General features: G+C 34.2%; 5 protein-coding genes, 2 long non-coding RNA genes and 1 pseudogene across 22 annotated transcripts; 5 read left to right on the top strand and 3 right to left on the bottom strand.

Annotated features, from left to right (window-relative positions):
* The first annotated feature begins 3,004 nt into the window (after positions 1-3,004).
* Positions 3,005-3,523, top strand: LOC131171965 (uncharacterized). Its single transcript, XR_009142657.1, has 2 exons — positions 3,005-3,119; positions 3,235-3,523. It is a non-coding gene; the product is annotated as an uncharacterized LOC131171965 (long non-coding RNA).
* Positions 3,524-3,620: 97 nt separating this feature from the next.
* On the top strand, positions 3,621-6,411 carry LOC110636031 (pentatricopeptide repeat-containing protein At5g64320, mitochondrial-like; annotated as a pseudogene).
* Positions 6,412-10,133: 3,722 nt separating this feature from the next.
* On the top strand, positions 10,134-11,808 carry LOC110669599 (uncharacterized). The gene is made up of 2 exons (XR_002497724.2): positions 10,134-11,391; positions 11,496-11,808. It is a non-coding gene; the product is annotated as an uncharacterized LOC110669599 (long non-coding RNA).
* Positions 11,809-15,113: 3,305 nt separating this feature from the next.
* On the top strand, positions 15,114-18,493 carry LOC110669611 (NADPH-dependent aldo-keto reductase, chloroplastic). The gene is made up of 5 exons (XM_021831331.2): positions 15,114-15,296; positions 15,750-15,925; positions 16,552-16,795; positions 17,480-17,659; positions 17,794-18,493. The coding sequence occupies exons 1-5, from the start codon at positions 15,177-15,179 to the stop codon at positions 18,019-18,021; spliced, it is 948 nt and encodes a 315-aa protein (XP_021687023.1). The 5' UTR covers positions 15,114-15,176; the 3' UTR covers positions 18,022-18,493.
* A 14-nt stretch (positions 18,494-18,507) lies between these two features.
* LOC110669609 (uncharacterized) lies at positions 18,508-24,776 on the bottom strand. Of its 7 annotated transcripts, none has more exons than XR_002497728.2 (16): positions 24,380-24,776; positions 24,203-24,286; positions 23,780-23,853; positions 23,593-23,626; positions 23,335-23,393; positions 23,019-23,133; positions 22,876-22,913; positions 22,348-22,445; positions 22,164-22,219; positions 21,204-21,489; positions 20,956-21,071; positions 20,727-20,783; positions 20,388-20,453; positions 19,551-19,625; positions 18,887-19,013; positions 18,508-18,774 (listed from the first exon to the last, which is right to left on the bottom strand). XR_002497728.2 is itself a non-coding variant. In XM_021831330.2 (16 exons), exons 1-15 carry the CDS (start codon positions 24,536-24,538, stop codon positions 18,951-18,953), a joined length of 1,380 nt encoding a protein of 459 aa, XP_021687022.2. In that variant the 5' UTR covers positions 24,539-24,776; the 3' UTR covers positions 18,508-18,774; positions 18,918-18,950. The 7 variants fall into 7 exon arrangements, 2 of the variants coding, with proteins under 2 accessions (XP_021687022.2, XP_021687021.2); XR_002497730.2 differs by having other exon boundaries at positions 18,508-18,758; XR_002497727.2 differs by having other exon boundaries at positions 18,891-19,013.
* A 432-nt stretch (positions 24,777-25,208) lies between these two features.
* Positions 25,209-28,189, bottom strand: LOC110669608 (F-box protein At5g07670). 3 transcript variants are annotated; one of them, XM_021831327.2, is made up of 3 exons: positions 26,589-28,188; positions 25,764-25,870; positions 25,209-25,484 (listed from the first exon to the last, which is right to left on the bottom strand). In XM_021831327.2, exons 1-3 carry the CDS (start codon positions 27,791-27,793, stop codon positions 25,414-25,416), a joined length of 1,383 nt encoding a protein of 460 aa, XP_021687019.1. In that variant the 5' UTR covers positions 27,794-28,188; the 3' UTR covers positions 25,209-25,413. The 3 variants fall into 3 exon arrangements, with proteins under 3 accessions (XP_021687019.1, XP_021687020.1, XP_021687018.1); XM_021831328.2 differs by lacking the exon at positions 25,764-25,870 and having other exon boundaries at positions 26,589-28,189; XM_021831326.2 differs by having other exon boundaries at positions 25,209-25,870; positions 26,589-28,185.
* Positions 28,190-30,115: 1,926 nt separating this feature from the next.
* On the bottom strand, positions 30,116-48,297 carry LOC110669601 (structural maintenance of chromosomes protein 6B). Of its 7 annotated transcripts, none has more exons than XR_002497725.2 (29): positions 47,951-48,295; positions 47,689-47,794; positions 47,233-47,366; positions 46,543-46,598; positions 45,982-46,068; positions 45,586-45,906; positions 41,556-41,675; positions 41,061-41,195; positions 40,747-40,823; positions 40,574-40,649; positions 39,692-39,766; positions 39,491-39,595; positions 39,039-39,208; positions 38,840-38,942; positions 38,582-38,694; positions 36,736-36,940; positions 36,083-36,214; positions 35,820-35,934; positions 35,652-35,737; positions 35,459-35,554; positions 34,856-34,992; positions 34,654-34,756; positions 33,970-34,049; positions 33,740-33,818; positions 33,506-33,563; positions 33,291-33,388; positions 32,942-33,036; positions 31,440-31,564; positions 30,116-30,651 (listed from the first exon to the last, which is right to left on the bottom strand). XR_002497725.2 is itself a non-coding variant. In XM_021831316.2 (28 exons), exons 1-27 carry the CDS (start codon positions 48,105-48,107, stop codon positions 31,466-31,468), a joined length of 3,123 nt encoding a protein of 1,040 aa, XP_021687008.1. In that variant the 5' UTR covers positions 48,108-48,297; the 3' UTR covers positions 30,116-30,651; positions 31,440-31,465. The 7 variants fall into 7 exon arrangements, 5 of the variants coding, with proteins under 5 accessions (XP_021687008.1, XP_057988643.1, XP_021687007.1 ...); XR_009142656.1 differs by having other exon boundaries at positions 30,116-30,345; XM_021831316.2 differs by lacking the exon at positions 32,942-33,036 and having other exon boundaries at positions 47,951-48,297.
* A 3,595-nt stretch (positions 48,298-51,892) lies between these two features.
* On the top strand, positions 51,893-53,329 carry LOC110669588 (zinc finger protein ZAT9). 2 transcript variants are annotated; one of them, XM_021831295.2, is made up of 3 exons: positions 51,893-52,804; positions 52,895-52,969; positions 53,139-53,329. In XM_021831295.2, the coding sequence occupies exons 1-2, from the start codon at positions 52,024-52,026 to the stop codon at positions 52,966-52,968; spliced, it is 855 nt and encodes a 284-aa protein (XP_021686987.2). In that variant the 5' UTR covers positions 51,893-52,023; the 3' UTR covers position 52,969; positions 53,139-53,329. The 2 variants fall into 2 exon arrangements, with proteins under 2 accessions (XP_021686987.2, XP_021686986.2); XM_021831294.2 differs by having other exon boundaries at positions 51,894-52,969.
* The last annotated feature ends 2,315 nt before the right edge of the window (positions 53,330-55,644 follow it).

The raw sequence follows: 55,644 nt of genomic DNA, 5'->3' as shown, positions 1-55,644 counted from the left end.
TTTAAGAATATTTTTTTATATTAATATATTATATTTAAATAAATAATTTTAAAGTATTTTTCTGATTAATAAAAAGGAGAATCTATCATATTGAATTAATCTTATTAAATATAAAAATCATAGAATTTACATTTACCGAAAAGATTAAGTAATTCAATAATAATATGAAAAACATATTTGACATTATTTTTGAAATTATTGTTGAGAAAATTATTTTTTTTAAATATATTAATTAAAAAATATTAAAAAATAAATTAAAATTAAATTTAATAAATTTTAATCATAATAACATTAAAATAATAAAATAATTTTTTCAAATAATTTTTTTAATAGATATAAAATAATATTTTTATTTAAAAATAATTTCAACCCTTTAAAAATAATACTAACCAGGCACGAAATATGATGAATCAATATGTGGATTCTGATCAAATAAATCGAAAATTGGTTAATAGCCCAATTCAATTCGTAATTACTTCCTGTTGCAAATGAATCGAGATGAATAAAAAACTAATAAAATCTTGGTTGTAGGAAATGACATTTTAACAAATCCTGCCGTTGGACCGCAACACCAAATGTGGTAAAGATTAAAGACGACGCGATCAATCAATATAAAATTTTGTCTTTTGATAGACAAATGGCAGACAGGTTTGTGAATACGAGTTTTAATCACCTTCTTTTATGCACATATACAGAGAGAGAGAATCAACACTTTAAAGACTTTTTTTTTTTTTCTCAAATGATTCATTTAAAAAAATAATTCATAAAGTGTAACACGAATTATTTTTTAAAAAAATTATAAAAAATATTACGTGATTCTACTTATTTTTACTTTAAAAGTTTATAATTCATTTTATGATAAAATAGTAATATAAAATTTCACATCATTAATAAACGATAATTTTCTATCTTCTGTCCGTTAAAAGATGTTAACATGAAATAGAAATGTATTAACATAAAAAAAAAATATGTTGTGATATTAAAAAAAGAGTAAAAATTATACAAAAAGTATAATATAATTTCACTTATTTTCATTTTATAGTTTATGATTCATCTAATAATAAAATAATATATTGAAATTTTACATCATTAGCAAATCAAGTGAATTATATAATTCTTGAAAACAACTGAAATCTTATATCTTTACTTTTAATATACCATGTAAAAGTTTATGTGTGTTTCTTTGAAAATTTTAATTTATCAATTCTAATATTTTATAAAGGCCAAGTCTTTTAGACCAAAAGAATTTAACATAATGCTTAGTAGTACTAGAGAGTTCAGGGGTACTTTCAATTGCGAACTCCTCATGGCAATACTGATAAAAGCCATGCTTAAAGTGAAGAAAAGTATCAACTACTTTCTACCTAAATTCTCAATAATATTAATCCAGTAACCCATTTGGAAGTTTATGCTATATCATCCATATTTGATAGTAATTTGAAAAATGAAAGTGCAAACTTCAGTTTTAGAAATTTGGTGATAATGATTTTAAAAGTAAGAGTCATTATGTAAAATTTCATATTAGCATATCTCACTTCCAAAATTATTATGCCCAAAGTGAATAAAATCTCTTTTTTTTTTTTTATAAAATATCTTAGTAGTATGTGAATTATTTTTTTTTAATTTTATTATTAAAAAATTAAAAATATTATTTTAATGTCACGTTACATAAAATTGATAGTGTCAGATAAAATTTTATATTAAAAAAAAGTTATTATTTGCTAATTATACATAACCTTAAGATAATACTTTATTACAAAGTGAATTGAAGTGAAAAATAGGTAAAATCAGATTTTTTTTTTAATGTTTCATATTTTTTTATTTGAAAAATTGGACTAAAATCAAGCAATAAAAGTTAAAATGAAGGACAAATCTGAAATAGAAATCGAACCTTCAGTGACTAAACAAAAAAATACATCTGGAAACATAATTAATAATTCGGTTGAGTAGCAGTGAATATCATAATTACTCATAGAATCCAAATGCCCTTGGTGGGAGCACTGTTGGCATGTCGGGCAGGCAGTGGAATTTGAACTGAACAAGAGAAGATACGTAAAAGTGGCAGGACTCAAAGCCGACAAATAAAATCTTAATAATTTCTCATCAAGAAGAAAATTAAAAAGCATAGCAATTATTTTACAGGGCATTGAGTTCTATATAAAGATAGGAATTTGAAATCATAAATTTAAAAATTGGTGCAATTATATTCATTTGTATTATTTTTGTGGTTTGAATTTTAAATATATTTTTCATGGATTTAAATTGTGATCTGATTTAAAAGTTTCGCGCATCCGACTATGATTAAAAGTGAGATCTGTGGTGGTAGCGGAGGCATTAACATTTGCAATACAGATGTGAGATATTCGGAAAACATATTGAAATTAGGGTTTGAGACTTCTGAGTAATTGTATCTTGTTATTTTCATCATAGTGAAATTTTTTTTCTTGTCTTATTCATTGACATAAACTTTACGATTGAACCACGTTAAATTCTGTGTTCTTCTTCTTCTCTCTTATATACTGTGTGATTATGCGATTTGTATGTGTATCTTAAATTTATGTGCCTATTATAACAATTTACAAAGTTAATAAGAATATAATATGTAAATCGATGAATTGGTCAAATTGAGAAAAAATATCATTTTCCTTGTTTCCCTAACTTCATTATTGCTCTTAAGACTAATCCACTTTAATTTGGAATTGTTGAATTATAGACTTGAAACTTCAAAAAAAAAAAAATCTCATCCTTCAATCATCAGCTTGCTAATTAAATGACACATTTCCTAAGTTTGAGTTCTAGTCAATTAATCTATCAAATACTAATAGAAAAAAAAAGGCTGTTTGTGGTTTAGACAGTGATATATTTATTTATAAATAATTTCCTTAACTAAAATCGACGTGGGACAACGGCTAGAACAGTTTACATTGAAAGCAGATGTCACTAATAGCCTATTCGCGCCTATAAATGTAGAACAGATGAACTCAATTTGTATATTAAGAAAATGGCTATGAGGAAAATTTTATTTCTCTGGGAGGTCGTTCTCTTGATTTTCATGCTCTTCTTGGCCTCTGCAATGGGATTAAGGGACCTGCTAGACTCTTCCAAGCCTAATGCGACTGGTACGTCCCTGCCTCTATTAGCCGCTCAATTAGCTCATAATTATAGCTTTCAGCTTCTGCAGTTTTTCTTTTAAATTCACACTCGTACTAGTTTTTTTTTTTCTTCTTGTTGTAGCTGTGGCGAATGATGCTCCTTGGGAAGGCAACTATAGGGCTACGCCTCCTGCTGCTGTTCATTAATTAGCTTCTTCTAATGCTTAAATCATTAATTAAAAATGAACAATTAATGGAGATCATTTGCTTCGATAATAGTATTAAATCTCTGCATGGTTTTGTCAACTGGAGGTCATCCACTATCGATAATCTTCTAGCTGCTCGCGAAGTTTTGATGATATTAGCCTTGTTTGAACTTGTAATTGTAGCTTCATTACAATAAATACGAAAATGGACAATTTTATTATTTATGATTATTATTATTATTTATTTTTCGTTAAAAAATTACTCACAAAAAGGGTGATTTGCAAATACAATTTATCCCGATTAAAAAAAAAGGTTCAACTCAGAAATGAGAAGCATATAAGCTAGCAGCTCTGGCTAAATTACGAGCCACCATATTAGCTTGCCTCCTAACCCAATGAAGAGAAAAATCCTTCCCCCTTGAAAGTAAAGATCTGCAGTCTGCAACAAGAGTCCCCCATTCAGAAAGATCTACACCAGATGATTGAGCTGCATAGAACAATTCTTGTGAATCAATTTTAACAAGCACCTTCTGATAACTCCTCTGAACCAACCACCTCAACGCCTCCATCGAACCTTTAGCTTCAGCTTTCCTAGATACACTGTTAGCAGGAGGGACCGTGACACCCGACAGACCTGCAGCCACTACACTGAGAGAGTCCCTCAGCATATCCCCATAACCCACATTCAGAGCTGCGTCCACGTTACACTTCGAGAACTCTTCAGGAGGTTTGGACCAGCTTATGACTTCAAGGCTGTTCCCAGCACCCGGATTCTGAGCTGCCCCACCCATCCCTCGACGCTTGTCTTTCCTGCAAGAACTGGTTTGCGAACCTGGTAACCTCTTCCGGAGAATAGTATTTGCCTTGCCAGCGAAACATGTCAAGTGAAGACCTCTCCACTGCCTGCAATCATTGGGGATTCCATAAAGAAATTCAATTTTAACCTTTTGCTAAATAATTAGCATTTATTCGACCAATAATAAATTATTATTCAACCATTCATTCAATCAATTGACGCCATTGCCAAACAAACGGGGATTCACCAAACTCCGTCGTTTCAATATTAAATTAAAAACAAAAATCAATGTACGACTGACAATCTCGATTTTGGTTCCCATTCCCAATTTTCTTTCCCTTCCCTGCTTTCCCATTCAATCCTTTTGTTTTGAGCTTTTGATTCTGCTCCCACAAGCTCCGGCGACTTCGATGGTAGGACATTATGTTTTTCAATTATCCTTCCCCTTCCCTGCTTTCCCTTTTAAGCTTCCACTTTTTGTTTTGAATTTGATTCGGCTCGCTTAATCTTCCGTAGCTTAGACGAGCCAAACAACATTGACGACCCACTTCCTATTTTTGTCTTTTGATTCGGTTCTCTTAAGCGTTCTCAAATCTGGCGGTCGGACAATCGAAGCTCTGGTGTTTTAAGGTACCACTTGATGAGTTGCAGTGATTTTTATTTGTTGATCATAAACGGTAAATGTGTCTTCGTTCTTCAACTTGATGAGTTGCTTGCTGTTTGAGGGGGGAAAAATGATGGCCTTTTGCCACTAATACAGTTGCTTGCTGTTTGGTTAGTGTTTGAGGAACAAAAATTGGAGCTAGAATGTGGCTTGAATTGTATATGCTATATGTTTTGCATATTTCCCATTTTGGCGTACATTTTTTCATGCACATCCTAGAGCGTTCTGTTCTATGTTTCCTTGAGAACTGTAGATTTCCCATTTAATCTCTTTAAGTATTTGAAACTAATATATGTAGTCAAACTCTGGTGCTTTCTTTTTCAGGTGGATAAACGTTTACTAATATGAAAATTATAATTTGGATTGAATTGAACTCCTGTTGTTCTGTTTTTGGGAGATGTCCGAGTTCTTCATGAACACTAATGCTAAAAGGAGTGAAGCTCACAGCTCATGTGGGCAAAACCCTGCATTTTTTGCCTGAAAACCCTTATTTCATCCTTACTCCGTCTGGATTTCTAAGGAGTTATGGTATTGTTAACTCGAAAGATGATGAATCAATACATGAAACTGAATGGGAACGATTACTCAGATAATTTGACATCAAAAAGCTTCAAAAATCTTTTAATCAAATCACCCCATTTCGGCTCTGTAAACTGCTTGATTTGCCACTTGATGTATCCACATCAATGGAAATATTCCAATGGGCAGGTGTTCAGAAGCGTTACTGACACACTTTTAGGGTGTACTATGTGTTAATCAATAAGCATGGGGAAGCCAAAGAGTTTAAAGTTATGGATGGGCTGTTGTTGCAAATGAAAGAGGAAGGGATTGTTTTTAGAGAGTCCACTCACATGTATTATGAAATCTTATGGGAGAGCTAGTTTGCCCAGTCAAGCTACTAGGTTGTTGTTGGATACGAAGGGTGTTTGTTCGTGTGAACCAACATATATCTTATAATGTTGTGTTGGAGATACTGGTAGCCGGTAACTGCCCTAGTGTTGCATTTAGTAGTCTAATATTTGGTTTGTGCATGGTTGATAAGATGGAGGAAACCTTAGGATTTGGACTGTACCGTGATATGTTATTAGAGGGTATTATTGCCAACACTGTAACTTGCAACACATTGATTCATGCTCTTTTAGGGAGAGGTGCAATGCAAGAAGCACCCAAGCTTGTAAATGATATGTTATTTAGAGGATGCCCTCTTGATGAAATCACTTAAAATGGCCTAATAAAATCATTCTGCAATGCTAGGCCCATTGATAAAGGATTAGGATTGTTCGAAGAAATGTTGAGGAAGTATTTGATTCCCTGTAATATTTCATGCAATATATTGATCAAAGAGTGCATAGTTGGCAAAGTACATATTGTGCTTGAGCTTTGTAGAAAGAGATGATTCTCATTGATTTCAATTAATCTGTACATGGGTATTTATATACAATTGATTCCTATAATTGTGTTATACTAATTAGGAAGAAATCCTAAATAAGAAATCCTAAATAGGAATACAGAATACAAAATATACACAGAAATAATATAATGATTGACTTTCCATAACACTCCCCCTCAAGTTGGAGCATAGATGTTAATCATGCCCAACTTGTTACAAATGTAGTCAATCCTAGCTCCATTCAGAGCTTTTGTGAAAATATCTCCTAATGCTCTCCGCTTTGATATGTCCTGTTGAGATGATCTGTTGTTGAATCTTTTCACGAACAAAGTGACAATCAATCTCAATATGTTTGGTCCGCTCATGAAATACCGGATTAGAAGCAATATGGAGAGCAGCTTGATTATCACACCACAATTTCGCAGGCTGGGGGGTCTTAAAACCTGTCTCATCTAGTAATTGAAATATCCACATTACCTCACATACTGAGTGTGCCATGGCTCAGATTCGATTCAAAGACTAGATCGAGAAACTACACTCTGCTTCTAGCTTTTCCAAGACACCAAATTACATCCAACAAAAACGCAATATCCAGAAATTGACATCCTCTCAACCTTATATCAAGCCAATTCGGAATCTCAAAAACATTCAACATTCAAATGCCCAAGAGAACCATATAACAAACCTCTTCCCGAGCTCCCTTCAAATAGCACAAGATTTGTCCCAAGGCTTCCCAATGAGCAACAGTTGGGGAAGACATAAACTGACTTACCACACTAACGGCATAAGCAATGTCAGGACGAGTGACAGTAAGGTAGTTCAATTTTCCTACCAATCTCCTGTATCTCTCTGGATCTTCAAACAACTCACTATCCCCTGCTAACATTTGTAAATTTGGAGTCATTGGTGCACTACAAGGCTTAGCACCTAATTTTCCTGTCTCTGTCAATAGATCGATGACATATTTTCTTTGAGACAAGAAAATACCCTTCTTACTTCTCATAACTTCAATACCCAAAAAATACTTTAATAATCCCAAGTCTTTGGTCTGAAACTGGGTTTGGAGGAAGGTTTTAAGAGATGAAATACCTGCAGAGTCACTCCCAGTGATGATAATGTCATCCACATAGACTACCAGGAGAATTAGACCAGCCTCAGATTGCTTATAAAATACTGAGTGATCACACTTACTCTTTTGCATACCAAATTCCTGTACTGCTTCACTGAATCTCCCAAACCAGGCCCTAGGACTTTGTTTCAAGCCATAAAGAGACTTCCGAAGCCTACAAACTTTACCCAACTCCCCCTGAGCAACAAACCCAGGTGGTTGCTCCATATACACCTCTTCCTGAAGATCACCATGAAGGAAAGCATTGTTGATATCCAATTGGTGCAGGGGCCAATCATATGTAGCTGCTAAAGAGATAAACAAATGAACAGAAGTAAGTTTAGCTACAGGAGAAAAAGTGTCAGAGTAATCAACCCCATGTGTCAGAGTAATCAACCCCATATGTCTGAGCATATCCTTTTGCTACAAGGCGTGCTTTTAACCTAGCCACAGAACCATCAGGATTTACCTTTACTGTAAATACCCATTTGCAACCAATAGCTTTCTTACCAGTGGGCAAAGGCAACAGTTCCCATGTACCATTAGCATCTAAAGCCTCCATTTCCTCTTTCATAGCAAAGACACCAGCCAGATGAGACAAAGGCCTCACCAACAGTATTAGGGATAGGAACAGAGTCTAAAGAAGTAACAAAACACCGAGAACAAGAAGACAATTGATTATAAGAAACAATAGAAGAGATAGGGTAAGTACATGAACGTTTACCTTTACGAAGAGCAATGGGTAAATCTAGATCAGAATCATGATCAGTATGAGGTACAGGATCTCCCAACGAAGTAGCTGGTGGAGGATCTGAGTCAGGAATCTCCAATCTCTGAATAAACATGAACAACGGGAGGCCGAGTAGGTCTAGAGACAGAAGAAACAGTGTGAGAGAGGACTAGACATTGGTTGACAAGATATATTAAGATATCATCCTCCTCCCCGACTCTCATACACAGATGATTGAGAAAAAATGGAGTGGACTCAAAAATGTGACATCTGCAGAAACAAGATAACGATTAAGAGTAGGAGAGAAACAATGTACTTTTTGAACTGGAGTACCCAAGGAAGACACATTTGAGAGACTTTGGATCCAATTTAGTAACCTACTGACGAACATCACGTACAAAACAAGTACAACAAAAATACGGGTTCAACAGAAACAAATATTTTGTAGGAACAAAGCAAGATAAGGAATATCCCCATTAAGGATGTAAGACGGCATACGATTGATAAAAACATGCCGTAGAAACCGCATCCGCCCAAAAGTGTTTAGGAACTTTCATCCAAAAAGAAGAGCACGAGTTACCTCAAGAAGATGCCGATTTTTCTTTCGCCACGCCATTTTGGGATGGGGTATCCACACAGGAAGACTGATGAAGAATGCCATTTTGTGTCATGTAAGACTGAAATTGTGCTGAAAAATATTCTTTAGCATTGTCACTTCTTAATATGCGCACAGAAATATTAAATTGAGTTTTGATTTCATTACAAAAGGCACAAAAGATAGAAAACAACTCAGAACGATTCTTCATTAAATATAACCAAGAAACACGACAGAAAACAACAACAAAAGTAACAAAAAAAAGAAATCCAGCTTTTAGAAGTAATATAACAAGGACCCCAAACATCAGAATGAACTAACTCAAAAGGGGATGAAGCCCGTTTATTGACTCTAGACACAGAAGGCAAACGATGATGTTTTGCAAACTGACACGACTCACATTCTAGTACTGATAAAGACTGAAACTGAGGACACAACTTCTTCATGGTAGACAAAGAAAGATGACCCAATCTACAATGAGCTTCAAGAGGTGTTACAGATCGAGCAAACAAGCGATCGCGTACATGATTTTCCGAATGTAGAGACCACCGACTCACGCCCTCTACCAATAACTGCTTCGTCGTAAGATCCTCAAACAAAAACTTATCAGAAAAAAAATGAAATAGAACAATTTAAGGTACGAGTAAGTTTACTAACAGAAAGTAGATTAAAAGAGAAATTTGGTAGACACAAAACAGATGACAAAGAAATTGACGAAGTCGGATTCGCAGTTCCAGAACCCATGACACAAGAAGTAGAACCATCAGCTAAAGTAACAGTAGAGGAAGTGGGATTAGACTGAAAAGCAGATAGAAGACTAGAATTACCTGTCATGTGATCTGCTGCACCGTAATCAATAACCCATTTGGATGAAGAAGACACAAGGCATGTAGTGGATTTACTCGACTCAATGATCGCAGATGATAGGAACCGGTAGGCTTTAGAGATGCCCGATACTGGAAATCGTGCAAAATCCTCTGCAGATACCAAAACAGCTTTTCTCAGAGGAAGATATCAGAGAATCCTCTCACGCCATATTTGCCATATGTGATCGCTGATTTTTCTCCGGTTGCGACAATTATATTTTGTATGGCTGTGCTCATGACAATAATAACAAATGACTCCTCTTGAGTCCTGATTAGAACTAGCCTCCATTACGCTGACATTTCTATTGCCTGTAATTCCTCCTCTACTTCCTCTTCTATTACCTCGTTGTCCATTTGGATTACGCTAATAAGAGCACTACCGGGCAGTGTGGAAGATTGGGTACTCTCTGCACGAAGGACCCGTGTGAATGTTTCATGCAAAGAGGAAATCTCGTAATCGAAAGAATCGAGATTTAGCGCCTCATACTCAAGGAAGGCTCGCAAGAAAACTCATAATACCAGTTGCTCCGTTGGGCTCTTGAACTTTCACATCGTAACTAAAAGGCAACAATACATTAAGTTCCTCATATACCCGCTTAAAATCCATAAAATAAGCCGTGAGAGAATTATTCTCTTCTCAAAGACGTAGAATGCCTTACAAACATCATAAATACGAGATATTCCTTTACCGTAATACATAAAATCTAAGTAATCCATCAATTCCTTAACAAATTCACAGTGATTAATTAAACTAATTACCTCACTGTGAATCGAGTTCCGAAGCTGCAAAAACAACCGAGCATCCTCCCTTAGCCAAGTTTGTTGTGTATCATCAGTAGGTGGATCTTTAGTAAGGTGATCATCCTTATCAATGCTACGCAAATAGACCCTAACAGTCTTACTCCACTCCAGGTAATTCGAACCATTAAGTTTGTGTTCTGTGATCTTAGTCATCATCGGAATCACATCAGAAATAACATTCTTATTGTCTGCCATTTGTTGAGACAAAGAAAACTAACCGAAACGCTAATCCAAAGTGCTGACAGCAACAAAATAATCCAAAATCACAAATCAAGTAAATACCGAAATAGGATCTGAGAGCCAAACCTCAGAAGTCCTTTAATGGTGTACTGGATCAGGCAACAGCACACAGTGGTGGAATGAGGGGATTGAGGCGACGCTGGCAATGTTGAATCGGAGTCGAAACGGCCGGTCGGCGGCCAAGGTCTCTCCTGAGCAGGGTGGTGAGAACAAATAGTCACCCTAGATGGCCTGCTCTGATACCATGTAGAAAGAGATGATTCTCATTGATTTCAATTAATCTGTACATGGGTATTTATATACAATTGATTCCTATAATTGTGTTATACTAATTAGGAAGAAATCCTAAATAAGAAATCCTAAATAGGAATACAGAATACAAAATATACACAGAAATAATATAATGATTGACTTTCCATAACAAGCTTCTAAGGGATGTGATTCATCGAGGTTTGGCACCTGACATTGTCAGCTACAACAGCCTGATTAGTGGTTTATGCAAGATGGAAGGAATTTGGGAGGCTATCAGTCTCTTTGACAAATTTGCAGGTTGCAGGAATACAATCTGATGCTATTACTTATAACCTGGTGATTTGTTGGCATTGCAGAGAGGGAATGTTTGATTTTGCCTGTTTACTCCTCCATCAAGGTGTCAAGAATGACTTTGTATCTAATGATGTGACATGGTATATTTCGTTCAGCAATTGTTTAGAAGATATTGGCAAGAAGAGTTATCCTATTCTCTGTTTTGAGTCACTGGAAAGAAGCTTCTGATCTTGGAAGATGAAATATGTTAAGCATTGTGAAGTGATCCCTTCCAGCTGAATCCAGATGCAAAATATTTTTCATTGCATTTTCACACTATATGAGCTGCCTGATCCATCTACATGTTCATACTTAATGGTAATTAGTTAGAGATTTACATTTTTTTTTGTTCAATTTTCCATTAATGTTCATTTGATAATTTTGCATATACATTTTCCATTACTTCACCATGTACATTACAGAAGGGGTGCCACTCTAAAAGCTATGCGGATGAAGTTGAACATATCTGAAGTTAATCCTTGTTTGTGGATTAAATGAATGTGTATATCAAAAGGGCCTCTCTGGAAAATGGATTACCGTTGGTTCAATATTCACGCAAGTGAGCCAAGTCAAATCAATACAATGTACTACTCTTAACTCGAGTTGATTAGATAACTTGAGTTTGATCTCATCCTATTTTTTAGTACTTGTAGTCAATTCAATGGAATACCCAAAATACTCAAACTTAGCTTGATTACTATTAATGATTTAGGTTATTTGTTTATTGATCTTGAATTAAGGTTCAAGTTTGAACTCAAACTCAAATTATCATCTAAATATTGTATAATATAAAGTATATTTTAAATACTAGATTAGGCTCGCAAACTACTTAAGTCGAGCATTATCATACTTGAATTTTGCTTGACTGCTATTCGATTTTAAACTCAACTAAGTGAATTTGAATATTATGCTAGCTGAGTTTGCGTAGTTTGACTCATTCATACTCCTAAATATTCTTCCATTCAGTTGTCCTTTTGTTTTCTTTTGCTGCTGGTTATTTTTGTTGACTCTTTCCTCATCCTTTCTTTATTTTTTCATTATTTCTTTATTTTCTTCATTGTATTACTGATATTTTTGTTTATTCCACAGACAAGGCACAGGGGAACTTCATTTTTGTCAGTGTTTATGTAGTAAATTAGTAGACCTAGCCACAGGCAATTCGAACCGTGAACTGGACCAGGTCAACGGTTCTGGTTCATGAACCGGCTCAGAACTGCTTCTTGAACCTGAGTTGGAACTAGCCTATTCACAATTTTTTTTTTTTTAAATTATGTTGAATCCCTTTAATTTTTCACATTAGAACTAGGCCGAACCGTGAACCGGATCGAAAACTCTTTGAACCAAAATAATTTTGAATTGGAACCAGTCTGAACCATCAAGCTGGCTGAACCAACAGTTCTGGCCTGAAACCAACCCATGGCCAGGTCTAGTTATTAGTGCTGCCACAGAATTGATGCAGTGGGGGCTGCTGCCTGTTACAATGTACCATTGATCAACTCTCTTGTGCTGTATGTAGGAATACAGGTAATAGTGTATATCTGGAAGCCGGTATCTGTTTTTAGTGTTGCATTAAGAGAATTAGATTTCAAAAAGGTTCCAACATCTTCCTATTACCTATTTGAAATGTGGAATTGTTTATTCTGTGACTTGTCGGCTTGTATGCTGGAAGTCATTTTCGAGTATTCTTTCTTCATTTGTCTTTCTTCTTTTCAATTTATTTTTAGGGGAGGTGTGAAGAGGATCAATTCTACGCTGCTATACAATCATGTCTTTAGCTGGCTTCGACAAATTTTTAATCAATAGATTACTGTCATATTTGGTGGGAGTTGGTAGCTTTCTGTGAGTAACCGTTCCTGTTATGCTTTTATAGGAAACCATCCAGAGCAGATAACTATTAAGTATTAACTAGGGTTCTATTTGAATGCCTTATAGTTAGCTAACAGGCCTCACTCATGGGGTTTTTTGATAAGCTTCATTGTGCTCGTCGAAGCAAATGACACTACCATTCTTTTTTGGGGCATGTATCATTTTGGTGCTGTGTTTATTCTCTACATGCAGTGTGCTCAGTTTTTGGAGATTGAAACTTGGTGAATCACTGTCGAGTCATGTGGAAGCCCCAAACCTGTAGTTGGTTGAGTCTATTATTTCTGGTGGAATATCTGACAAAACGCTCAAAGCTTTTCATAGTCTGATTTCTGTGATTTATGGGAACAGCTTTACTGCTATGCATTATGATTACTGTTTCAATTGATTCTAGCCACTTTCAAGTGCATAATGTTTTCGTTTCTCCTTTCTCTTTCTTCATTGGTTTTTGGTCGCATTGCGAATATTTTTGGTTGTCAGTGGATCTTATGGTAGTGAAAATTTGCTTGTTAGAAAAATATTGTTTTCAATGTTACAGTTCAGTTGTTTAAGATTAAAATATATTAAATTGAATTTTAAATTAATTTTAATACATTTTAATTAACATACGCATTTAAGAAAATGTTTTTCTCAACATTTTGAATTAAAATTAGTTATCATAAATTTAACCAGATTTATAAAAATGGATGATGCTCATTACTTAATAAGTTGCTACCATAGAGGTGTATGTTTTAGAGCGCCTGTTTTGAAAATAAATTAATTAGATTAAGTGAAATGCGAATCTAAAACTTGACGTTGTTGTAGATGCCAAAAGGATTTGCAACCTACAAATGATCACCAGGAAGTGAGATCCAAATCCCAAGCATTGCTGCTTGATACTGACATAGCTCAGATAGATATGAGCAAGTGTCGACCCAATGCTTGAATATCATGATAAAGATCTTGCCCGTAAAATAATATTACACAAAGCATGACTTGTCTCGTAAAAAAAAACAAGGACTGAAGAGGAAAAGAGAAGAGGCCAGTGAAAGACAAAAAATAAAATCAAGATTCTAAGTGGACCATCATAAAAGCAAAATAGAAATCATCAAAGGAAAATATAGAGGAGGTGGGATATGCCTAAGATTATTAGAACATGAGACGATCCCAAATTCACATGCCAGGATTTTTCAGATTCCTACATCAACAGTGGGGTTGTACTTAAATAATAGAATCCTGTAAGATTACTGGGATTTTTCTTGTTTGCTTTAGTTTCAATTGAAAAATCCTATTTATTTAACTATTTCTTATTTTTCTATGTTTAAACAGATTTTAATTAACAAGAATGTTAATTAATTTGTTTAGAACATTTTAATTATAATCATTTTTGTTATTATATATGTTCAATGTAGCATGAATAATTTCCAGCAAAAGGCATTAATTAGTAATGAATCACTAAAACTTGTATATGTTAAACCAACGTTCAACTTATTGCTTGAAATTGAATGCCATCTCTTGACTATTGGCTTTTCCATATAAATTGCTTATCTCACTGGTCCAGGTTTTTTTTTTTTTAGCCGGCAAAAAAAAAAAATTGCCGACCAAATCCTCTAATAAAATTCATGCATCAGTAGCAAGAAAAGGCAGGTATTTGATGCCTACCCATTTGACCAATTTGAGGAAGTCAACCCACAGACACATCATAAAATTGAGTAATGACATACAAGTAATTTTGACTTTATTATTCTTTTAAAGAACAATCTCTTATAAAAATGGCTTGACTTCTCAGCATGTCAAAATTTTAAATTCGAAAGTCAACAAATACATGAGCAGCTAAGCATGAAGATGAAGGAGTCATTATTAACTATTAATTAGAAATCTGATAAAAAAAAAATGGCAACGCGTAACAGAAATCCAAATGCCCTTTTGCGAAGGTTTAAAGGCGCCTCTCTCTGTCCTGCCTTGAGATAATATATGGACCGGCCCAGTTGATAAAATCCCAAGAGACATGGAGGATCCCTTTCTCTGATACGTGTACCTCATCTTTCAACAATCATATTTAGCCTTCAACACACTTCTTATATTAAACTCCCTCAATTAATATTATAGTAATGTCTTCAGAAAACCGTTAAAGGAAGTTGACTTGAGCTCTGTATATATATATATATATCTATATATATATAGAGGAGGGAGATACAGAGCCATGCTCATCAAATTGTGGGTTCTGTAATCTATAGAGAAAAGAGAGACAGAGTGATATAATGAGGAGCCACCAGGTTCGCCTGAATTGTGGGATTACCATGCCATTACTTGGACTAGGCACTTTTACCTTCCAAAATGATAGGGAGACAACAGAACTTGCCACCCATATGGCACTCAAGGTATATTTTTTGTACATGCTTTGTCCTTTAATTTGTCTATATATATGCTACGTATTTTTTCGTTTTATGGGATCTGGGCTAGGGTTATTTGATTAAAATAACCTTTCAAGGGTATTGCAGAGCTAGACTAGCAACAACCTTGAGTTACATTATATGAATTTCTGCCTTGCCATCTAAACCTACTTCAAGACCTATTAAAGTATAGTGCAGTTGCATATATACCGGTAGCTGGCGAAGGGACTTCCCTTTGCCCTCCCTTGCTTGAACCAACATATATGGTTTTTGATAACTAGCTAGCATTTTCATGCAATTAATACCAATTGGTTTTGTTAGACATTACACATCTTGGAGTTCATAGGTCTTGACCCAAACGTAAAAGTTGCCTGCGCGTACTATATCTCTGCTGTTTTTTCTGCATGAAAATATGAACGTGGTTAATTTTGTGGCTTTCAGATGGGTTACAGGCACTTCGACACTGCAAAGGTATATGGTTCAGAGGCAGCCTTAGGGAACGCTTTAACAGAGGCAATTCTTGATCAAACAGTGAACAGAGAGGACATTTTTGTTACATCTAAACTATGGGGGTCCGATCACCATGATCCAGTTTCAGCTCTCAAACAAACTCTTAAGTAAGCATTTATGTATTATATATATGTTTATGCTTTGTTATTTTTCTCTTTTATTGGTTATTGGATGAAAGCATCAGCTTAAAGCCCCCCTTGACATAAGTTTTTGGATACATCATGTTCTCAACTCTTTACTTGTCAAGTACACTCTAGTACTTACGGAAAGGTTCCCAATTTCCATTATTTAAAAAAAAAAGTATTATTGAGAATATAACCAAATCTTTTTCATATGATTGCTGTGGCTTTAGGTGCATGTGGGTGTGGTATCTTTTGGTTTTAAAACCATGATTACTTTATATTTGGTTTGATCAGATCTCCCATTTTGTACCTCTAACCTACTCAAGATGCTAAAATGAAAATTCTCCACACAAACTTTGATGAAGATGTGTACGATTAAATCTAATTATATTAATAAAATAAATCTCATAAGATAATATTTCATATATAAACAAGAATGTGTCTACAAAAGTAATATTTTATATAATAAAAATTAATATCATATACGTATATATTTCTCCCAATAAGTAGTGACCTAGGGAAAGTAGGAGGATCTTGAAAATATTCCAATAAGATCTTCTTGGGTAGTAGAAAGATTGAGTTGAGACGTGTTTTGTTTTTGTGTGTTATAGGAACTTGGGGATGGAGTATCTGGATATGTATCTGGTGCACTGGCCAGTGAAGCTGAAGCCTTGGGTTTGTTATCCTGTGCCCTGCGAAGATGACTTTGAGAAGTTAGACCTCGAGTCCACATGGGCTGGAATGGAGAGATGCTTGGATTTGGGATTGTGTAGGTGCATTGGAGTCAGCAATTTCTCCAGCACAAAGATCGTACGGTTATTGGATTTTGCTTCTGTACCTCCAGCTGTCAATCAGGTACTCTACTATTACAATTAAACATAGAACTAGTCCTCATATGACATATTGACATGTGAATTTATACATATATAATTCTCAGTTTCTATATAAAAAATTATTTTAATTTTTTTAAAAAATAAAAATTCGATACAAACAATGCTAATAAACCCAATGTTGAAATGGATTTAAATCACTACTTTGGGCAAAAAAAAAAAAAGCATTTTAGGTTGGAGTGGCGACCCAATTTTGTATTAAGTAGTGTTTAATATTAGGCATCATTAAAAGTCAAATATACGTGTCATTTTCGGGTTCCCGTCGAAGCAAAAGAAGTCAAATGTCGTGAACAAATTAATGACAATAGAAAATAATTAAAATAAAATAAAAATTGCAAGAAAGGAAAGTCAACAGAAAGCCCCAGATCAAGCCTCCCGTTATTGTTTACACTCCACGTAGAACAGAAACAGAAATATCTTCCAGGAGAGTTTTACTTGGTCGTGAATTTCTAATTATAATTTCCTTAAAGAATGTACAAATTCAATGTATGAGATTGAGAAAAACAATTCATATTTGTGTAGTGAAAAGCATAAAAGATCTCTCCCTGAACTCAAAAATGGGAAAAAAAAAATGCTTAAATTATGTATGAAGGGCATTGGTAACTGGTGATTACATATTGAACCCTGAATTGTATGGTGATTGGTGCAGGTGGAAATGCATCCAATGTGGCGGCAAGCCAAGCTTCGAGGGGTCTGTGCAGATCACAAAATCCATGTAAGCGCTTATTCACCACTTGGTGGGCCTGGGAATTCATGGGGAACGACTGCTGTGGTTGAAAGCCCAATCATAAAATCCATTGCTCTCAAACACCAAGCAACTCCAGCTCAGGTAAACATGATCGCATTTATATTTACTTGTATCATCCACCAAATTCAAAGAGCAAACCCATGTAACTAGTCAATTAGGCTTTCAATCTTTAACTATAGGCAATGTTAAAGCCTGACTTTAACGAAATTTCATAGGTTGCTTTGAAGTGGGGATTATCTAAAGAGGCTAGCGTGATTGTGAAGAGCTTCAATCAGAACAGGTTGAAGGAAAACATGGAGGCATTGGATATCAAATTGGACGATCAAGATCTCGTTGACATTGACAAATTGGAGGAGAGGAAGATCATGAGAGGTGAGGTTTACGTTAACGAGACAACAAGTCCATACAAGACGATTGAAGATCTTTGGGACGATGAAATTTAATGGACCTACAATGTTCTAGTACCTGGTTGGCTATTTCCCGTTGTCAATGTATCAGCTACCAAGGATCCGTCTGTATCTTTTCACCTTCCTGTTGCCCCTTCTCATCTCTTATCATGTCAGAACGGCAAATCAGGCAAGGTAGCTGTTCTAGGGTAGTACAGAGTTACATAATACCACCAAGTGGAACATTCGTGCACCCTTGCCCCTCCCTTATTTGAAAGAAAACATGTATGCTAAAGAGTGTATTCGATTATTCTGTCTATAAAGGTATCTTTTGTATTGCTCAACCAAAAAAAGTATTTCCCACATACCATGCAGAAGTTTAATCCAGAAAAAAGTTAGATATTTCCCAGTAAAATTGAAAGGGGGGAAAAAAAAAAGGGAAAGAACACAGCTAAAACAAGATAGCATGCCAGCACCACACATACACTTGCAAAGTATGCGCAATTTCTCTGTAAACACTAGAAGTAGAAAGGGCAAAAACCATTTCAAAATTGCTGACATTTTATTGTCGAAATCAGCCTGCCTTTATAATGTTTACAAATGCATGGTGAATATAAAGTATACATCAGCAGCGAAGCAAACTGAAAATCATTCCTTCCTGAACCCTCTTATCTACCCGCATGATCATCAGTAATATAATGCCTTGATACGATAAATGATCTGCTAGGCACTTCTCCAAAGCCCAAAATTTGGTCCATCAGATGGGGCAAGTGAATTATGGATAAATGCAGGTTCTGCCATTGCAAGAAGCTGTGATTGGTTAGTCTGATAAGCAATGGTAGAACTCCACATCCAATGGCTAGGAAATGGCTACTATTAAAAATTCATTTAGATACATTTAACTTTACAAAGCTTTTTATACCTACATGAATGGCTGAAGGTTCAGTTTGTACCTGCCAGTGCCCCAGCAAGCATCTGCATCTAATCTAATTTTCAGCTGGCTGTCGACCAATTTCACTGGACACTGATGAAATGCCTTGTTCAATGCACTGGATAGTGGAAGGAAATGACAGTATTTAGAAAAACAGGATAAGAAGCTCAAGATGAAACCACATCTACAACTGCTGATATGATAAAGAGGCATCACTTCATAAGAAGAAACCCAGAAACTAATATTTTTAATAAGTTAGCTCTAGTAGATGAAGCATTAAAAATAAAAATAAAGAATACATTGCCCAGTGACAAATGCTTCCCAAATTGGCATCCATATTTTTGGCAAAAATAGTTTAACTCTTAAGTACATGACATAGGAGAGAGAAGAAATAAAGAAAAATTAGCATAGTGAGAAATAAAGAAATGAGAAAGAAGAATGAAAGGAAAAGAGCTATTAGAAGGGACAAGAAACAAGAAATCTCTCTCATTCTGCTGCAGTAGCTTCTAAGTGCATGCTGCTTGTCAACGCAAAAGAACTAATATGACTAGGAACCAACCATTGGACTTCAAGGCGTCCAAGTTTTGTAAGGGATCAACATAGTCAGTGTCCAGCAAAATTCATAATATGATGATACTGATTAGAAAAAGTCTACCTGAAGAAGATATCCATGCAGCCAATCAAGCGTTTGAGGGAATGTTGTTGCTGATATATTGGCAACAGTCAAACCCTGTTCCATAAAAAATAAAAAAAAAAGAAGGAAAATCAAACAATAGGTTAAAAATACCTTTATTTCTTTCAAACAACTAAAAAAAGAGGCAATTTGAAATGCAATGGACTGGTATGATACAAGTACTCCTACAATTATACAAGTTGACACAATCCTGTAATTTCTTTGAGAATTTACTTGTTAGATTTTTTTTTTTTAATTTAATGGCCTCAGAAATAACAGCAAATTTCAACCTAATTTTGGAATTGGACTTGTACGCTGCCAAACAGGAAAAGTCCGAAAAATACACATTTAGCATATCCACAAGCCCTATTGATGCCTCCTCAATTTATATCATCCATCTTAGATGTTCACCAACACAAATCAAAGCTCAGATACCCAAAGCATCATTCACGTGCAAGAAATCAAAGCATAACTTGTCTTTCTTCTTGTAACCTTTTCTTTTCTCCCCTTTTTTTTTTCCCTTTTATAATGTGTTCTAGGATCCAAGAATGATATTGTTAAAATAGTATTCTACTTTGATAAGGTGTTTTCACAAATTATATACCTCATCCCTTATAATCTATTCAACACAATCACCTTAGAAACAAGCCTGATTAAACTGATTCCTTGTTGACTGAGGTCCCTCTTTATGAACACAATATTTCAGCAAAATGAGTAACTATTTCATATTTCAAATTGATCATTCTGAATTTTGCTAAAGGAGGATGTAAATTTGGCTTCATGCTGTTTAGTGAGAGAATCAAACTTGAATGAGCAAACCTGTGACTTAAACGAGCAAAGGTAGTCCTGAATGATTTTCAGATTGGTAATTAGCCTATCTTTATCCTGAAAGGAGAACAAAATAAAATAATAGATCTCAAAATCAAGTAATGAATAATGACATTTATGAAAAATGATATTGATTCCTTCCTTTTTCAATTCTTGTACTTCCAGGGAAAAACAGTGTTTCTTTTACTGTTTCACTTTTTTTTTTTTGGTAAGATTATTGTTTGACTATTTACTTCTTCACTAACCATATGAACCGATGAAACCTTAGTGAACTTAATCCTCAAGTTTGACATTTATAAATCACAATAAAATCTTTGCAGTTTTCAACACCTGGACTGGGCATTTATCACTAAATGTGCGAGTCACTATCCACTCCTCAAGTAATGCCTGCACATGAGAGGAAAAGAATGAGAAAAGAGAAATTAAATATGGGAAATTCAGAGAACAGATGAATAATTAAGAGACAATATAATACTAACAAAGGAATTACTACTACGCATTTGCATTAAATCCATGGTAGGATCTCATGATATTTAGACTTGAGTGAGAGTAGACATACCTTGTGATCAAATTCAGCCATTTTCAGAACTATGGGTATAATTATTGGTTTAGGACCCAATTTTTCTTTCCTAACAGAAGAATCTCTCTCTCTCCTAGTATCTGTAACAATTTCAGCTGCATGACCAAAACAGAAGTTTCAAAGTTACACTTTATGCATTCATTCAAGATTGATGTTATGGACACCTGTACTTGGAAGAGACTGAACAAAGCAATGGACTTATCATCAAAACCCAGGGCAAGAGTTACCTCTATTATCAGAAATACAGCCTGCTGTGGAAACAGATTCCTGTGAATCTGGGACATTATTCACCTGATCATCAGATATCCCCTCTTCCAAACTCACATTCCCAGAAATGGAGTTGCTATTATCAGTATGACTTACACTAACACTTGCAGGATTATTTTCCACCTGTTTTGCAGGATCATTATCAATCACAGATACAGGGTTTGCTTCCTTAGTTTTTTCTGGCACATTAGCCGGTGACTTATTTTCTTCATCCATTAAATAAATGCTTGGATCCAAATGTATCCCCTGCCATTATTTTCAGAAACAACAGAGATTAGACAAGAGAGTGCAGAAGAATTATCATGCTCCTCAGTCCAAGAATAAGATAAAATAAATGAAGTATAATCGACAACATGCTGTTTTAAATTTTTAATGTCCACATCATGCCAAAAGCAGACGCAATGACACAGTTTGCATTTAGGGGAAGCATTCAATTTCTTCATCTTGGCTTGGTTCACAATATGGTAAACCCTTTCCATTTCTAAATTAAAATCTTGCTTTTTTACGCAATACCAATGTTTATGCTTGATTAACAAGTCCCTTCTAAAGGCTTTTTCAGCTTTTGATTTGGTAACACAGTTGCAATAGATCTAAAACCCAACACAAAAATCCCCTTCTTGCATCTCCATGACCTTTGCAACATAATAATCCCCCTAACATACTCTTTCTCTGATGCACATACACAGAAATCCAGATACAGAAGGTGTAATCATGCACCCCATCAGCATTATACTAAATTTCAGAAGGGGGAATTTTAGAAAGTAAATCACAGTCACTTGTGAATTTTGAAGGTATTCTCTCTCTCTTTCTCTCCTGTAAATATAATTTGGATGATATACACAAAAAAATGTCGAAAGATGTTAGGTACAGACTATAACCTATAATTCTACAAACTACATTAACACAAATATTATTCACACCTCAATTATAATTGGCTTTCCATCTTTCATTGCTTTCTTCAAATCACCAGCCAAACCTACGTAACAAACATTATATTGACAGCTCTGAAATAATATATCTTTCATGAATATCAAATATTTGAAAGGAAAAAAAAATCTCTGCAAATAGGAAAGCAAATTGCAAAAGTAAACCCAGCAAACTAACCTTTACGAACAATTCGACATTCTCTACAAAATTCAGTAATTAGCTCCTCAGAGGAACTGAAGTCTCGTGCCCATACAGGAGTAGATGCCAATGGTGCACTATATTAGATATAAGAAAATGAGAATTTTAATGTGGTCCATCAAAACAAAAGGCTGAGCATTGTCTAGAATGAATAATCATTTTAACCATAGAAATATGCATCTTGATATGGGACAATATTGGGGCAGGCAGCAAAATAAAAGGTATGGCAAGTAAAGAATACTAAAGAAAATAATATAGCATCAGCCACCGTAAGGAGGCCATTAGTACTTCTTTGATAATAGTTTTCCAATCCTCAGAATCCTAGTTAACACATGAAAACTTCCCCATTGATATATTTTTTTTCTCTCGCTATTTTAATATTCTGAGCATCTTTCAGCAATAAACCTATATTCTAAATGCTCCAGGCAAAAAAACCTTCTAGTATTGGAGAGAAAACTGCATAAGATCAGAAATAGAAATACAATCAAATGGTTCTCATTTTCATACTCTGTTGATGTCCGTAGCAATTCATACACCATATCTGTCTGTAACAATAGAAACATATATGTCAGAAGGCATCAATCTGCAACCCAAAAAGAATTAGCACACCAAACACAATAAGTTCTTCAAGGCAAGGTGGAAAGCAAAACCTGCAAGACATTAGGCAAATTCAGCCTTTGTGCGAGTTGGGTAGCTATAGTAGACTTCCCAACACATGCAGTTCCACAAACAAGAATTACCAATGGCACTCTTTGATGATGAAATCTAAAAGGAGAGGATGAGGAAATAGATTACTTTAGAAAACAATCCAATCAGCAAAAAATGAATTATCTCAGAGCAGCCAATCATCAAAAGAATACCAATGTCACAATCCAGGTGAATGTGCCAGTTATTAATATACAAAACAAAATAAAAGTTTGAGAGAGAGAGAGAGAGAGAGAGAGAGAGAGAGAGAAGTTTATTCACCTTGTCATCATCTTGTAGCGATTGATGTACTCTTCCCCATACCCCCGCCGCTCCATGAGCTGCATATACAATCTTATAATAATGATTTATAAGGCAAATCCATTTTTTTCTCAAAAGTAATTAGTTTCGACACAATCACCCCACTACAACCATTAAAAGAAAATGAAATGGCATGCATTCCTAACATATAGAAGATTGTGCCTTTTTATTTTCTATAACCATTTGGGGATTCCGACATTGAAGATGAAAGGGAAATACCTTAAATAGGTTAGCTTCAAGATCAGACTGAGAACTGCAAAAGTAATATGAGAAATTAACCATTACTTGAAAATTTTAAATCAATAAACAAAGACCAAAAAAAAAAAAAAAGATAACCTGACAATAACTGTTAAATTATTCTAAAAAATTTAGGGGAAAAAAATAAAGGAAAGAAGAAATAGCATACACATCTAGAAGACTGTTATCTATGAGCAGCTTCTTGAGTTCAAGAGCTATTTTAATAGCTACATGATTTGGGATCTGAAATCATCAAGTCAAAAAAAATAAACAAAACCCCAATTCAGATTACCTGTTCAAACTCACTTTTTTCAAATGAACAGTTAAAATGATGACATAAAAGAAATGCACATATATAATGCTGCGCTAGGAGAACATTTCAGATGAAGACTCAGGGTAAACTAAAGTTGCAACTAGCAAAAAAATTGTCGCTCTTGATGAAAGAAACATTTGACCATCATCATTTGGTAACATTGGCAACACTAAATACAGTGACAGCAAATATAAAAGGACAACAAGCAACAGTAAGAGCTCCAGCCAATTCAATCATCATAAAAAATTTAAGAAACAAAATAAGCAATGTAATTGAGACCTTAGTGACAGTCAACATTCTGCTGAGCAAGAACCTAGACAGAACGTAGTAATGATCAGCGTGATCGCCCAGCCACACCTTAACCTGTAAAATAAACAACAATCAACTGAGAATCGAGACTCTGATGGGTTGCTGGGAAAAAAACAAATATCGCAGAAAAAGAGAGAAGGGGGCAACTTTGACAAAGTCGTATTTGGAGGAAGCATTTCGAGAAGAGAAATTGACGGTGGGGAAAGAAGGATTCTTCGTGGGATCGGAATCATCTTCGCCGCTGTTATTGTTAGAGTGGGTAATAGGGTTTGAAGAGGAAGCTGCGAATTCCTTGTCCTTGCCCATCGGCTTCACTTATCTATCCTCACTTTTTGGGTGCAATATTATAACTGGAAAAGAGTATACGGTTTCTTTTTCTGGTTGCAGAGTTAGTAGTGGAGTGTTTGGTACGGAATAGTACACACACTACGCATCGCGAATTCCATCTCCTTTAGTAGCAATCCATTTTAGCCCCCGAAACTTTCCACCTCTGCATTCGATTTATTTATTTATTTTCCTTGGAGAATTTTTTTTTTTTTTTTTTTACTATCTGATATAATATATCGCTAATCTAAACAATTCAAAGACTTCCTTCATTGAGCTCAGTTCTACTACAGTATTTTTAAAAAAAAAACCCATATAAATAATGTGTATTAATTGAATAATTTGATTATCCAGGCAAATTGGTTCACTGTGGCTTATAGTGGCAACAGCAAAATCCTTTCCCTCCCGCAAAGTAACCTATCCTCATCTCAATTTAGCAAAACTATTCAAGGGAAATCCTTCATTCTTGATCCAACAAATGGATTTAGATCAGTCCATGATCATAAATTACCAGCAGTAACAAATGTTTTCGAGTTATTTAACAAAACCAGCTGCATCTAACGTCTAATAATTTTGATTGTTTCCCCAGCAAAAATAGCAACATTCAGCGTGCTAAAAATCAACAAGGTGAAGGATGATACAACCAGCCGTATATCAAATATATATGTATTATTTTGACAGTTGCGATAATCTGATCTGTTATCTTGGTCTAATTACATATAGGAAGGACTGGCAGATACAACATGTCAAAAGCATGTTCTTCGCCTCAACAATTTGCCATCGAATTGGACACAGGGCACCTGATGTGCACTGAAGGGGCTGCAGAGGGTCTGAAAGACCTAAACTTTCCCAAGCTTTTATCCATCAGCTTGCTCCTCCATGCAAATGAAGATGAAAGAAGAATAATCTCCGTAGGATCCATGCCAGCCTGTTAAATGAACAATAAAATGATCCCTATAAGAAAGTACAGTATTTTCAGCAGCAGCCTGGATCATCCAGGGATGGTCAAATTGCAGATGCTAATCATCAGACTGCAACTTCAGGGCTTATGACTTCTTGAAAAATTTACCACCTTTCTTTCCCATGCCAGTCCCCACAAGACTAGACACAAGAAGAGATTTGGTATCTGGTCTCCATTTGAACTCTTTAAGACTAGAGAATAATGTTGAAAGTGTAACAGAGACTTCACAATCTTTTATGTGCTTACAGGACTGTACTCTAAGATGTTGAAGTTCATTAGAGGTAAGAAGTATAGACTCCAGTCCCTGTGTTGTTAGCAAGGAGCATCCTTCTAGAGATAGTAACTTTACCCTCCTGTAAAGAAAGGACAACCCGTTATCTCCTAGTATTGCAAATTTTAACTATTTGAAGTTTTGGACCCTAGATATCATTTCTATTTTCTAACTCCCTGTTATAAATTGATGGCATCAACTGACTAAAGCATGGTACAAATTAAAGAACTTTACTGTGTAAATTATTTCATACCAAGTAAGAATTTGTCAGATGTCATGTCAGCCACTTGTCAAAAAGAAATTGTCAAATGTCAGTCGATCAGCTATAGAAAAATGTTCCCAATAGAATTATAGGCTTCCTTTCTTGTCTAGATGAACCAAAGAATACTACACTTTTATTATCTTGGTCAATGGAATTAATAACCACTGAATTTTTCTCTAGTGTAATTAAAATACCCTACGAGTGTAACAGCAGTCTAATAGGTGTAATATGCACCGTGTGAAGTGGTAGAATCTATCATACAGCTGGCTCCCATGGTATCTAAAGCCAATGTCTATTAACTAGCTCGAAACACAGCAGGCAAAAGTTATATTCCAGCCACGCAAAAAATAAGCTAATTCGCTAGCATCTTTACCACATTTAGTTAAGCATATCAATTATGAAAATTATTGCAGTATGCAGTAACTAACTATAGAAATTCATAACATTTGTATGACAATGACAGAGTTCATATGAAATAGTATAACTTGAACATTACCAAGCAAAAAAAGTAACCAAAGAAAGCAGAAAAGCCCATTACCTGCAAATACTTGCCGAGCTAAACATATCATTGTCCAATCCCCAGCAGTCCTTAACAACAATTTCCCTAACAGCTTCACACACCTTAAACAAAGCTCTAACACTCTTTTTGTCTCTGAACTGACATTTCTGCAAATGCAGCTTTTCAAGGGCTGGACACGAAACCAAATACTCATCTGGCCCTGGATTAGGATCAATCTTCATGCATGACAGAAACCTCAAAGTTTTCAAATTCTCACAATATGAAAGTGCAGCCAACCACCCATCATCCATCCTATGATCACAAAGTGTAAATTCCTCAAGCATTTGGCAACACTGCCCAATTGCTTTAATGCCATCAAAGCTACCCTCACATCCACTAAGCTCAAGCTTCACTAACCTCTTGCACCCTTGCGCCAAAATTGTCAACCCAATATCCGAAACCAGAGATCTATAAAGGCCATCCACATTTCCTACAAGTTTCAATATCTGCAAGTTGTCGCATGCTGCAATCCCACGCAAGACGTTATCATTGCACTTGTGCAACTCCAGTTCTTGCAAAGTTAGACACTCCTCAGCTACACTCAACAAACCTAACTCACTAGCACCAATCACTATGAGCTTGCGCAAATTAGGACAAGCACTGGCCAATGCTTGAAGCCCTCTATCAACTACCTCAACAGGCAACAAATTTTCCTCACAAATACGCCAATTTGGAACAAACCCAGATATCTCAAAATTGATATTCATAGAAAGAAACCTGTGGTTTAACCAAATGCTAGAATTATGAGGCGTAACAATACAACCGTTAATCAAATCCACATTGGTCAGATTTGGGAATCTTGCAATTAAGCGACCAGACTCAATAAACTCCCAATCTAACACCTTCAAGGACCGTACAAGGCGGCCTTGGAGATTAAGCCACCGCTTGCAAACGAGGAAGTTATGGTTTCTGTGCGAATCGGTTAGTTTGGAGAGGATTTTAAGTAGAAGCTCGTCGCTTAAGAGAAGTGTACGGTCGATTTTGGAGAATTTGGGGATTAGGGTTTGGGTTTTGGTTTTGGATTCTTTGTTTGGAGTGGGGCTAGAGAGAGACTGGAGTTGCATAGCAAAGATGACATGTTTTAAGGGTTTGGTATTCTTGAGCCAGAGGTCTGACCAGCTTGGTGACCTCTTCTTCAATGGTTGGTTAGTGTCTGTAGTTGGTTCCTCTGCTGAAAATGACATTGTGATCTTGAGGAGACAGTGGTGGCGCTGCTGCTGCTGCTGCTGCTCTGTTTTAGCTCTGCTTCCAGTGGACAGAGCAGATATCCATCCTTTGTTTTTCTCTCTCTACAGTATTTTCTCAGCTAAATGCCTAAATCCCTCTCTCTACCTGCTGTGACTACTAACAGGAATCGCATTTCTGTCTGAAGAAACTAAGTTGGATGTTTCCTCTTGGTTTTCTTTGAGCTCTAGATTTTCCACATCCAAGCCAGACACTAGATACTCTCCCTCCCTCTGCAAATTTTGTTACTGTATTACCTCTTATATTTCTCTGGGTCTCTCTCTCTCTCTCTCTGGACTTTCTGGTTACAGAATATGAATGGGTGCAACTGGTGGTGGATTTTTTTTTTTTTTTTTTTAAAGAATGGCGCTTTTTGTTCTTATCTGAAAATTTGAAATTTGAGACTCTACCGTTTGCTATGACCCGTGCCGATTGACCCACTGGTTTCCAAAATTCACCCGCAGACACCGTAGGAAAAATAGGTCTGGATTTGGAAATTTATGGGATGGAAAAGCATTGTAATTTATTATTATTATTATTATTATTATTATTTTAAGGACAAGGAAGCAACCATTAGAGTTACTTCGAATGGAAATAGTCTCTTGAAAGTTGCATAAACCGTTTTAGGAAAATTAAGTTGTCATTTGCAGACAAGAAATAAATAGAAATGAGATTTGCATTATATTGTATTAGATTTTTACAACAATTAAATTTAATAATTTTTTTTATTGATTTTCACGTTTAAAAAAAATTTTAAAAAAATTATTTTAAAAGAAAAAAATTAAATATAATTGTATAAAATTTAATTAATATTTTTTTATAAATAATTTATTTCGAAAGAAGTTATTGGTTGATGAGTTATGTGAAAGGAAACTTTTAGTTTAGTAATTGAAATTTGATGATGATATGTCTATTTAGGAAAAAGGATGAAATTAAATTTGTCAAAAATCAAGTTTTTAGTTAAATAAATTTTTACATTTTATAATTAAGGTCAAACAAATTCAAATTTAATAAAATATTATTCTTCTAATAATAAAATATTATTTTTTGTTTTTTAAATAACAAAATATTAAAATAATAATTTTGATATTAAATGATTCTTGTTTACCATTTTTTTAATTTTTTTAATTTTCTTTTAATTAAAACTAATAAATAACTTTTAATATTTAAAATTAGAAAAATAATATTTTATTATTAAAAAAAATATTTTATTAGATATAAACTTATTTGACCATATTAAAAAAGTATAAAGACTTATTTAGCCTAAACTTAAATTTAAACTTATTTAATCTCTCTCAAAAGTATAAGGATTTATTTGATCTTTTTTCCTATTTATTTATTTCATAGCAATTTTAAATTGAAGTTATAAGTTCACCATTCAATTTTCTTTTCAGAAAAGAAAAAAAAATAAAAGGAAGTAGGTAAGTTTTATAAGAAAACAAAACTGGTGATGATGGGCTTAGGCCTTAGAGCAGTTTGGTTACATGCATATTTTTGGTTTTTAAATCTGTTGAGATTTTTCAATTATTTATTTTATATAAACTTTTTGTTTCAATTAAATAACTATGAATAATTCAATCTTTCATAGCCAAAAGTCTTGTTTTACAATCTTTGGATAGATAATAGAATAGAGAGTCCAGTGAAAATAGCCATTGTAAATAGCCTTTTGAAGGTTTAAGACTCCATTGGAAATGAGGATAGAAGTCTGTGTGACAATGGACGCTTATTAAAACTATGTCAATTTTAATAAAGTTATTATTCTGATATAAGTTACACACACTACCAATCACACCAAAACACTCAGCCTTACTTTTTATTTTCGCTCAAAAGACACCTTTTTTTTTTCTCAATAGATAAACAAATACACACACTACTCAATTATGAAAATGAACATTTATTAAAATCACGACAATTTTAAAAAGACCCTTATTTTCATATAAGCTACACACGCACGTTGTCCACAACCGATGTGAGATCCCGAAGGACCAATCGTGGCTCAAGATGAAAGCGCACAATTAAAGAGAAAAAAAAAAAATCTCATGTTTTAATCTTCTTTTGAGTCGAAACTTCCTAAAAGAAAATATGGAGCAAGCAATTACTGGATACACACTTAAATTTAGACCATATGCCTGCACCATTCTAATCTTCTGAAAGGTTAATCAAAAGGGATGTATCTGAGACATTTTGAGAATTCAACAACATTTTTAGTGAACCTGTTCGATAAGATGGGGTAATATTATGTTCAAAGTTTATACTAAAGTTAGACGTCCACAATCTAATAATTGAATTAACGAATATTTATAGATTGATATGAACCATTTCCACATACAATATTCAAATAAATGAACGTACAGATTTAAGGTGTCCTGGGCATGTCATGGTACAATAATGTCTTTCAAAGTTAATGTGATCTAAAAAAGTGATGCATTGGAACTAGTGAACAATACAAGACGAGATTCCCACACTAATCTTAGCTGGAATTCTTCGGGAAATTCAAAACACGGCCAGCATCCTATATAATAAGGAAGAACTCATCACCCATGGAAAGATCAGTGCCCATTTCTTGCCCAACAAATATGGGACATGTCAATAAATGGAGGCAAGGCAACGGATTCAACCACGTTCGGATCTAACTTATACACTAGATCCATCAGCCCTAACCTTTAGCACAAATTTATTTTTTAAATGAATCCATACAAGTGTAGAAAGATATAAAAAAATATACCATTCAACTACCCTCCCACCCTTTAACAACAATAACAACAATTGAGCCATAATGCCAAACTAGTACTCCTCCCACCTGTTAACATTCAAAGACCTAAAAAGAAAAAGAAAACTAATTAGATGATTTCACCTTGTTGCAATTGGATATTGTTCTCCAGTAGGCAAATATTTTTAATAAAGGTTTGACCCAAAAATTAAGGTAACGGAATCCACGAGCGGGCACCAAATAAAGAAACAAATATGACGAGGTGGGAAACCTATAATTGATGGCTAGGCTCTGTTTTCATAAATGATGCAACTGAAACAGAGTGACACACGCGGAACATATGGCAGTTAATACACCTGCTCAGTAATTCCAAGTTGCCTTCTCACTTCAGTTAGCACGAGAAGATACAAAGCACAACAAAATGTGCGGTCATAGAGAAGCACATTGGCATGCCTGAGTTATAGAAACAATCACATCATGTTCATAGGGATGTAAATTTACCGAACTTCTGTGCCATGCTTCAAATGTTTTGTTTACTTCAATTATGTTCTACGTACTACTACAATGAGTCAGCATTTTCCATACATGGGTTTTACACATTCTAAAATTTCAACTTAGGCTATGTTTGGTAAGGCATAATGGAATGTAATATAGTCAAATATTCCATTCTAATACAGTGAAATATTTGACTATACCCTTCCAAATGTAGTCTAAAGTGATGAATCCAATCATCTACAGAATGTACTTGAATTGTTCAGTACAAAGTGAAAAAGGAGAAATAACTAATCAGCAGCTTTTAGATGATGAGCAACATAGCCCATACTAACATAAAAATAAATTAAGAGGATAGCCTGATTTTGAATAAATGATGCCTGTAAGAATACATAAAATCTTACCAGCCAAGCACAATGAGCACAGCATTTTAACTTGTATAATTCGGAAGTAGATCTTGCATTGGTACAATCAAGAACGAGGAGCTGCTAGTTGCTGCTTCTTTATCCTCTCCCCATGTTTTACCATACTGTATAAACGCAAAACAAGCAGCATCTATCATCACAATTCTCCAAATACCTTTTTTCAGCTTAGATACAATCTAATCATAGTTATCATATAAATATATATCTCAACTTAGGACATTATGGCATGGGAATTACTTATCTAGAAGATGGTTTTACTAGAAATAGAACTGGAATATTAAACATAATTAAACACCTATTCCTCCAATACATTATTCTAGAATTAGAGTTGATTGGATTCACATTCAAAGACAAATTAAATTAGTTGACATAACACTCACAGAATCACATTACGTAAAAGCAACTATTAACAAGATGATGCTACTGGAAAATACAAAAACTGCACAACTAGATCACAAATCAAACCTGCATCCATGACCAGATTTGGTCACACGTAAGACAGAATCTCATGTAAATAATTACCTTTTGAACCACATGCATCTAGTTTTCCACAAACATGAGTGTTGAGTTATTATAAAAAATTTAGTATAAAGCTAAGTCCAAGTAAATTAAAGAATACAAGTTTCTGAATCTCAAACATGGAGAAGTTTGGATCAAAATTTTTGAAGGTTTTACTTGTACACATGGCGCATGCATGAAGTCTACACAGACAAAAAGTCTCTAGTTAAGCTACTTGCGGGCTTTTTCCAAGAGAACACAAATTTACTCATACCTTTCTCATCAATAACTTTCTTTAGGACCTAAGATATACTGTTCACATCAAGAAATTTTGCTGGACATTGGAGAAATTTACCTAAACAGATTCCTAGATTTGACTTTGATTTAAGAATCCTAGGCCCTATTTTGCAACTCCAGTATGCTCAAAAAGTTTGTTCTTAAACAGTCCGAAATTTTAATATCATGTGAACATAATCTCCACAAGAAAGAAGATGTAGGAATGTAAACCTGGGAAGTCAATACAACTATCACAAAATAAACAACAAAATAAAAAGCATTGTAATAAATACTTCTACTGTCCGCTGTGGACCCAAAATTATATCATTTTCTTACAATTCCAGAATCCCAATACCACAGAATGTCCAATTTATGCACACTCTGCTTCTAATTTATAAGGAGCATATTTATACAAAGAAAAATGGACATCAGATCCCCACCCCCACCCCCCCCCACCCCCCAAAAAAAAATGAAGAAAAAAAAGAAAGAAAGAAAATAGAGAGAGAGAGAGAGAGAGAGATTTTGAAATTTTGCAGCCAGCAGCATGCAACACCCCCCCCCCCCCCCAAAAAAAAAAAAAAAAAAAAAAGGAAGAAGGAAAGAAAATAGAGAGAGAGAGAGAGAGAGAGATTTTGAAATTTTGCAACCAGTAGCATACAAGATTTCAGAGCACTTTTTACATCATATATTCAAGCACAAGTTGAAACCTGATATCATGAGGGGTGATAAATATCCATTGGGATCCTTGTGCCAATGCAAAGTCCACTAAAGTATCTAAGCTTATCTTCCGGCTAACTGCATCCTGGACATCCGTGCAAGCAAGAAATCAAATTTATCGGGAACTGCATCCTCAAAGAGATAATATTTTGAAAGGGACATAATGCATCCTCTGTACCCTATCATAGTGTGTAAATTAGGAATTTCACACCCAGCAGTAAGAATTCAAACACCAGGCCACCTTTTAGCAAACCCTTAATGCACATTCAAATATATGCGATAACTTGCCATTAATACAGCAAACTCATCAATACACATTCAAATATATGCAATACTTACCATAAATACATCAAACTCATCCATTGCTCGGAATGGAGATTCTGTCATCTCATGAAGAGCTAATGCAAAGCACAGCGTTGAAAAAGAGCGTTCACCACCTAAATACAACAAACAATTACAAAAAGATATGCAGTTAACAATGGTAAAAAAATAAAATAAAATCCTATTTCTTATAATAATTCATAGAATCAGACAAGCATTGGAGATGAGCAAACCTGAAAGCCCTCTAGTGTCGTGGACGGTGCTGCTTGATGCATCTTGGGGCATCTTTACCTAACAGGGAAAAAGATGCAACATAAGGTAAAAGGCAATAAATAAACATAAATGGACACAAGATGTCCATATCCAGAAGAAATTGTAGAGTGGCATAAGAGGGTAGGCTTATTAATCTAATGTATAGAAGTAAAGCTTATAACCATTGTATAAGAATCTGAGAACATTTTGCTTACCTCTACTCTAAGGGCTTTTCCTTCATAATCAACTTTGATATTCCCGCTAATCCCTTTCTTTCCTAAATGACCATTAAAACTAATTGCAAAAATACATAGCTCAGAAAAAAAAATGACAGTACTTTTGGAATGATAAAAAGAAAATCAATCACTCTTAAAGTTAAAAGGGGCAAGGGGGAGGGAGGAAGAAAAAGAAAGTGTTTTCACTTAAGGAAAAAAACCATGCATACTTCCAAGTCAGCTGCCGCTTCAGAAGAGCACTGTTCCTCTGAAACTTGTTCCGACGCAAATCTAGGGCTTCCTGACAAGCCTGCAATTCAAAAATGGATGGAAAAGAGAAGATGGGGAAAAAAGAACAAAGAAATAAGAAAGCATGAACTTTAACATTGTTCAAATATTAATTTAGTGTCTATGCTCAATTGGTTGAAAAATGAAGAAAGGTAAGAGAAAAAAACAATGAGAAAAGATGTAAGACAAATTAGATGAAAAAAGAAAAAAAAAAAAAAAAGCAGCAAGACTGGCACAGAACCTTGCATATAGTGCCCACTACTTGTAATTGCTTCATTCATTTTTCCCTTTATTTTTTTTGCCTCCACAAACTTTGATCACATAAGTGTTTTTCCCCCTTTTCAAGCGCATTGCAAATAATTTAAGAAACTGGATATTGCCTTTAATTAAAAATAAAGCAAGACACAGAGCTTAGCTTTTAAGCATAGATCCAAATAACATGGTCTATGCATACAAGGAGAAAGTAAATTAGGTAATAATGTAAAACAAAAGTGTGGCTTATTTTTGACAAAAGAGATAGTGCGCTTGGAATAAATTAACACTTTCACTCGTATATAAATCTAACCTAGATAGATTTAGTGTCCAAACCTAAATAAAAAATGAAAACTAGATAACATATGACTTACCTTCAACTTTTCTCGAAACCCTTGGTACATTTGTTGTTTTCTTAATATTTTACGCTGTTTTTTCTCATACAACATTCTCAGGTCATCAATAGAGTCAGAGTACCTACCACAATAAATAAATTAAAGAAAAACTTATTATTTGGAAAAATAAGATTGTTGACTATTGTTTCAAGTGATGCAAGAAGACAGATCATGACTATACAACTGGCTCTCATGCTGTAGTCTCTGACTCAATCTATATAATTTGGCACTGAGTTGCTCTGGGGTGCTCCCATCCCAACCTCCTAAAGCTTCAATATCAGTTTCAGGACAGATAATAGAAGCCTTTCTGGAACTCTCCTACAGTTAAACAAAACATAAAATAAGGTCCAGCTTGATGCTACAGCAATAACTTATGTTTAAATAAATTCACCATGGGCAAAGGGAGGATATAAAGAAGCCAAACCAACTTTAAATTAACACTGAAAATAACAAAATGGAGACAGTAATGGCACCTAGTTTTTGGCTTCAAAAATACCACACTAAGAATATGCAAAAACAAGAGTGTGACATGTGCCAGGCGCAGAAGGCCTGAATACCACCCACAACAACCCACACACCCCCCCCCCCCCCCCCAACAACAAAAAGGTCAGAGAAGTATGTATGTAGTAAATATAACTTATGTAGCAATCCAGACACGCATGAATACACTACTAGAAGCAAATTTCAGCTAACTTGCGTTAGCTCAATGGATTTTATTTTAGTAGGTTTTTTCTCCCTCAATTAAGAGTTTGGCCAACTCCATATACAGAGCACAAAAATGTACCTTTCGGTTCTCTTCAAGCTCTTGATAATGTGCCTCTGCTGCTTTGATATCAGGAAGGACCTTGTTAGTCATTATATTTTCATAATGGGCCTTCTCCTGAGATAAAATTTTATTCTTGAACAAGCTTCCACAAACAATAATTAAAACAAAATTCAGTAATCACAAACAGGAGATGAGTATTAGGATAGGTAACCGCTTCTGCAGCTTGTAAATCTTTTTCAATCTTCATTAGCTCACCCTCTGCTTCTTCAAATGCATCAAGTTCTTCTTTTGCTGACTCTACATTTTTTTCCCAATTAGGATAAATCATAATTGGAGATATTTTTAACTGAACATTAAACTATAAGCAATTAGTATATACCACATAAATTCTCAAATGATAACTTGAGGTCCAGAGCCTTTGCCTCAGCTTCATCCCTTCTGACTCGAAGCGTCTCCAGAAAATTTTTTCTTTCTTGTATCTCCTCATGGAGTTTCTGGAAAACATTTACAAAGGAGATTTTATATGGGAAAAAGAAAACATGTACCCCTTACTGAAAGGAGAAATTGCAAATCTAGGTAATATCAGCTTCATATGCAACCCCCACTCAAATACAAGGGTAAGAAATGGAACAAGGAACAAACTGAAATTTCTTGATGAAGCTCGTCAACAGTTGATGCAGCTGGTGAACTCCTTTCAGTAACGTATGACTTTTTCAAATCTCTTAGTGCTAGTGTCTTAGTGGCCAGAGCCCGCTCAGCGACCAAGCATCTCTCCTACACCAAGCAAAGTAAATGGTATTTATACACACATAAGCATGCCTACATGACATCAGAAATGAATCTTCAATTACTGATGGCATTCAAAAAGAAATCCAAAACTGAACCTAAAAAGTCAATGAAAATAGGATATTCCAAACTGAAAAAAGCAGAATCAATTTTTGAGTTTTTTTTCCAGTTTCAGTTCTTTTTTAGCATCCTTAACAAAAAGAGTTTTTGCTGGTGAATCAACAACTTGAATAGAAGCATGCATCATATCATATCAGAAGTGCTCTCACTTCACCTATTTTTGCATGAAGTCTAGTTGTATATATGGGCCGTTAGAAGCACATGCACAGTGAATAAAAAACACTATGTTGGTTTACTCACCACTTTAGTAGAAGCATAGGCATTTGTGAGAATGCACACATATAAAAGGCTAAAAGAAGAAAATTACAGCTTCGAGTACAAAACAGCAAAATGAAAATTATTGAGCAGATTAAAATATTACAGAAAAGCTTATAACAATGTATTATCACCTTTGCATTCTTCAGATCACCTTCAAGATCCTGAAGATTTGCCTCCCTAGCCCTTTTCCTTTTCCTGCATTCCTCAGCATTCATTTTAAAATCTGATATACGTTGTTCAAGATTCTTAATTTGATGATCATAAGAGCTACACAGACGGCCTGTTCTAAATTTCTTATTCGGAGGAAGAACTGTCTGGACTGACCCACGAGAAAACCTAAGAAGGAAAAAGTGATAAGTACTTGTAAAACCAGCAATATGTTGCTCATCCAGTGCATAGAAACTGCAAATAGAAATAAAATCTACAAGAGCAGAACAAACATGCATCCCAAACTGACATAAATAGCAAGGGATTGAATTTAGGTGCCAATTTTCCTGTCCATCAGGATAAATTGATGAACATGTTAAAATTTTCAATGATCTTTAGATACTAGCTGAAGTAGCATAGGGAAACTACTACTATTTAGGGCTGAGCTGAAATAACATAGGGGAACTGTTACTATTTAGGGGTTAGCAATATCGGTTCTAACCAATTAACTGAACCAATTTGGTTTTTCGGTCTGGTTTTTGAAAAAATTCAGTTTGGTTGCAGTTAGTAAATATTTAAAAATGGGTTTTCCAGTTCAATTAGGGGGAAAAAATTAACAAAACTGATTTATCCTACCCCTAGTATAAAACTAAAATTTTCCTATAAAACTAAAATTTTCCCCTTCCACCCTCATTTTCTCTTCCCTTTTCTCCGTCACAAGCAGCCACAACCCACAGTTCCAATTCCCTTCTCGATTCTTCGTTCTTCCCTTATTTGCTTCTTGTTTCACCATTCCTCTACCATCGTCATCTGCAGTGCAGTCCACCCAGCTCAACCTGTTGACAGTTGTTTGCCCATTTCCATATGTTGGAGCCCTCAGCCTCACCGTCCTTTCTCTTCCATTCCCTTTCCCCTCTTTTCTTCCCTCTTCCCTCTCCCCCATGTATTGAATAGGACTCTGCTACCACTGTTGCTTTTGATGACATACCAGAACAGAAGAGGGTTTAAATAGTCCCCTATGTTTGGAGAAAGTGGCAAATGAGGTAGAGTTCAAATTTTCTTGGTTCCATTCTACAATTTCATTTTCCTGTTGATGTCCAACAGCAGCATTTGGTTTTTTTTTCTGTTGAGTTCAAATTTTCTTGGTTCCATTCTACAATGCATTAATCCCTGCTTTCTTTCTGATAAAGAAGAAGGTTGCCTTGTAGATAGAGGGGTTTGTATCTTTCTCCTTAACTTCATTTAGGCATTCTTGAATGGTTGGGCTTGATTTGAGCCAAGAGAACAGCATGCAGAAAGCAGAAATGGGTTTTGTATTTGGGCTATACAGATTTTAGTTTACAAATTTATGTGTTGACTTGTTTGGGTGATTTTATCTATTAATTAAGGACTAATTTATGTTCAATTTATGCTTTTGTATTTTGTTGAACTGCTGTATTAAGGTTTATGTTTTGACTTTGAGCATGTTGTTGAGGCTCTGTCTTTCTCTATGGAACCAACAAACCAAACTGGCTTGGTTCAATTCAATTCCTCTCAATTTGGTTCAATTTTCAAGTTTCGTTCGATTTGGAACTGAACTAACCAAATGCTCACCCCTGGTATTATTGTTTGAATGAGTACATCATTAAACCCTTTCATGCATGCTTGGTGAACCTATTGGAGCGTGATGCAATGAAACAAAATTTCGACTCATTGTTCTATTGAATTTTTGTTTCATCATATTCTATCAAACATACTCTCTGGCGAGTATGCTTGCTAGAATATAATTTTTGCTTTTAGAGCATGTTTGACAAAATGTAATGTAGCATAATGAAATAAATAACAGCTTACATTTTATATCCATCTAAGGTGTAAACCTCCTTTAGATGTGGGATCTTCTTGTCAAAAGCAACAGCTTTCCCCAAATCGTAATTTTCTACAAGCACTAACCTCTCAGCACTGCCCTGGAAACATAAGCAAAACAACAACAAAAATATTAAGGTGTGCCAAAAAGAAACCCAAACATCATGGAGGAAAGTAAAAAACTTCAAAAAAAAAAAATCAATAAAGTTAAATAAGAGAGAACAAATGACAAACAAAATAAATTACCATATCCACCAACACATTTAACACAGTATCATTTTCAGAATGTATAACAGAAAGTGCAGTTGGGTTATTTGTTTGGGGAAGCATGCTAGACGGTATGTTCAACCTACACAGGAAAGTAGGTTGGTCAAACAGTAAAAGTAGGATAACAATCCAACTGAAGAGACTGGTAAGCAAACAATAAAAGTAATCAGTAAACTACCTTGGTCTTGAGAAGTCATATATGATAATTTGAAGGTTATTATATTTTGCCTCTCTTGCACAATCTCTCAAAAGATTCATATCCCTATGGTTTGTCACAATAAAAGCATTGAGCAACCTCCCAATGGCATTTTCAACAGCAGGAGCCCATGTATCACCATTGACCAGTGTCTGCAGTGCATAATCATTAATCAAGATGCTTTAGTAGGCAATCGGAAGAATGCCAGAGTAGTTCATCCAGAATGTAAAACACATTTTATTAAAAGGGAAGATGAAAGACTCAGTTACCTCCAAAAGGGTATCAAAATATCAAGAAAAGAGAACAACTGAACTCAATCAACCTAAATTCCAAAGTAGTTAGGATCAACTACATCAATCCTTTTCCTCCTCCTAATTTATATACTTGACACCATTCATAAATTAGCGCACAAATAAATTAGTGGTTATGCTCACCAGGTGGGCACCAATTGGACCTATAGGCGGCTTATTGAACTTATGGTGAAATCTTTCAATAATATGAAGAAGATGAATCACCTTATCTCCCCCAAAGGCTGTAACCTGCCAAGGGAACTTTCTATTGAGCAATATTGTCATAATCAACTTTATGTTATAAGCAGAACCTACATTTACACAAATCAAAAAAGTTGCACAAACCTTGTTAGTTTTGTGTTGCCGGAGCTGTTGAATGGTTCCACGAATCTCACGTTCCTCTTTTTCATAATTTTGAATCTAAACAACCAAACACTTGGATCATTTGACCATATGTATCATATTACAGGAGAAAACATTAAACTATTTTGAACTCTCAACAGATTAATATAATATGCATAGATCAGGAGCCATCATTCCTGGCAAAGCTTCCATAAGAGAAATAAATTTTCACAATATGACCATCGACCTGACATTGAATGCTCTCACAAGTCACAATACTCAACTCAAATAGAAGTCTGAAATTACCACTATATAGTGTTTCAAATTAGGTCAGTACAGTCCTTCCTTTACATAACTCAAATCAGAATGGATCGATATTTCTTGCCATTCCTTAGTGGTAAAAAGGTTGATTCCACAACACATCAGCAATTAAATTTTATGTAGACCACCACAGTAAATGACAAGTATGAAAACTAAATGAAAAGCTTCCAAAAAAGATCAAATAAAACAACAAGAATAACTTTTCCTAATCATATTCCACAACAAACCAACAATTAAATTTTATGCAGACCACCACCGTAAATGACAAGTATGAAAACTAAATGAAAAGCTTCAAACAAAGATCAAATAAAACAACAGCAATAACTTTTCATGATTATTTCCAATTTTAGGAGTCACTTTGACCAATAAATAATGCCCGTGCCAAAGCAAAAATCTAATGGTTATGACTGCTAACTACAGGACTCGAGGCATTCAACTCAACAGATTTAAAATTCTAGAAATTTCTTCAACCTAAAAATAGACTTGACAAGAGAAGAAAACTATATAGCCAAGATCAACAGCACATTACATTTAACTATGTTAAGCATCTCTATAAGACTATACCTCTTCGCTTATCTTTCTGATTTCATTCATTCCCTTGGACACACTTTCTGATAAGACCCTTTCATCTTCCTTTAACCTGAATTGTTATTTAATTTAACAGTCAAGTAAATTATAACTTGAGACGGATGAAATATAAGCGCATTAAATGGAAAGGTTTAACCAAAAAGAGTAACCTTAATAGTGTGGAATTAGCATCATCAACCTTGTACTGGAGTTCCTTTAACTTCTCCTCTATTTCAGATTCCTCAGCCTACAGGGAAACCAACATTGGAAGAAAGAAAATAAAAAGCTCGTCATCATGAACATTATCACCACAAATCAAACCCCTGATATCTTCCTTTAGTTCCCTAGCATTTCAAAAGAACAGAGGATAGGGGAATTTCATTTCATAAGCACAATAAACCATGGAGACTCAAAAAGAACCAAAACATGAGGATTAGACAGATTAAATAAACCAATAATCCTTACTGAAAGCAAACAGAAAAACCTGAGTATTTTTAACATGTTGTTCCTGAATATCCTGGACTTCTTGTTGAAGCGAGCTTGCACGCTTCAGTATGCTCTGAATGCGCTTGGTTTCACGGCCATGCTGCTCTTCTAGCTCAAGTTTCTGTTTTGTTGCCTAAAAAATAGTCTTCACATCAACAAGGCATGTGAAATTATTGAAACTCAAACAAACAAAGAAAAACTGTTGAAGAAAACATGTAACCAGTACGGAGGCTTGCAAAATAATCACATGGGTGCGCCATGCACGCGAACTAAGACTGAATTTTTACTTTGAATTCACTAAAAATCCTTAGTCTAGTGCAACAGACACATTAATTTGTTTCTTTGCTGTTCTTCTCTTTTAACACATCTATAAGAGGGAGAAAAGGAAACAGAAAGAAAATAAACTAAGAAAAAATTATGCCTCCATCACAATTTTATGTTAGTCCAGTTTCTTGCCCTTAGAAATGAATAGATAAACCGAGTTCCTACATACCGAGGAAATAGAATGTCGCAAATCATCCTGCTTTCTCCTCACTTCTGACGTCTTCTGCATCATGTGTGCAATTTGTGCCTTCTTTTTTGTGAAGAGGTCCCTCAATGACTCCACCTTTCCCTGCAAAATAAATATGTGGTGTGCTTTAACTAAATCTTATTCCAATAATTTATGATAATATCTTTATAAAAAAAAAAAAAAGGATTATTAAAGAAGACATCACTCACAGACTATAATAGCGGAGAAAATCTGTAGCGCATTGGACTTAACCATATTCAGAGAAAAACAATGTCATCATGCCAAATGCTAAACAGTTAGGGTTAAAGAGAAACAAACCAATGTCAAGATTCAAGAATAAAGCAAGATTGGGGTTCAGTGTAATTTTCTCTGGTACAGACTGCCCAGTAAAAATGCTGGGAATTTTTTAGGAATTTCATATTGAACAAACAAAGAACTTCAGAATGAAAAGAACGGGGAGAGTGGAGGCACAGCTTTCTATTGGAATAGTAAAAACTAGGATATTCATGAAAAGAATGGAGTGTATAAATGATGCATCTAAAAAGAAATAACCAGCTACTTTCAGCGAATTAACAGATTTGGCGATTTTGCATTTATCTTGTGCAGGAACCTAACTCCGCCTAAGTAGTTTGTGCTTAGCCGGTCCCAAGCCCAGATAAAGGAGGAGAGTTACAGTAAGTGACAACTAGCGTAAAAATTTCGTCACACCTTATGATATGGATTCAAATGATATAAACGTTGGGGAGTCCTCTACTTACGACGCACTACATCGGAGCCCGGGTGCAGTGAGAAATATGCAAGGGTGTAAGGGGTTCACCGAACGCAACGCGCCATGCCAGCGCCCGAGTGTGGTGTTAAATGAGCAAGGATTCCCACATCATGGAAGGGTGTGGGTAAAGAAGTTAGTCCATAGGACAAATAGCAGAACAGATAATAGAACAGAACACAAGATAGGCATAGAGAATAATAGAAGATATCATAGAATGAGGTCAAATAGGAAGGAACATGATAGGAGGAGAATCAGGGTTGGTACTTGGAATGTTGGATCACTTACAGGAAGATTAATTGAGCTTGTGGATACTTTGGAAAGAAGAAGGGTAAATATTGCTTGCATTCAGAAGACTAAATGGGTAGAAGAGAAAAACAAGGAAGTGGATAATTCAGGGTACAAACTGTGGTTTACCGGAAAGGAGAGGAACAAGAACGGAGTGGGCATAATTATAGATAGGATATTGAATGATGCTGTAATAGCTGTGAAAAAAGTAGGAGATAGAATTATACTAGCAAAGCTAGTACTAGAAAGAGAAACAATAAATGTAATTAGTGCTTATACCCCACAAATAGGACTAAATAGTGAGAGTAAGTAAAGGTTCTAGGAAGATATGGATGATTTAATGCAAAGCATACCGAACGAAGAAAATGTTTTCATTGGTGGAGATTTGAATGGACATGTAGGAAGTGATAGGCAAGATTATGAGAATGTTCATAGAGATTTTGGTTTTGGCAGCCAAAATGAGGAGGGAAAAAGCATCCTAAATTTTGCTATGGCATACGACCTAATATTAACAAATACCTACTTTATAAAAAGATAGTCACATTTAGTGACTTTCAAAAGTGGGTAACATAAAAGCCAAATTGACTTCCTCTTAACCAGGAAGACAAATAGAACTCCATGCAAGAATTACAATGTCATTCCAAGATAGGTTTTAACAAGTCAACATCGATTAGTGGTCTTAGATGTCAAGTTTAGGAACAATTCAAATAAGGTCAGAAGAATAAGTGTAGCTCGAACAAAGTAGTAGGAGTTCAAAAGAGTAAAGCAAGTGAAGTTCAAAAATGAGCTTCTCGAGTCTGAAGCATATAAGCTGGATATGGAGGCCAATGGTATGTGGATACAGATGGCATCAAAGATTAGAAAAGTAGCTAGAAAAAGTACTTGGAGAGTCTAGAGGACATGGACCACCATCAAAAGAGAGATGGCGGTGGAATGAAGAAGTACAAAAGGCAATAAAGAGAAAGAATGAATGGTATAAGAAATTACCTAAGTGTGATAATAATGAGACATTTGAACAGTACAAGATAGCAAAGAAAGAGGCAAAAAAAGCAGTTAGTCAAGTAAGAGTGCAGACCTTTGAAAAGTTATATGAGAAACTTGGAAATAAAGAAGGGAAGAAAGATATTTATAGATTAGCAAGGAGGAGAGAAAATAAATGTCAAGATCTCAATCAAGTTAGGTGCATTAAGGATAAAGAAGAAAAAGTGTTAGTGAAAAATAAGGACATTAAAGAAAGATGGATAAATTATTTTGATGATCTCTTTAATAATAGTCAAAATGATAATTGCGTGAATATAGACTACAGAGCAATAGAAAAGAATGTGAATTATACTAGAAAGATTAGATCTTTAGAAGTAAAGGAAGCACTTAAGGGAATAAAAGTAAGTAAAGCCTGTGGACTCGATGGAATACCAATTGAAGTGTGGAAGTATTTGGGAAATATGGGAGTGGCATGGTTAACTAAATTGTTTAATAAGATTCTAAACTCAAAGAAAATGCCTCATGAATAGAGGAGTATTTTAGTACTTATTTTTAAAAATAAGGGAGACATACGGAGTTGCTCAAACTATAGGGGAATTAAACTCATGAGCCATATTATGAAGTTATGGGAGAGAGTTGTGGAACATCGACTACGTCATGATACTTCTATCTCTCCCAATCAATTTGACTTCATGCCCGGTCGTTCAACTATGGAAGCGATCTTTCTCATTAGAAGGTTGATGGAGAAATATAAAGATGCAAAGAAAGATCTGCACATAGTTTTTATCGATTTGGAGAAGGCTTATTTTAGTGTTTTAAGAGATGTCTTATGGAGAACATTATAACAAAAGAGGGTATCTATTAGGTCTATACAAGTGTTGAAAGATATGTATGAAGGAACAACTACTATTGTGCGCACAATAGGAGGGGATACAAGAGATTTTCCTATCTCAATTGGATTACACCAAGGTTTAACTGCAAGTCCTTACCTTTTCACATTAGTTTTAGATGAATTGACGAAACACATGCAAGAGAGTATCCCTTGGTGCATGATGTTTGCAGATGATATAATTCTGATAGATGAGACGCGAGAATGAGTCAATAGAAAGCCACAGTTTTGGAGAAATACTCTAAAGTCAAAGGGCTTTAAGTTAAGTAGAACGAAAACAGAATACATGAATTGCAAGTTCAATGAAGGCCGAACTGGTGACAGGGAAGGAGTTAGGTTAGATGGAGTGGTACTGTCCCAAAGTAATCACTTTAAATATCTCGGCTCAGTCCTTCAAGTAGATGGGGGATTTGAGAAGGATATTAGTCATAGGATTAAAGCCGGATGGTTGAAGTGGAGACGTGTCACGGAAGTTTTATGTGATCGCAACATTCCCAATAAGTTGAAAGAAAAAGTTTACCATAGATCCATACGACCAACCATATTATATGATAATGATTGTTGGGCACTGAAGGAGTCGTATGTGTCTAAGATAAGAGTTGCGGAGATGAGAATATTAAGGTGAATGAGTGGCCATACTAGACTAGATAAAGTCCGTAATGAGAGTATTAGAGAAAAGGTAGGAGTGGTGCCAATTGAGAATAAGTTGAGAGAAGGAAGATTGAGGTGGTTTGATAATGTTAAGCGTAGACATACGAAGGCTCCAATTAGACAAGTAGAACACATTAGGTTAGAGGATAGAAAGAAAAGAAGGAGTAGACCTAAACTGAGTTGGAGGAGAGTAGTACAACATGACCTAAAAGCATTACACATTTTCGAGGATTTAACCCAAAATCGTTTAGAGTGGAAAAAGAGAATCCATATAACCAATCCCAAATTTTTGAGATAAAGGTTGAGTTGAGTTGAGTTGTGCAAGAACCTCATGCAACATTAAAATTAACCCAAACTGTGGAAAGAAGCCATGTCATTTGATTGGCTGAAAATTCAACTTGCAGACAAAAGTTTTCAGGAATGTGAATTTCACTCACTAGTTTCTGCTCAATTTTCTCTTGGCAAGCGGGTATTCGATCTTTAAGCTTTCCAATCTTCAAACTTTGATCTTCAAGTTGCTTATCAACATAATAAACCCAGGACCAAGCAAGCTTCTTTTTTAATTGTTGTACCTGCTGAGATATTTCTTCTATATGTTCCATGTTTTTTATTTTCACTTGCAACTCACTGAGTTCCTTTTCTATGGGTTTTATTGTAGCCTCCAATTCATCAACGAGTGCATTTGCAGACCTCAGTTGTTCATATATACTTTGTAACAGATCATTAACTTGCTGCAGAAGAGTCGCCTTGAAAAAAAACTGAGCGGTGAAAGTGTCAATGGAGAACCTACATACTTTCTCTTCAAATCACATACACACACAGGGAGAAATTACCTTGAATTTATCTTTGTCATTTCCAGAATGCAAAAACTCTCTGCTTTTGTCTTGACTCATTATCACACAAGGATTCTCAACATCAATCTGCAGATTATTCATAAAATGCATTCAAGATTCAATGTAAAGAATAACTTCTAAAAGAACAAAATGAAAAAGTATATGAAAGTAAACAGGTCAAAAATTTTTCAGTTCATTGAATGGAAGAAGAGAAAACAAGGAACGTCTTCACTCAATGCTAATCAAGATAACAGGAGAAAATGGGATCAACAAAAGCTACAAGGATAAAAAGAATTATCTGTAGGAAGTTCCATTCAGGATATTCATACTTTTGATTTCCACAATTCCACTTGTTTTAGATGATTTTCGAACATCAATTTGGCCATGAAATATAATGAGTGGCATCAAATAGGCAATCATAACTTTGCCTCAGCTTGGTTTTAGTTCAGGTTTGGAAGACCATTAGAGGGAATTTTAAAAACTAGGTGACTGAAAACAATTGGTAATAAATAAAAAAAAAATTCTCATTTCTTACGAAAGTGAAATTAAGCAAACACTCACATTAAAATGTTCAATGAGCTCCCGAAGTTCCTCTTTTCGACTAGCAACCTTTCTACCTGTCAAATAACTCAGACGAAAAGAACAAGTGAATACAAAAGCTTTCTGCAGTCATGAAGCACTACAGCTTGAAGTTTTGTTTATTTTCAGGTCCTTAGGTTGGATTCAGAGGACTACAAGGACTTGAAATCATCCATATCTAAAATCGAAGCAAGATTCCAAGATTCTTCGTACAAAGGATATCGGGTCATCCTATGATTTCAAATTTATGCTAGTGTCTTCCCAGGTAGATAAAACTAAGGGGGTTAGAAAATTCAGTGAGCAGAGATACCAAAACATATTTTTAAGCACTAATTTGTGAAACCTTCAAAAAGTGAGTTATGAGCCTTTTAACATGCTCAACCATCTATTAGTTTCCTGATGAGACAAAATATAATCATTCAAAAGATGCAAATAATGGATTCAATAAAGTAACATCCATAGGTAATATCCTTCCAGTAGAATCAATGAATCCATTTGGTCAATGGTTCTTAATGAAAGGCAAGTAGATAAATAGCATGATAGCTCTCTGTCTAATACAGTCTAACAGAAATTTTTAATTGTTTTTGCCATTTGCATCTCTTACCAGGATCTGAAAGAACTTGAAGATTTTAAAATGAATTAAAATATTTATTATCAGAAAATTATTTAGACCTTGGAAATCCTTTAGAACTGTGGAGCTTGTAGATTGATTAATTCTGCGCTCTATAATAATGGCATCACCATAGACTTCATGCTTGAAAGCATCCTCTCCTTGATTTTTCACTTCCACTTCAACAACAGCATAACTGTTAAGAAACAATGCCAGAAAAATGTAAGTGGGCAGAAGAATATAATTTCTTTAAAAAAAGGAAAATGACTACATTAGGAATTAAAAGAAAATATTTATGGTGCATATCTGAAAACCAAGCAAAGACAAAATAAAGGAACAACTAAAATGCCTCAAATATCATTATATCCTCTTTTAAACTTCCGCAGCACTCTAGTCTGTAGTATTCCGTAATTTGATAAGTAATTATGCCTTCTGATTCCTCAAAAGTCCATACACACACATCATTCTTGCCATGCTCTATCCTCAAAAGCAAATATAAACAGGCAAAGAACATAAACCTGCAACCAGTTTTGATAAAATCCTTCAAAGTAGATGCCCTCTGAGTCCCTTTGGCTCTGCTTCCGAATGCAATACACAAAGCAGTCAGTATTGCACTTTTGCCGCCTGCAAACACCAAAACGACAACATTCCAACACAATCTATTCATTATCTCCATAATTATCACCACCAATTTAATATAAATTTCTACCAAGTTCAGAAACCTAATCAAGATTTTCAGTTTATAACATAAATTGAATAGAGGGAGAGAAGGCGACTCACTCCCATTTTGACCGGTAATGAAATTGACCCAGGGGCAGAGCTCGATTTGGAGGTTGCTATGGCACATGAAGTTCTCTAATCGGATCCTAGAAACGGTACCCGCTCCGGATCGTGTTGCTGTGGGATTGTAATCGGAGAAAACCCTAGAATCTCCCATTGCACGGGTCTACGGTTTCCTCCTTCCTTGCGAGCCCTACTGCCCTATAAACTGAAGAGACGGAGTCGGGAAATGTCAGTTTGAACGGCTGAGGAGCAAGTACACCGAGCCTAGAAGTGGAAAGAGTGACTCTGTATATGTGGCGGGAACAGGGATTTATAATGTATGACTCGAATCTATGAGGGGCTATTTCGGGTCGTGATAAAATGCGTCCTCTGAATTGGGCCTAACAGGACGCCCAATATCTTTTTTTTCTCAATTAAAAAATCTGAATATTTACTGACATATCATCAGGTAGGCGGTTAACCATATATGGAAACCATTGAAAGATGTATACGTTTACCGAGCAAAGACGAGGGCCTTTCGTATGGATTTAATTTTTACCCATGTGAACTACTTTATCTTCATGCAGACCGAACGTTTTCCCATTCAGGCTTTAGCTTGACAAATGCCGTAATAGCGTTTGGATTTGCATGCCGACAGTGCGTGTTGTTTAATTGCGATATAAGCCTTAGAATAACAGTCTATTCAGCTTCATTTTCTGCTCTAAAATGGTAATTAAGAATTAATTTTAATTAAAATTTCATCGTTGACTTTCTTTCTTTATACCATATATAAGAGTTATTCTACTATTTTCATAAAAAAAAAAATAGTTTACATATTTTCATCTCATCTAGCAAGTTTTAAATATATAATATTTTGATTGTGACTGTAAAATCTTAGTACTGAATTATTTATTTAACTTGTATTTGGGGAAAGTGGTGAACGATAATAATGATAAAATAATAATAATAAAAATATGGGAAATATAATTAATTATGGTACATGGTGATATTAATTTTTATGCTTTTGGGGGTTATTATTTTTACAATAAGAAAAATATTCTACAGTCAAATGAAATGAAATGATTATGGCAATGCATGTTAATAAAAGGTTTAAAAATTTAAAAAGTTGCCCATAATTTTGATAATATGAATTTTTGTTTTTTTTTCAGTAGATGGAGATTTGGATTTGGGCCTAATACAAGGAAGAGTCCATAAAAACAATTAACACCAACCAAAGCCTATCCAAATAAGGCCCATCCAAGAAGAAGTAACCACGGATGGTGCTGCTTACCAAGGCACTTCTGTCACTCACAAAAAATATCAACCCAAGCCAAGTTTGGCGAAGAAAACAGACAACCTCCCGCCCATAGTTGCCATGCATAAAAGAGAGCTTCAAAAATCACTAGCGTCTTCTAGATCTCTATGGTTCCTAGATCTCCATGGTTTCACGAACCCCAGAACAAGTGAAAGCAAAACCTCTCATAACATCCCAAAAATTAACTGAGGAAAGAAGTAGTAGAAATTGGCAACTTACTCGCGCCTTTCAAGCCTAAACAAAACCCAATGCGATGCCAGCCTCAATATAGACAACCTCTTGCCATCATCAACTAAGGAACCGCACTGATACTTGATCTGCCATAAACCTATAAGATATAACCAAGAAGAAACATAGAAAAAAAAAATACACAAAGTAACGCCAATAACCCTCGACATGATCATCCAGCTGCTTGAAAACAAACCAAAATCAATATTTATATTTTAACACAAGAAGTAAGGAGGGAACCCAAGACCGGGTCAAGGGAAAGAAGCCCTCCCCTGCTTCTTTGAGCCAGGGAAGACCAACGAAACAACCGAAAACGAGAGCCGAGCCATAGGGAGAAGAAAAAAATATAAGAGAAAACTCTCCCTCCAAATGGTAGAGAGAGAAAGGGCTTTATAATATGGAGATATCCATACCACCCTAATGTAAAATCTTATTCTTCACCGAGATGCTTATTTCCTTCATACATTCCAGATAATTGACATAGCTTGAGTGAAAAAGAAAATAGAAAAAAATAATATAAAATGATAAGAACAAATAAATAATATTTTTATTTAATAGTTACATGAAGTGAAAAAAAAAAAGAAAAAAAGATAAATTAAATATCTCTTCAAATTTATTTTACCTTTCCACCAAAAATTAAGGTGATAAGAGTTATTTTTCATAACATTAATTAAAACATTTTTTACTATTACATTGTCAATGTGCAAATTACTTTTATTTATTCTTTAAAACTTCCACACATGAAAAAAAAAATTAGGCTTTATTTATTTAATAAAAAATAATTTAAATAGAGGAAATATTTTTAATAAGAATTTTTTTAAAAATATTTTTCACAAAAATATTTTCAATTGTTTAGTGGTAATATTAAAATAATATGTATATATTTATATTATATATTTATAAATACTTTTACATTTTAATAATATTATTATAGTTCAAAAAATAATTTTATTTTTTTTGTTTTCCTTAAAAATAAGTTAACTTTTTCATTGGGTCAGTAAAATATTTTCCGATCATTTTTTTAGCATCCCAAATATTAGAAAATATTAAAAATAATTAGAAAAATACTTTATACAAAACAAATAGATCATCAATTTTTTTTATTTATGAAATAAGAATTTCTCTTATTTATTTTCGGTTCACTATAAATTCAAGATACAAGAAATATGATGAATCCAATTATTAAATATATGTATTCACATATTTATATATTAGATTCATGATAGAATAAGTTTAAATAAAAATTTTTCATAGATGACTCAAGACATGGAAAAATTTGTAGCACTCGTGATTGCAAATTTCCAATAAATAAAACGTGTGCGATTTGGCGGCTGTTAGCCGAAAGACGATTGCAAAAAATGCAATTCAACATTTGTATTTGACAGCGTTCTGTTAATTAAACACATTCTCTATCACTTCAAAATTCTAATAAGTACATTGAATTTATAATATTTTCAATAATTATATATATATTTGCCATTAAACAACACATTCATTGATCTGGAGTTCAATCGACTTGGTTCATGAAAAAAAAATGAACACGGGATCAATTGGATAAAAATTATACTCAAAATCTGAAATTTGTCATTTTCTCAGGTTTGATGGACCCATTTTGTTTAATAAAACAATATTTATGCTTATATTGTTTTAAACAATTTATATATAAAAATTGAAAGTTTATCGTACCCAATGCATATGGTTCTAAGTTATAACGTGAATGATCATAAAAATTTGATTGTATTTGCTGGCATGTGGTATTGCGATTGGCTTGCTAAACATGGGCATGGTAATTAATTAAGACATAATTTAAAATATAAAAATTAAAAATATATAAGAAGTTTGAGCAAAGAAAGTAAGTAATTCTCCATTTGAGGAATGTTGCGTCGGTACATTCAATTAAAAAATTGCCAGCCAATATCAATGTCAAGTGAGTCTGGCAAACGGGCATTCTATTTATTCAGCTCCACCAAGTAATTAAGATAATAGTAGTATTAGATTAATCTTTATAGTCATGAGTTTTTGAATTTGAAGCTGTTTGGCATTTAGAGGGCTCAAATTATTTTTTTAAATAAATGTATGATTTTAAATACTGTTAAAAAATTAATTTAGAAAATTTTTTTTATTGTTTTAATATTTTTATGATTACAATTTATAAAATTTAATTTTAAAATATTTTTTAATTTATATATTTAAAAAATATTTTTTTCAATAGTAATTCTAATAATAATGGCAAACAAACTCTAAAATTATAAAGCTTTTCTCCTGTTTTTATTCATGTTTTCAATATGACCTTAAAGAGATTTTATATTAGAAAAAGAATTTTTTTTCCTGAAAATTTATTTTTGAAAAATAAATATTTTTGTTTATTTTAGTATTTATTTTTGGCAAGGATCGTAATCAGTGTGCACTTTCTCTCATTCTGTGCAAAATGTGACGATTTTTTCTGTCACTTCCTTTATAAGTTCCACCACGTTGTATATATTCGGTAACCCTCCTCCTCTAGTGATAAAGCGGAGGTAAAGGAGAGGGCTTTAATTTATTCTTATCAATGGAGAAGAACAGAATCTGCAAGATCTGTAACAGACGTTTTGCTAATGGCAAAGCCATGGGAGGACACATGAGATCTCACTTGGTCAAACTTCCTCTTCCTCCAAAACCCATCTCATCTCATCAAGCCGAGGCTCCATCTTCAAAATCACCATCCCCATCCTTATCAGCTTCATCTTTAAACTATCCTTTCAGTGAAACCCCCATGCAATCCTATCGATCCGTCAATCATCAGCTCTCTTCGATTTCAAAACCTAATTTTGCTACTCTTCAGGATGGTGAGAGTGAGACAGAGTCACCAAAGAACGCAACCCGGAGAAGATCTAAACGGCCGCGCAAATCAGTAGAGAAAGTGGCTGAATCAGTCGTGAACGTAACCGAGTTAACTGAACAGGTAAGTTCTATATCAGATGTAGCTATGTGTCTTTTAATGCTTTCAAGGGATAAACGTACCACAAAAGAAGTGGTGGGTCATTACATGGAAGATGAAGCCGATGATGAGTATGAGGATGAGTCATTTGGTACTATTCGGTTAGGATCTAAAACTAAAGGAAAGTATTGGTGTGACGCATGCAAGAGAAGTTTTCGATCTTATCAAGCCTTAGGAGGGCACAAGGCTAGTCACAAGAAGATCAAAACTCATCTCAAAGGTGAATATGAGGAAGAGGAAGGGAATAGGAGTGGGCGCGTTAATGACAACAATGATGGTGTTGTAGGCATTGAACGGAGAATGTTTAAATGCCCGTTTTGTGATAAAATATTCGAGTCTGGACAAGCACTAGGTGGGCACAAAAAAGTGCACTTTTCCTACCTAGGCAATGCTAAAATTTCAATTAAATCTGCTGATAATTTGTTAGATTTGAATTTACCAGCAGCTGAAGATGATGGTGAAGTTAGTCAAGATGAGCTTTCAGTAGTCTCCAATCCAAAGACACAGAGAAATTGAGGTAGTGGAATGGCAAGTGAGATTTATGCTTGGAAAAACAGTTTTAAGTTCAGTGAAAAACACTTTTTTTCATGGCTGTGCATATGTTTTTTTTTATATATATATTTTTAACAGTTTGATACAAATGGATTGTTTAGAAATTTGAATAATTTTTTTTTATTTTTTTTCAGAGATTGCCTTTGCAAGTTCCATGGTGAATGGCTCTGCATTTTCAACTTTTCCCAGTCAAAAAGACTTTGTTTGATATTTTTGAATGGGAATATATAACAAAAAAATTCCATTTTATTATTGTATTAATTCTATTAAATATTAAGAGTTTGGAGTTTCATATAAAGAAGTTACAATAGAGCTATCCTTTTTAGCTTAGCTGTTTTTAGCTAACTATTTTCCCAAATTTCACTCAGTAAAAAATTTACAGAGGAAGTCCACGTCCATCGAGGCCTAAGTCCATGTCCATCAAGACCTTTCTGTTGTTGTTTGGATATTAGGATTAGCTTCTTCCTATCATCATCAATTTGCTCTTCATATGGTTTGTACAGTTGGTGAAGAAGTCAAGAAAAACACATCTCCTTCCCTATCTTCTCCATCTTGGTTTCTCCTCAGGGTTTTGCGCTTGTGAAGTGCAGCCATTCTCAAATAAAAACCGATACCCAATTAGGCAATGCCATTGCATATATAGTTGAATATATCCTGATTTTGAATTTTTTTTATGTTTATCCTAATATAACCTCCAATTCAATCTGTTTTGGCTGTGTGTTCAAATTTAGCCAAATAGAGTGCGGATAAAGATAATAAAATCTATGCTAGATAATTAACGATTTCCAAGAAAGAGCATTGACCATTGCACAGCAAACTTCTTACTTTTCTTTTTTTTTTTTTCCTAATGCATATTAGCATTTTTTGGACATTTGTTTAGAGATAGGTTGCTTTTTGTTCCATTTGAGAGCTGCGCGTCTGGTTTGGTCCGCAGTAGAGCGCACTCATTTTTAAATATTCTAGTTAATTAAAGGTCCAATCAAGCATGATTCATAGAAAATTCAACCATATGAAATTGTTTTGCTTTGTCCTGGTAATTGACATTTATTTTGGCAAGCAAACAAGCATCACCCTCCGAAAACTATTGGCAAAATAGTGTTTCATAAATTTTGGCCTTTTAGGGTTTTTTCTTTTTTGAGCTTGGCTGTAACCCATTACTAAATGCAACCTATATACATTTTGTTTGTAATATTTTCAAATCAATTTTCACCCATTAAGGTTCTATTTTTTATTTTAATTAAAATATCATCTCTCTTATTTATATTATTTGACATCATAGTATTTATACTAATATTTAAAAATTAAAGAAACGTTATACAATTATTTTTATATTTAATAGTTAATTTAATAATTAGTTTTATCAAATACTTCAACTTTAAATCATTACTTACGCATAACTAATATCTAATCGTTGACGGTTAATAAAACAACTAACGACTATTAAAATAATTAATATTGTCGAACAATACATAAAATTAAAGTTTTTTTTTAACTATTTTAAAAATGCATTCCTTTATATCCATTCAAAATAAATAATTATGGAGATTCTAATATATAATTATGAAATGTTCTCTAGCAAAATTAAATCCTAATTAAAACAATGAAACTTTTGTTCTTATTAACCGAATAAATTTTGATTGATTTTGTCAATTTAATTTCTAAAATGATTCCTTCAATCTATCTAATCAAGTTTCACTATAACGGGTTAAATATTTATGGGTACTCGATCTGATCAAATCTTAATAAAATAGGTTTTGTTAATATATATATAAAATTGGGTTTGGGACATATTAGAATTGAGAAATAATATTCATATCAGATTTAGATTTTATAGGTTAAGTATCAGTTATCCGAATTCATTTATATAAATAATTAATTAATTATAAAAAAATATATTTTTTTATAATAATATTTATCATTTTTTATATATTATATTTTAAATAAATAAATTTTAAATATTTTATATAATTATTAAAATTTTAAAATATAAATTATTAATATTTTTATATTAATAATTAATACATATAAAATTAAACAAATTTAAATATTTATCGATTTAAAATAAATTTAAATATTGATAATATTAATTAGATCCGAATATAATAATTTTCGTAGGTAGGGTAACTTAATCCAAAAGCAGCTAAGCCTCCCATATTGGCACATTAAAGAGGAGGAAAATTTTTTGAACAAAGAAAGGAAGATTCAGTGCATTAGATGATAATATACATTGACATATTTATGCATAATATATGATACATGCATATTATTATTTACATAATAATTATCGAGCTTTCATAATTTATTTTAATTATGACTCATAAGGAGGTTCAATGAAATTGAGATTGTTGGATGACAGAGGCGAAGAGGGGCAATTGCCTCTCTTACCTTTTTACGAAAAATAACATGTTAATATTAATAAAAATATTAAAATTTAAATATGCCCTCCTTAAAATTTAATTTTTATAATTTAAAAATCTAATTTTTATATTTGGGTTTTTTTAGCTATATTTTTCTTTTGTTATGCTTGTAATTTATTATATTATCTATGATTCCATCATATCAAATTAATGTTTAATTTAATAGTTAAATCAATAGTCAAACAATTTGAATAAAAAGATATTAATTTACTAATGATAGCAT

This window comes from Hevea brasiliensis, chromosome 13 (assembly GCF_030052815.1).
Source record: "Hevea brasiliensis isolate MT/VB/25A 57/8 chromosome 13, ASM3005281v1, whole genome shotgun sequence".
In the NCBI taxonomy this organism is placed as follows: Eukaryota; Viridiplantae; Streptophyta; class Magnoliopsida; order Malpighiales; family Euphorbiaceae; genus Hevea; species Hevea brasiliensis.
This window is presented reverse-complemented; position numbering and strand designations above follow the sequence as displayed.

Bases quoted from the DNA above. Each gene is read 5' to 3' on its own strand.
- LOC110669609 (XM_021831330.2), bottom strand. From the start codon at position 24,538: ATGGGCAAGGACAAGGAATTCGCAGCTTCCTCTTCAAACCCTATTACC. The intron at 24,287-24,379 runs GTTGCCCCCTTC...TTTATTTTACAG, and splicing joins CCAAATACGACTTTGTCAAA to GTTAAGGTGTGGCTGGGCGA. The intron at 22,446-22,875 runs GTATGAAAATGA...TATCTAATATAG, and splicing joins TTGCTACGGACATCAACAGA to TGCACCATTGGCATCTACTC.
- LOC110669588 (XM_021831294.2), top strand. From the start codon at position 52,024: ATGGAGAAGAACAGAATCTGCAAGATCTGTAACAGACGTTTTGCTAAT.
- LOC110669601 (XM_021831315.2), bottom strand. From the start codon at position 48,107: ATGGGAGATTCTAGGGTTTTCTCCGATTACAATCCCACAGCAACACGA. The intron at 47,367-47,688 runs GTTTATGTTCTT...GTTTCTTAACAG, and splicing joins TTTATCAAAACTGGTTGCAG to TTATGCTGTTGTTGAAGTGG. The intron at 40,650-40,746 runs GTTACTCTTTTT...ATAACAATTCAG, and splicing joins GCTAATTCCACACTATTAAG to GTTAAAGGAAGATGAAAGGG.
- LOC110669611 (XM_021831331.2), top strand. From the start codon at position 15,177: ATGAGGAGCCACCAGGTTCGCCTGAATTGTGGGATTACCATGCCATTA. The intron at 15,297-15,749 runs GTATATTTTTTG...TGTGGCTTTCAG, and splicing joins CCACCCATATGGCACTCAAG to ATGGGTTACAGGCACTTCGA. The intron at 16,796-17,479 runs GTACTCTACTAT...TGATTGGTGCAG, and splicing joins TACCTCCAGCTGTCAATCAG to GTGGAAATGCATCCAATGTG.
- LOC110669608 (XM_021831326.2), bottom strand. From the start codon at position 27,793: ATGTCATTTTCAGCAGAGGAACCAACTACAGACACTAACCAACCATTG. The intron at 25,871-26,588 runs GTAATGGGCTTT...CTTTCTTTACAG, and splicing joins AGCTCGGCAAGTATTTGCAG to GAGGGTAAAGTTACTATCTC.